The following is a 72089-nucleotide window of genomic DNA, read 5'->3' as shown; positions in this document are numbered from 1 at the left end:
GCATTGCTTCCCTTCTCAGATAATTTTAGATAGGTTTTCAAACTTTATAAGTTTGACCATGAACCTTGTACAAACTCGGATATATCAGTTTTTTATGAAAGAAAATTTACACCGCAAAGCTGCATCTATTGATTACGAGGTTTTACATATTTGTACGATTTTGTGCAGCTAGTGACCTGCAGTAAAGAGAAAAATGTCAAAATTGATTCTTGCTTGCTGCAAGGTATACATCTCAGAAAGCAGAAATAAGGCTGCGCTGGAGTCAATTGAACGAGCTACCAAGCTCTTCCCTGATGCACCTATTATCAACAAATTCACGGATGAGGTCTATAACAGAGTTGGATATACCCTTGTTTCAAAGCTCCCATCACAGCCATCTGGAAAGTCATGTTCCCTGATAAGTGCGGTCCTGAACATGGTTAAGGCTGCATTTTCAGCAATTGATTTCAATTCGCATTGTGGCAGCCACCCGCGACTTGGAGTTGTGGATCATATATGCTTTCATCCTTTGGCCTCTGCATCTTTGGAAGATGCCGCTCTTATCGCAAAATATCTGGCAGCTGATGTAGGATATAGACTTCAAGGTCTGTACTTTTCACACCAACATTTTGGTGCTTGTTTAGGTGTGATTTTGAAATAGTTATAATCATGTTCAAAATTACTCTGAAACATGTATTTAATACCTCAAAATTAATTTTATATTTAATTTTACACTTTTAAATGAAATTTTTATGTTGTCAAAATTGGTTTTGAATGATTACAAACATATTTAAGAGTAATTTTGAAAATGGTGAGCATGATTCTAACAATTCCAGAATTATTCCCAGATTCTAGGCTGCAAAAAATAAGAGGAATGATAATTTTGGAGGCATTTCCATCGATATTTTAGAACCGATAAACCAGTCACATGCACATGTGCTATGAAATTCATGGACTTTCTAAACTTTGCAAAATTACCTAAAGTCGAAGGCTTTAACTTGAGGGATTGATTGTATTTTATTCTGAAAAGGCATTGCATCAATGTATTGAATTAAGAGAGTGCCTCAATGGTGCTATCAAAGTTCAGAGTAACCAAATATCCTTGTGTTCTGACTAGTACTTGGAATTTAAGAAATATCCTTGTGTTCTGGCTATTTCTTGGAATTTAAGAAGTGCAAACACTCTAATTTGACTAGCATGTCTGTGTCTGACATATAAAACTAAAAAGACACATAAATGAAAATAAAAATAACTTTTAGGTGTGAAATATGTCAAGTTAATTTCTTTAAGCATATAAACATATCTTTGTCGTGTTGTATCATGTCTTATTTTTAAAATATGGTGTGTCACAATGTTCGGGTCGTGATATATCCGTCTCTGTGCTTCTTAGCCATGAACCTGAGAGTAGTGTTTCATGGTATCAACTGGTCTGTTTTATCAATATCTCTCATGTCATTTATATTATGGGGTGCTGATGATCTAAACCGTAGCCTACAGTCCCAACATTTCTATATGGAGCGGCTCATGAAGAGGGCAGGAAACTATCAGAGATCAGAAGAGAGCTCGGTTATTTCAAGCCAAATTCTGAGGGGTTAAAGTGGGCTGGAGGGTTGAAATCAGATTCATTGCCACTGAAGCCAGATGACGGTCCAGCTGAAGCAAGTAAAGCAAAAGGGGTTGTGGTGATTGGAGCAACAAAGTGGGTTGATAACTACAATGTCCCAGTTTTCTCTACCAATATCAGCGCTGTTCGTAAAATTGCGAAGCAAGTGAGCGAGCGAGGAGGTGGACTTTCTTCTGTTCAAGCAATGGCCCTTGCTCATGATGAAGGTGTAATTGAGGTGGCTTGTAACTTGCTTGAACCAAGTAAAGTGGGAGGAAAAGTGGTTCAGCAGGAAGTTGAACGGCTTGCGGAAAACGAAGGTTTAGGCGTGGGGGAAGGGTATTTCACAGACCTCTCGCAAGAGAATATTATTGAAAGGTACCTCAAATTGTTTTCTTTGTAATTTTTGACTTGCATTTGACTTCTATATTCTATGTAGCTTATGCTTTTGATGTTTATACCACCACTTGACGTTGAGCTGAAAGTTGAATGTTTTGATCTTCCGAGCATGTGCTTTTAAAGATTCCAAGTTTTCTCCCGTTCCTTCTAATAATAATAATGCTAGTCATTGTTGTTTATTAAACTTATTAACACATCCTAAAAGGTTGATTGTTCGAAAGAACTTGTCAGAAGGTTCTAACAATCAAATGAAATTTATAATTCCCAACTAACTATTAATAGTACAAGTGGCAGAAGCACGTCTATATAGGATCTGCTTGGGATGCATTAGGAAAAACATATTTTCTTAAAAAAAATACTTTTACATTTAAACATTTTTTCTAAAAACTCATCGAAAGAAAAACACATATATTTGACAATTTTTTTTCTCAAAAGTGTTCTTAGGTAAAAATGTATTTGATTTGTAATAGAGTAAATATATATATAAAATTTGTCCATGGAGATTTTGATAGAAGTTTGACGATGATCCGAGTATGTTAGTTTGAGGTAGTCAGGGATAGCTACTGTAAAATGATAATCAAAGGTTCGCGATAATGGTAATGGGAAGTCAAATGATGACAATCACAAAAAAATAGTTGTTGGCAGTTGGCTGATAACAATCTTAGAAATTGATCGACAAAAGTTGACCAATAATGGTTACCATAAAACAAATGACAAAAATAAGCCAATAATAGTGAAAAATGACCAACAAAAGTTGATAGGCAATGGTCACGAAAAACGTGAAAGAAAGTTGGCCGACGATAGTTGGAGAAAATAGAAAGTTGGCCAACGACAATTGATGAGGATAGTTGAAGGTGTTGGCCGGATTGTTTTATACAAATTAGGAAAATTAACCATTGTGAACACACAAAATTTTATTTTTCTCAAAGTTGGTTTTAGAAGTTTATTTTGAACCACATCATTTGATAAATTCATTTTTTCAAAATTTATTTTAGGTGAGTGTTAAACACATATCTTTTTTCCAAAACAACTTATTTTTTAATTTAATCACTTGAAAATATAATCCAAACACATCCAGGAAGGTTTGGTAGAGAATTAAGGTTATTGTCAGCTAAATGTTAGTTGATAGGTGACACTTGTTTTATGATTTACAAATATATAGTATTTTAAAAATTAGAATCCAAATTTTAAATATGCTATCAAACACATATTTGAAAACTGTATTTTTCATTGAAGCGATTATTTTCAAATTTATTTTTTCAAATTCTCTACCAAACAGGTTTTTAAAATCGAGAACAAAGGCCAGTAAACTCGGACGAAAGTGGGTGTTACAATCATAAATTTCCTATGCTGGAAAAGGAGGGGAAGAAGAGAGAAAACTGACTTGGATGTCAAATTAGAATGAGAGTATGCCCTAAAGGTCAGAGAATGGTATTTAAGCCCAGTCGCAACATTGAAGGTAGTGTTAAAAGAGAGAGAGTGAGGATGAGTAATTTTTGATTCAACTAAACATTTGTTTATATAGGCTTATAAAATGTAACAACGGAATTTCAATAGTTAATAAACCATAAATATTTAAACTCTCATAACTTCTAAAAACTCCCAAATAACTTGATGGACACAATTTAATATAAAAACCAAAAGTCACAAATCAATTTAAGTCCTATAACCTTTCAAATTTTCATTAATAATGTAAACCTTTTATATTCTCAACACCCCTTAAACTTGATTTGTTACATCTAGTAAACTTCTAATTTTGATAAAACTCTCCAACTTGAGGGGCTTTGTGAAAATGTTCGTCGCTTGGTCTTGTGACGTGATATACTTAAGTTCCACTTCTTTCTTCGTAACTCAATCACGAATGAAATGAAATTGTATATCAATGTGCTTGCTTCTCCATGAAAAATTGAATTTTTGGTTAAGGTAATGGCCGATTTTGTCACACCCCATCCCGCAAGCAAATACGAGATGCGATGTGGCTCAACATTCTGATGCGCTAAACACCAAACACTTAGCTTGAGGTACTTAAGCTTTGCTTAATCACATGCATAGTTACTTTACACTTAGACAGAAATTTATACTTTAGGCGATATAAGTACTTAACACCACATAATTAACAGAACTTTAACTTTATTAATTCAAGTCATGTGTTCTACTACCAGCTTTACAATAAATCTTTAAATACTAGAAAGTTAAACTTAAACTAAACGCCTTGGAAAGCCTCCATGCCTAGTAGCCTTCTTGTCCTTTTTCTCAAAATAGCTCTGATCACCTAGGGAGTGAAAATTTAAAACGCAAGTCAAAAGACTTAGTGAGGAAGTTTTAAGAAAACCTTTTTGGAATACCTTTCAATATAAATACAACATTCATATCACATAAACACACATTAGTCTCAAACGATCCTTTCACTAAGAACATGAATCATTTCCTATGTCAAGACTTATCATCTCGCGTTTAGACTACCATGATGTCCTTTTCATCAACAACATCCGGGAATAACATAATTCTATTCTGGTTGTTTAGGTCACCTAACACAATACACATCTTTTATGCGTTGGCCGGCTTCATTTCACCACATAATCCTTTTCTACATGGCTGCCTTTATTCCTTATGTGCACATAACAGTTAGCTCATTGATAGGAAGAAGATTAATGGTTTGAACACAATTTCACATTCTCTTGAATCAAATACAAAACATACTTTAAACATGACATAAGCTTTTTCATTTGAAATCTCTTTGAAAACACTTTTATATAAATCATCATTTCAAATCAGTATAACTTTAAAGAGAGCTTTTAATCTTTTAAAACACATTAAAAAAAAAAAAAAACTCACAACGACTTATTTTCCTTCTTCACAGAATGCCTAACCTAAGTTTCCTTCTTTAACGCCTAGGGTTAGCTTACACTTAACTTTTTCCTTTCAGATTTTCAGCAATAGACCCTTTATCAATCTGACCTCAACCCCTATTTATACTAGTCCTAAAAGGAATTAGTCATTTCTAAACTCTTAATAGTTTACTAGCTCCTACTCTTAGTGGTGCATGTAGAAACTTAATGTTGAACTTAACAATGCTTAGCTTAAACCTTTACACCTTGCCCATTAAGTACCCTTGGAAAAATTTCTAAAAGTTTCCTTATTCTTCATCGCCTAACTTCAAGTTGTAACAAAACTCTGTCCACATTCTTAGATTCCCTCACTTTCTCTTCATCTCGTAATGAGCTCCAAACGCCTAACTAATCTTAAATGCCAGAAGTCTTATTGCGTTGTCTTGCTTCCTCGCCCAACGTTAGCTTTTCATCGCAACCTTCTATTCAAAACTGTAACGCACTAAAATTAAGATAATTTTGGAGTTAATTATCTTAGTTTTGTTTAATTAGATTTAATTTATTGAGCGTTATTTTGAATTCATTTAATAAGAATTATTTGATTTTGTGAGAATTGAAATTAATTAAAAATATTTGTTGGATGAATATTTAATTAATTAGAGGTTTTGATATGTGTTGTTTGTTGAGATTTTAATTAAATGGTAGGATTAAATAAAGTTTTGGATTTTTAGTGTTGTTGGAATTGAATTAAATTAAATAATTATGGATGTTATTTAATTAAATTGTAGAGGAGAAATTTTGTTGGAGATTTGATAATTATATGTATATGTGGAAATATATATATAATTATTATGTGAAAGGAAAAGATACTTATATTTGTTGAAATGTAACTTTTTAAGGAAAAGATAATTTGATAATTTGATTTTAGAAAAAATATATTTATTAAGGGAGACAGGGAAAATATTTATATTTTGAAAAAATATAATTATTTGTAAAAGGATATTCATTTTCGAGAAAGTTAAAAATAATTAATTATTATAGAAAATAATTATTATTTTGGAGAAAGATAAATAATAATTAATTATTGTGGAAGATAATTACTTATTTTGGAGAAAGATAAATAGTAAATAATAAATAATTATTATGGAAGATAATTAATTATTTTGAAGAAAGATAATGAAAATAAAGATATACGTATATTTTGGTATTATATATATATCCTAAAAGGAAAGTGAAAAAGAAAAGGAAAAGGAAAAGGAAAAGGAAAAAGAAAAGAAAATAATAGTAATAAATATTATTGTTATTATTTGGGTTTATAAATAGTATTGGAATACTCAAGTTGAAAAGAAAAGGAAAAAGAGAAAGATTCTTCACCTTCTTCACTAAGATAATCTTCAGTCGCCACCACCTCACCAGTTTTAGTTATGATTGGTTCTTTTGGCAAAATTTGAAAATTTAAGTGATGAATTTTCTCATTAAAGTTTAGATAAGTTTTCAACCTCCATTTGATTAAGTTTGGTAAGTTAAGGTAGTTAGATTAGTAATTTGTTGGCAAAAAATTGTTAATTTAATTTTAGATCTAATTGGGGTTTTTTTAAAGGTTCAATTGGCTAATTTTTTTTAGATTTAATCTTGGATTTTTCCCAATCAAGGTTGAATTGGTTTCAACCTTAAATCTTGGATAAGTTAAATTGGGAAATTTTAGATACTAGCCATTGATAAATTTTATTAATTAAGTTATTAATTTTTCCTTACTGTTTAGGGTCTACTTTAATTAGGAAATTACTGTAAGCAAAGAAATATTTTTAGCTAATCTCCAGGTAAGAGATTATACTACTGGACCTTTTAACTGAATTTAAGACACTCATGTATTTACGATTATGCATTGATGGTAGCTAAGATGCATAATGCGATACTATAGATGATGATTGATATTATATTGATGATGATGATTGATATTATATTGATGATGATGATTGATATTATGATTGACGATGATGACTGGTATGTTTATGATGTTTATGATACATGATATATTAATCACATGAATTAGAATGTTATGATTAATATTCATGTCATGTTATGATGTTTATGATGATATTACATGCTTTAGATTGTGGTGTGTCTGTTAACTTTGTCTGCTTAGCTTTTTACTCCATCTGTATTGTGATCCTATCTATGGGGTCACTCGCACGACTAGGGGTATTCCTACAGAATCACTCACACGATTTAGGGGACAGTTATATTGTGTATATGTGGTCACTCGCACGACTAGGGGTGTTCCGACGGGACCACTCGCACGAATAGAGGTGTACCTACGTATTACATATATGTTTATGGAGTGTGTACCTGCGGTCACTCGCACGACTAGGGGTGTTTCTACGGGATCACTCGCATGATTTAGGGGTGTTCGTACGGTCTCACTCACTCAGGTGTGCTCCATTGGACACACGACGTTATGATTATGTTTCTAACGGAAAGTTAATAGATCACCTAACATGACTAGTAGTTGGGTCCCTTACTAAGTATATTTATATACTCACTCTTTCCTATGTTTAATATTTCAGGCTAAGGTAGAGAACTTGAGAAGTTGGCGAGCGACAAAAAGTGATCTGTGGCATGCCATATGGGGACATAGTTAGCTTTCGCGTCTATTTATCTGTTTTTCAGTATTTTTAAATGTTAAACATTTTACCTAAGATTTTGTCCTATTTATTTGATTTGATTTAAAATTAAGAGCCCGCGGTCACATTTTCAAATTTTTTTTGTTGGTTTTGATAACCTTATATTTTGTGAAAATCTTGGTTTTATAAAATTTTAGTCGTTTGTCTCTTCAAAAAAGTGTAATTTGTTATTCGTCTTTTTTGTAATGACCTTAACTTAGTTTCAAAGTTTGGGTCGTTACAAAACGCTTACTCTTAGACACTTAGTCAGATTTTAGCATTTCTTAGGTACGAGTCTCACAGATTTATTGTCAATAAAAATCTTTATTGGATCCTTCATTTGAAACTTCAACTTCTACATAAGTTTTTTAGCCAAACTACATGATATACGCATGAAGTTGCCGCGACATACTCTGCCTCACATGTTGATAATGTGACTATGGATCACTTTTTTAACATCCATGTGAACGTTGTTCCACCAATAAAAAGTACAAACCTTGTAGTGCTCTTTTGATCATCCAAGTCACTACTCCAATCACTATCACAATAACTAACAATATCAAAATTGTTAGAAGAGACATAGGAAAGACCATACTCAATTGGCCCTTTTGATGTAACAACGCATCATCTTTGCCATTTCACAACGTGTTGTCATTGACTACTTCATAAATTGACTAATAATTCCAATTTAATAAAGAATATCTAGTCTTGTGCATGTCAAGTACCTCAAACTTCCGACCAAACTTTTGAAATTTGTATAATCCACCTTCTCTCCTCCAATTTGTTCGATAATTTTGACTCCACATTCCATTGGTGTTCCAACTGATTAGCATCATCCATAATGAACCTTTTAAGAATTTCTCTAGCATAACCTCTTGAGATTTAAAAATCCTATATTCACTTTGTTTGATCTCGATCCAAAGATAAATAACTCATGAGACCAATGCCTTCCCTTTTAAACTCCTTTATCGTCTCCCTTTTAAATTCATCAAACATGCAAGGATCGTTTTATGTAAATATCAAATTGTCAACATACAAATAAATGAGTAGTATGTTTTCACCATGCATTTTGATATATAGGGCATGCTCATAAAGACACTTCATATACTTCTTCTCTTTAAAATACTTGTCAATCCTTGAATTTCATGCTCTTGGTGCTTGCTTTAAACCATAAAGAGCCTTCTTCAATCGGAGCACTTTATCTTCTTAACCCTTGGCTTCATATCCCAACGATTGTTCCACATAGACCACCTCTTCAAGAATTCTATTCAAGGATGTCGATTTGACATCCATTTGATGTATCTTCTAATGGGCTCTAAAGCAATAATCAAACGAATAGTTTCAAGGCAAACAACAAAGGCAAATACCTCATCATAATTGATATCGTGTTGTTGACTATACCCCTATACTACTAGTCTCGCTTTATACCTTTCAACATCACTATTGGCCTTTCTCTTTGTCTTGTACACCCATTTCACTCTGATTGATTTTTGTATAATCTAAAGCTTGGTCAACTCCTGTCACACCCCCTCATAGATCACCTTCTTTAGACCCAAGAGGTGGCGTGATGTCAATCGAAACCATCCAGAATTTCAGAATCAAAATCCAATGGACGTGCTTTATAGCCTTCTATTCGTGTACCTTACTCAGAATTTCTTCCAAAATGATCTTCTCGCCTTTTCTTGATCAAAACACCTATCCTCTTGCCTTCAATTTTCATAATGGTCCTCTTTTATAAACTAGACTTAATTACTGAACTTTTGAAAGTGGTTTGAGAGAAATGGCATGAGTGAATTGTGAGAAATCCTTATGTGAAGTTGCCTATTTATAGGGAGCCTTGCAAGAAAATAAAATGACACCTAAACCTTGCTTAATCCATCCTTAATTTTTCTTAAGACACCTCCTTCTTCCACTCCACCTCCACCTTGGCCGCAAAAATGCATGTGATTAGTTTAAGACACTTGGATTAACTTTAAACCGATTGCCATAAGCTTGCCACGTAGTTGTCCAAAATGCCTAGATAACCTCTATGGTCCTTCTCGCATAACCTTGGCCGCCCAACCAAAACGTCCAATGTCCTTTCATCTCACCTACTAACCTTTTAGTCCATTATCTGGCAATCAAAAGCCTTCCTTGCATAGCCTTGCCACCCAACTCATGCTTGCTAACCTTATAATGCCTTCTTGTCTAACACATGATAACCTCTATATCTTTTCTTGACATGGGCGTAAGCTTCTAAACGCATGCCCATGCTACACTAATGCCTAATCAATCTTTCTTGCCAAACCTAAATACCCAACTAACCTTTTGAGAAGCCCAAATACATTGCTAATCTGTTTAATTATTTCGTCAAGCATTCTCTTAATGTCTTTTCGCTTAGCATCCTTTGTCTACCCATTAACACACTTTATGATACTTTTTATCCTTAATGTTAGGACAACAAACCCGCGAATATTTTCACAATGGTATGATATTGTCTACTTTGGATATACACCCTCATGACTTTACTTTTAGTATCATCTCAAAAGGTCTCATACCAATAGAGATAGTTGTTCTCACTTGGTCAACTCCTGTCAGACCCCCTCGTACCAAGATCATCCTAGATCTAATCGATATGGGACTTTGGTCAGATTCACAATCCTCCCCTCGAACAAGTCTCATATTACAATTCTCCTCCCCTTGAACAAGTTACCACGATCCTCCCTATAAAATAGTCATCCCATTTGGCAAGCTCTATCTGTGCTAACTCCTCTTCTTAGAGCGCCCTGCCCATTCGATAGAATCTAACCACGGATCTCATCATGACCTACTTTTTGAAACTTTCACGTGGCACTATTACATCTTTGTTTGACACCTAAGGATCATACTAGCATGGTTAACTTAGAGGCATGGCTCTGATACCACTTGTTAAGACAACAACCCCTCGAATATCTCCACAATGGTATGATATTGTCCACTTTGAGTATACACCTTCATGACTTCGCTTTTGGTATCATCTTAAAAGGCCTCATACCAATGGAGATAGTTGTTTTTGTTAAAATTTATGTCCTAAAACTCGTAGTTTGAAGTTAAATTATATTCTATTAAAAAATGTGGTTATTGAGAACTTATTAGTGAAATTAGAATATCATAATCTTGAATCCAATAGGCTAAAGTCCAGAGGTTGTCTAGTGTAGATTTGAACTTTATGTAGAGATATAAACGAGGATCAATTTTGAGTTTATAGTCCAAACAGTCTATAGTATATGAATAAGGTTGGACGCCTTATTCTGGGAACGTTATAGATGCGACCCACTTTGTAGCTAGTACAAATGAGTTGATCCTGAATCATTTATGTAATGACATTAAAGTAAGGGCATCCTATTTAAAGGGTTTACATAAGACTGGAACCATGAAATAGTCACTTTTAAGTTAAACACCATTGACTATATAAAACTAACTAGTTCGATTATGATGACCTAGGTAACTTAGTCTTAATCCTGAGCTAACTATCAACTTCTGTTCACATGGAATTATCCTTAGATCTGCATAGGTGAGGGCATCTCAATGGTGTTGGCCTAACAAGCATCTCATTTCAGGGGTAACACCGGGTGATAGCTAGGAACATAGGGTGCAAGACAAAATACACTTCTACCCGCTTTATGGTTAATAGAAAGAATGTTCCCTTAATGACTGAATCCAAGTCTTGAACAAGGGACCCCCCCCCTCTTATTAGTCTGAAAGAGATTCAGTTTGTAGGTTGGACCTTAAACCAATTGTTTAATAGTGGATCAATGGAACTTAGGGAACAAGATGTAATCTTGGGGATAAAACAATTTTTTGATCCAACCGAGGTTACAAATAACCTGTGAAGGATTAATTTACTGATCATGGTTATCTCAAATGGACGTAAATATATCTATAGTGAGTGAAGTGCAACTACGGGACTTTAGTGGAATGAGCTAGTTAATCTCGGATTGTTGGAGCCCATGATCGATCTAAAAGGACTTAGCCAGTTAATCTCGAACGTTGGAGCCCATGATCTATAGGTCCATTAGGTTCCCCTGCTAGCTCATATGGAATTAACTTAGAACAACAATATGTTAGAATAATTTGAATTGTTCGAATTAGGTAAAGAGAGAGAAACAAACAAGTATATGTGATATAGTCGTCGGTTATAGTTTTGAGAAAGAACTTTATATTTAAATGTGATTAAGTATTAAAAATATGAATATAGATTCATATTCGGAAGCTCGGAATTGATGAAAATGGTCAAAGTTGAAAAAGTCAAAATGTTGACTTTTGACTTTGAAACGTCAAACTTTAATCGACTTTATATTTAAATGTGATTTAAATTTCAGAAAAAATGAATGTGGATTCATGCTCGAGAGGTCAAAATTAGTCAAGATAGACAAAATGGTAAAAAGTCAAAATGTTGACTTTTGACTTGAAAAGTCAAAGTTTGACCTTGACTAGAATGGTCGAATGATCATTTTGTCCCTTGATCAAAGTTAGTGGAAAAATCGAACATTTTGTTGGATAATCCCACTAACTCTTAGTGGGCTAAGTGGAAACTCATGGTGAAGACACCAAGCCCACTAAGAGAAAATGGAATGGTGAATAAATCCACTAATGGTTGGTGGATTGTGAGACGTTGGGTTTTGGTGATTCAATTACATGAAAATTTTGCATATAATTTGTTTATAAAAGGCTGGTTTTTTCAAAATTTGAAAAACTTTTGCCATTTTGATAATTTTAACTTACAAAATTATTCATAAATTTTTTTTCTCTTCAACATATCTCAACCCTAAATTTCACCTCCATTCTTTCATCACTCTCTCAATTTCCTTCACCTAATCGGATTCTACAACCCAGTTCTAAGTCTGGAATATAGTGGGTCAACTCTAGTGGTGGTCCTGGTTCGAGTTCGTAAGGAGATTTCGAGATTTCGGGGAGCTACAAACGTATGATTTCTATATACCCTAATTTTGTTTAGGGTAATTTTATGCATGTTAATTTCTAAAATAAGTTTAGATGCAATTAAAGTAAGTTTTGATCCGTTATTTTTGTTGTGTTTGTATGCTTTCCATCATGTGGTATCAGAGCATGCATGATTTTACTCGATTGCATATGGTGGGGTATTTCAATTTATTTGATAAATTGTGGATGAACTAAAATGGGTTAGTGGTTTTGGCTTAAATTAAGCTTTGTTTTCTTTTAATTATTTTAATTAGCCCAGTTTGTGGTTTTATTATTCTTGTTTAAGGGTCTGTAATTTGTTTAAGAGTTATTAGAAATGAGATTAGGTTGTAATTGCATCAACTAGGAGAGAGAATCAGTGAAAATTGGAGAAAAATGGAGGACATACCATGTTTATTGCTTTTAGACTCGAAAACTCGACCCGGAGATCCACACACGCCCCATTCCTTCTCGCATCAGCCCTCCGCTCGTTCTCGGCCTGCACGCGCCCTCCCGCCCAAACCATAGCTTTTACCTGGCCCAAGTATGCTTGGACCATCTGGTGAGCCTTCTATTTGACGACTCGCGCGCCCATCGCTCATGACCCAACGTGCTGCCCTCACATAGCCCATTCCTGAAGTCGGCCCATTTTGCGCACCTGGTGTTCTGTCGGTGGACTGGGCCGGTTCAAGCCCAATCAGTTGGGTCTTGGGTCGGTTCAATGAATTTTGGGCCGGTTCAAGTTGTTTTAGGTGTTCCCAAGCCAGATTAAGTGGTTCAAGAAGAATTATGTACTACATCATATTAATATTGTAATAATTTTCAGGTCTTAGCTTAATTTAGGAGCCAAAACCAATCCATTTTAGGGTGTTTTTTTTTAATTAATTATGCACGTGATGTATGTTTTAATTAAATTAAATTGTATGTATATAATGTATGCCATATAGATTTAAAATCCCACCATAGGTTAACATGTTAATGCATTGAAAGTGTGTTATAGTGGTTATAATAGTATGCATGTTAATTAATATGATTAATTAATTGTTTAATTAATTAAATTTATTTTGATTAAATATGATTTAATGAAATTAATTAATTAAGTAATTAATAGTTTACTTAATTTAATTAAATATGATTTAATTAAAAGTTAAATAAATTAAAATCCATATTAATTAATTTGTTTATATAATGGTTATATAATGTATGTTGAATAAATGTTATAATATTTCCTATTTATTTTATAAATGTTATAAAATAAATTAGACTTTTAAAATCTATAATAAAGATAACTTGCATGCTCACCCAGGTTAAAAATATATCAACCATACTTTTCATAGAATTAGGTCGATATCTTGTAAAACTAGTTATAAGAGACTCACCTGATTCGATCTTGTCAACAAGTCAGATAAGATGGTTAAAGTTGGAGGTTCTTAAGTTGACAATTTACAAAACACCTGCTACTGGAGATCACAATCAGTTCTTGAGCCTAGTTAACCTAGTTTTATAAGTATGTGTGAGAGATATGAGGTAATAAAACTAGTTTATCACCTAGACATCATAGGTGAAACATCCGATTTGGTTAAAATCCAATATTAGGATATGTTTAAGTTAGCTTAAATATGATCCTTTTTTCTTCTGAGTACCCTTTAAAATCGTCTTAGAACACTTCAAATAGAGAAAGGTAGCGTACTTTTAGCTCCAGCGTCCCTAAGAGTTCACATCGTGAGGTCCATGCAGGGCTTTAGGTCGTGCATAGGAGTAGACTCCCTTCGGAGAGTGTCTGCATGGATCAATATCAAGGTGAATAGGGGAAATAATTCATAGTAAGTGGGTGAGGGATATGTGACAACACATCCCATGGTCTCTTCCATTGGGTCGCATAGTGAGATTCATATAATGTGCCTGTTTGTCTGTCCTAGAGCAATGTTCCCTTCGAATTGCTCTATTATAGGATTCAGAACACTGCAAACTCCTTGTATGGATAGGGTCTCTTTGATCGGTTTTTATATTGACTTTCCACTCTCGGGAGCATAATGATTCTTATCTCTGAGATTCGAAAAATGAGGGTTACACTTACAAGAATTACTAAGTTATTAATATATTCTCGATCGAAGTAGCGGTAATTAAGTGCTAAGCGAATATGAGATATTGAGGAGTTAGCATAATCAAGATTGTCTTGGTTTAAAGGAGTAATCGACTACCCTTCAGTGGAAATTATTCTAAACCTTTAAAGTATAGTTGCAAAACATAATAATAGTGGGTATGTTATGAATATTTACTAAATTAATTGGTTCTTAAAGACTAATAGTTTTTCACTAAATAAAGTATGTTTTATTTTTCAGCATAAATAGCTCAATAGTATAACTCTCTTAGCTTTCGAGAAACTTAACGACGATAATTATGTGACTTGAAAGTCAAACCTAAATACAATAATCCCACTAACTTTTAGTAGGCTAAATGGAAGCTCATGGTGATGACACCAAGTCCACTAAGAGAAAATGGAATGGTGAATATATCCACTAATGGTTAGTGGATTGTGAAGTATTGAGTTTTGGTGATTCTATTGCATGCTAATTTTGCATGTAAGTTGTTTATAAAAGGATGTGTTGAATAAGAAATTTGAAACTAATCACAAATTGCCATGTCATTTACTAAAATAATTGCATTTGAGATTAACTAAAAATTGGCATGTGTCCCAAATTAAAATTAAAGACATAAATTGGTCAATTTTGATGATGCCACATGTCTTTATTATACAATTGGATCAAATTAATTATTTTGGTTAAATTAAATATTATTTTCTTAGGTTAAAATTCAATTGAGCCAAAAGAATAAGCTTAATTTAGTCCAAATGTTAAATATGACCCAAACCCATATGGTTGAGTCCATGGGTCTGGTCCATGGATCAACTAGGCCCAAGTCCATAAAAGCCCACTAGAGAACTCTATAAATAGAGGAGTTCTCTTCATTTGTAAGAGTTGAAAATTTTTGACTCTAGAAGGCATAGAGAATTCTGCCAAGAGCTCATATTGAAGTTTCTTTGAAGATACAGTCTTTCTTCCAAGACTCCAATTTCAAGAACATCATGTGCTATGCTTCCTCAAATCAAATGTAAGCATCCAGTTGAGAGAGAGAATCAGATGATCAAATTTTAGAGATTGAACCACAACGCATCAAATCAACATAAATACAACATCAACACAAGTTCAACTCCATGAATCAAATTTCTTCGGAAATCTTGTGTAAACAGGATGGTTTTTTCAAAATTTGAAAATTTATTGCCATTTTGATAATTCTGACTTAAAAATTATTCCTAAATTTTTTCTCTCTTCAAAATATCTCTAACCCTAAATTCCAGCTTTAGTTTTCCATCACTCTTTCAATTTCCTTCACTTAATTGGATCCCACAACCTGGTTTTAAGTCCAGATCACTATAGCAGATCAACTCTAGCAGTGGTCCCGATTCGAGTTCGTGAGGAGATTTCGAGATTTCGGGAAGCTAGAAAGTTATATAGAAATTAGGGTATGATTTTTATGTACCCTAATTTCATTTAATTAGGGTAAGTTTATGCATGTTCATTTCTAAAATAAGTTTAGATGCAATTAGAGTAAGTTTTGATCCATAATTTTCTTTGCATTTGTATGCTTTCCATCAGTCCTCAATAATATATCCAAGATCATCCCTTTATCTAACCGATGTGAGTCTTTGGTCGGATTCACACTTAGCTTCCTTTGACACTTAAGCTTTCAATCACTTCAAAGAATTCAAGTTTTCTAATGGTCTTAGAAAAAAATTTGGGGTTTTATAACTCCCATGCGTCATTTTTCTTTACAACTCGAATTTCTTAATCCATTGCATCCTTCCATTTTTTATTTGCAACTGCAACTTGGAAACTAATAAGCTCACAATCACCAAAAAGAAAATAGAAGTTTATGTCATTTGATTTTCCTTACCTCATTAAGTTCTTAAAGACTTTGGGTTTCTCTTGGGACAATTTCGTTCTTCGAATCGTGGAAAGTGCCTCCATTTCATTGAGCAAAAAAAAACCTTGAGCTAATGGCTAATTAGTTAACTAAGATGATACTGAAATGAGCAAATTCACCCATTTCATTTCTGGTTGGTTCATTTTCTTCTTAAAAATGTGGAATAAAGTTATACTCCTCCTCTTGTATACTCCAATCCCAAGAAGATTCTTCATTAGAAACATATCGACTAATAATTACCTTTACATTCAAAGGATCGTAGAGGTGATAACACTTCAAACTTGCATCATCGCCAATGAAGATGAGTTTCTCACTTTGATTGTCAAGCTTGGTCCTTTTTTCATTTGGCACAATATGCAATACTTCCAAATACTTTAAACTAGCCAATTTCAGGCTTTCTTCTTGAGGTGTCTTATCATGCACACTTTTAGTTGGTGTTTGGAAGTATTGCATATGCTTATGTATTACATATGGAGGTTTTTAAGTTGACGGTTTACGGAACACCTGTTATCTGGAGATCATAATCAGTTCTTGAGCCTAATACAGTAGTTAGAACGGCAAAAAATTGCTCGCATAATTTGACATCCATATACGACGTAAGATATTTTGAAGGTGATGTTCCAAATGAAGAACAAGATGATCCAGCTAGACGTGAAGATGTTCCATTTCAAAATGATGTTCAATATCAATATGCAGCATCACCAGTTGATCATTTCACCCATACTCCAATGATTCCAAGATCGACATTCGACTTCTTTTCGACTAACCTTGGCATGCCGAGCATGGTGGAAGGCCAAACCTCACAATTTCATACAAACATGGGATAATCATCAAATGTAAGAGGTTGTAGTGATCATGGACACTACGTGAACCAAGAGGGTTGGACTCCGTGCAATAGGGGGTCTTCTTCTACAAGAATAGGAACATATGTTGATATGATTTGTTCATTCTTTTAATATTTTGTTTAAATTTCAATTTAATGTATTTGAATCAATCTTTTTAAAAACGACATTTATTTGAAGATTTTGGTTTTTTTCTATGTATAAAATAATTATAGTAATCATTACATAAATTATTGACAAAACAATGCAAAATGATATGCAAAGTGATTTGTTATTGTTGTTATATTGTTATTATAGGTAAAGGAAGAGAAACTTAAGGAAGTGAGAAGTATGAGTAAGGGGTTAATTAAGGGGCCCACCGGGCGGTGAAAGGAAAAGGTTCGCCTTTCCGAGCAATATTTCGAACTTATTGCAAAGAAAGAAAGCTAATTATGCAACCAAAAGGACTGTTTTTTCTTTAACTAAAGTAAGGGCCTCCTCCCACTCATTCAAAAAGCTTATTCAATCTGGTCAATTGGGAAGACAACCTCTGAAACTGCACATATTAACAACCTTTAGCCTAGCTTGTATTTGGGAGTTTTTCTTATACAAGATTGAAATGGAGCAGTACCAAAGGGTAGGCTTGATCTTTCTGATTTGATAGTTTGTAGGCTTTTTTTTAGTAGGTGTGTAGCCTGTATGCGCACATGAAAGAATAAAATCAAAGCTTTTCTCAACCAAAAGCGAGGGCAATCGCAGGGTGAGTGGCTTGGCAACTCTTTCCTACCACTCCGTGGGATACAAATTGGATTAGTTTGAGCTCTCCTAGACTTGAATGTTATTCCTTCCTTATACTTTCTTCTTTCTTTTTACTATTATATTGTTGTCGTCGACGTATTGTTATTATCCTTTTTTTCTTTTACCATTACCACTACGATTGTCGTTGTTATGATAATTTTTACTTATAGATTTTTGTAATATTGTTTGAGTATAATGGACAAACTATAATGGACATTCTAGGATTTCAAATATGCTACATGAATGGAAATGTTATTAATGGCCCATTTGAAATACATTTTAGTAATAATTTATAAGTTAATTGGATGACTTAATTATTGTTTAGTTTTGTAGTCTAATTATAAATAAAAATTTTGCAACCTTGAGAATATCTAATACACCTAGCACGCATTGTCTAGAACAACAACCATTGTGTTGCATAATTTGACATCTATATATAGTGAAAGATGTATTGAAGGTGGTGTTTGGTATTCATTTGACCCATGAAAGCATTGCAAAAAAGTTTGAATAGTAGTAAGAACTAAGTACATCCAAAATAATGAAAGGAAGAAAATATATAGATTAATTACATAAATTAAAAAAGATCATTAAAAAACCCATTAAAATCATTAGATAAATTATTAAACCATTATAAATATTGTTAGTGAATAGATTGAAGAGAAAAATATACTAATATAAGAAAAATACTTAAAATGATTACGAAAAATACAAAAACAAAAATTACACGAATTAATTGGAGATAGTAAAAAAATTTAAGAATGAAAAGAAAAAAAGTGAGAATGATCATTGTAAAAAGTTGAAAAGAAAATTATGGGTGAATGCATCTGTTGGAGAGACGCAATGCATCCAAATGTGCATTAATTTTTTTTATTTTTTTTTTCTTTTTCAAGAATGAGTCTCGTCAATATATGGCATTCATGTGAGATAAATTTTGAATGCATCTCTCCAAAGATGCATTGCATTTTTAGAAAGTTAAAATTTCCACCCTAGTTTGGAAACCACCTTTTTTTTTTTCCCTATTTTTTTCGGAACCACTCTTATTTTCAAAATAACCGGTTTTTTTTTTTTTTTTTTTTTTTTAAGATAGGGTATGGTTGGCCTTTAAGAAGCTACAAATGTTGTGATAAAAAATTTACTAAAACATCATGAATACCGCACGTAGATTAGAAAGAAATTAATATGAGAAAAATAGAAAGAGTATCAGTAAAAAGGGAGAGAATGGAATTCGTAAATGAAGCATCATTGTGTCAGCTAACCAAATTCAAAATGGCGATGCCCATGATCCATTTGGGAATATTATTCAAAATTAGTGAGTAATTAATAAGGAAGAATCAAAAGAGGCATGGAAAGGAGCCCACCCAAGGCAAGTGGCATCTGCATTAGAAAAATCAACTGCCAAGCTTCATAATTAGTCAGTCCTATATTTACCGTGGCCACGTGTACAGTCAAGATTTCAAAGATTTTTTCCGCGCGTCTGACAATCGTTGTAAGACTCCAGCTGTAATTCAACATTGACCTTTTAATTCTTCAACCTAGCTTCTTTGACATTTTCATTAAATAATATTAATAATAATAATAAAAGATGAGGACCATGAGGTATTTAAATCGGACGGTGGAGCTTTAAAAGTTTTAACCTACACACTGCCCGCGTTCTACGTCCCTATAAATATGTTCACTACTCCTCACTGAGCCCATAGTTTTCATTCCCAACCAACAAAGCTCCGAGGACGACACCATGGTTTTCTTTTGCTTTATGGTGGATCAGAAGCGGAAGGTGCGGCGGAGTAGGCCGGCGCCTGGAATTTGCTCCAGATGCGGCGGAGGAGCCAGCGTTGCCGATATGAAAACCGCTACGAGATTCTGTCATGTTCCCTTTTATTGTAAATCTTGGAGAGCCCTCATCTGTACCTTTTGTGGATCTGTTCTTCGATCTTATCGCTAATTTATTTATTTCCTTCTAATTTTTCAATGTTTTATTATTATTATTATTATTATTATTATTATTATTATTATTATTATTATTATTATTATTTTCATCTTAGACACTAATTTTAATTTAACATGCCTTATTGCATGTAGTCGGAATTTGTTCATTTTATAGCTCAATGGCTTGTTCCTTCTTTTTGATCTACTTGAAAGAAAGGATAAAGAAAAAGAATACCCAGAAGAATCTTAATTTGATACTGGTAATTTATTATTGAAGTTGGATCTTATCATTTAGTCGGATCGTTTATCAATTTTAATTTCATGGGCTATGTTATATTTGACTTGATCGTCAAATATTTTGCAGGGTTCAAGGTTAATTGGGAAATCATATATATTTGTGAATATGGTTCCTTTATTAATTATTTCACATGAGCGACACGCTAGAAAGGAGAGCTTTTAATGCTGCATTCATTTTTCTCCTTTTATTGATTACTTGACGTATGACACTGTATTTACCTTCCTATTCCTTGGGAAGCTTTACTTTTAGAAATAGGGCTAATTTGTCATTCTAGCCTAAAAGATACCAAAATTTTTGAAAAGTAACCGATACTTCAAAAAAAAACTTTTAAACATTGAAATGTTTCAAAAATACCTTTTCATCAATAAAAGAATTAAAGTTTAAAAAATAAAATCTTTTAATAACCATTTGTTTTAAGATTTTTTACCTCTTAATTGTTTTATGTGTTTTAATTTTATGAACAGAAGTTATATTTGTATTTAATTTATGAACTTAAATCACGACACTCTTATATATAATGGTAATAGATTAATTAATTAAATAAGAATATCATTTAATATATTGGAACAGATTAATTAATTGAATATGAATGATAATTTAATTACAAGCATTTTAAAATGGGGTTTTTTAGAAAATATAACAAAATCAAAAAAATATTTACAATATATAAAACAATTTTGAAACTATAAAAAACTCATGATCTACAATGTAAAATACCAAAATTACCCTAGTCAACATGCAATAAATCGCCACACGCGCACAATACACGATCGTGTACACTTTGATACATGATGTCAAGCATACCTGCCTCGAGATGAGTCGGATGCACCAAGATGACCCGAAATAAAAGATTGGAAGTGTAGATCTACACAATGATAGAGATTAAACAAGCAGGGCAGAAGAAAGACCAAAATTTTACCCTAATTGCAATTAATTAACAATAAACCCTAAACCGAAATAAGGATATAAGGTTTTTTTAAGAAAAACTTATGTTCGAAGTTTCAATTGATGCTTGAACTACCACTATCCTCTGAACTCAGAACCCGATTGTGGGACCCGTTGGATGAAGGAAACTAGGAGAGAAAAAAAATAGAAAATATATGGATAAGGGTTTGGATTTTAATATTTGATTTTTGGAAAACCAAATAGAAAATATGACAGCTCAATGTTGTTTTAGAAAAAAAAATGTCAAACCCTTTCTTGAAGCCCTAGGAGCCCAGTTTATAGAGAATTTTATATGCAAGGTTGCATGTGAAACACATGACCCAACAACACATAATCCACTAACCATCAGTGGGCTTAATGTATTCATAGTTTGCTAGCACCTAACCCACTATAGTTAGTGGGTTTATCCAACAAAATGTTGGATTTTTCCACTAACTTTGGTCAAAGGGTAAAATTGTCATTTGGTAAAAATCAAACTTTAACTTTTCAAACCAAAAAGTCAACATTTTGACTTTTTACAATTTTGTCCGTCTTGACTAATTTTGACCTTCCGAGCATGAATCCACATTTATTTTCTCAAGATTCAAATCACATTTGAATATATTGTCGGTCAAAGTTTGACCTTTCAAAAGTAAAAAATCAACATTTTGACTTTTTACAACTTTGACTATTTCCATCTTTTTCGAGCTTCTGAGTATAATCCACATTCATATCTTTAATATTTAAATCTCATTTAAGCATAAAGCTCTATTAGTAATTTAAAATCGACGGCTATATCACATATACTTGTCGGTTTCTCTCTCCTCTCCTATTTCAAACAATTTGACTCATTCAGGTCATCATACTGTTCTAAGTTTATTCCATATGAGCTAGCAGGGGAACCTAATGGACCTATAGATCATGGGCTCCAATGATCCGAGATTAACAAACTAAACTCTTTTATACCGAGTTAATCAACATCCGTTAACTAACAGGTCATTCCACTAAAGTCCCGTAGTTGCACCCCTCCACTATAGATATATTTGTGTCCATTTGATATAACCATGATCAGTAAGTTAATCCTTCACAGGTTGTTCGTAAGCTTGGCTGGATCGAAAAGTATCGTTTTACCCCTAAGACTACATTTTTCTCTTTAAGTCCCACTGATCCACTATTGAGCAATTGGTTTTAAGGTACAACCTATAAATCGAATCCCCCTCGGGCCAATGAGAGGGAGGGGCCCCTTTGTACAAGACTTGAATTCTGTCCTTAAAGGAACAACCTATCTACTAACCCTAAAGCGGGTAGGAGTGAATTCCGTCTTGCACCTTATGTTCCCAACTATCCATCCGATCTTACCACTGAAATGAGAGGCTTATTGAGCCAACGCTAATGAGTTGCCCTCACCTATGCAGATCTAAGGATAATTTCGTGTGAACAGGAGTTCACAGTTAGCTCAGAATTAAGATTAAGTTATCTAGGTCATCAATAATCGAGATGGTCAGTTTTAAACAGTAAACGGCGTTATAACGTAAAAGTGATTATTTCATGGTTCTGTCTTATGTAAACCTTTTACATAGGATGCCCCCACTTTCATGTCTCTACATGAACGATTTAGGATTACATCGTTTGTAGTAACTACAAAGCGGGCCGCATCCATAGTATCTCTGAATAAGGTGCCCAACCTTTATTCATATACTATAGACTATTTAGACTATTTACTCGAACTGAATCCATGTTTATGTCTCTACATAAAGTTCAAGTTTACTCAAAAATAGCCTTGGGATCTTAGTTTATTGGATTTAAGATTATAGTATTCAATTTCTCAATAACGACTTTATTGAATAAATATGATTACAAACTACGAGTTTTAGGACATAAATTCCAACACACAATCCTTTACTTCATTTTAAAAGACGACTTTCAAATTTAAACGATCATGTAGATCATGATCCATGATCTTGGGCCTTGATTGTACCAAGATGTCCAGGATGAAAGAATTTTGCCTTTAATTCATTCGATATCGAGTATACAATACCCTGAGATACCCCGAGATGAAAGAATTCTTCCTTTAGTTATTGGATCTCGGACTTTAGTGGCACTCAAATGACCTTGGATGAAAGAATTATGCCTTTATTTTATACGATCTTGGGCATACATTGCCCGAAGATGCCTTAGGATGAAAGACTTCTACCGTTAGTTATTCGATCTCAGGCCTTAATTTCACTGAGACTGTCTGGGATTAATAAATCGCAAAAACAATATTGAAGGAAATGGAGACATAAGCAGCGAAAGAAGGAGTTCTATTCTACTCTAATTGCATTTAAACAATTTATAAATTAATATGCTTTAAAACTACCTTAATTATATAAAATTGAGGTTAAAAGAAAACCTGTAACGTCCAAAAAATTAAAATAATTTTGGAGTTAATTATCTTAATTTTGTTTAATTAGTTTTAATTTATTGCGCATTATTTTGAATTCATTTAATGAGAATTATTTGAGTTATGTGAGAATTGAAATTAATTAAATATTTGTTGGATGAATATTTAATTAATTAAAGGTTTTAGCATGTTGTGTTTGTTGAGTTTTTAATTAAATGGTAAGTTAAGAGAATTAAGTTAAGTTGTGAATTTTTAGTGTTGTTGAAGTTGAATTTAATTAAATAATTATGAATGTTATGTAATTAAATTGTGGGGTGGAAAGTTTGTTGGAGATTTAATAATTATATGTATATGTGGAAATATATATATAATTATTATGTTAAAGGAAAAGATAATTATATTTGTTGAAATATAATAATTTAAGAAAAAGATAATTGTATTTCGGAGAAAAGATATTTTTTAAGGGAGAAAAAGTAAAATAATTATTTTTTGGGAAAATATAATTATTTGTAAAAGGATAATTATTTTGGAGAAAGATAAATAATAATTAATTATTGTGGAAGATAATTAATTATTTTTGGAGAAAGATAAATAATAATTAATTATTGTGGAAGATAATTAATTATTTTTGGAGAAAGATAAATAATAATTAGTTATTGTGGAAGATAATTAATTATTCTGCAGAAAGATAAATATTGTTTCTGGAGTGGAGTTGTTATGGTTGAGTTAAGATAATTCATGTTGGAAGTTATAAGTGATTTATTGGAAAAGATTTGATTGATTAAATTAATTGAGAATTTAAATTAATTTGAGATTTTGGAGGGAAAAGTTGGTTTTGTGGAATTGGATTTAATTGAGTATATATATATGAATATATATATTTAATTAATATGGAAAAATGAAGTTAATTATATTATGGAATATAATTATATTTGTTTGGAAAAGAAAATAATCCATGAGGAGAGAGATGATTGATTTTGATTGGATAAGAAAAGATATATATTTATAATGGTTTAAATAAATATATATGTTTATTGTAGATTTTGGTGAGAATAATAATAAAGAAGTATTATTATTATAATTAATGGTTATAAATGCCTAAGATTTTGTGCATTTAACGCATTTATTTAGGAAAGATAATGGGAATAAAGATATATGTATATATTTGGTATTATATATATATATATATATATATATATATATATATATATATATATATATATATATATATATATATATCCTAAAAGAAAAAAGAAAAGGAAATAATAATAATAAATATTATTGTTATTATTTGGGTCTATAAATGACATTGGAATGCTTAAATTGGAAGTAAAGGAAAAAGAAAAAGGTTCTTTATCTTCTTCTCTCTGAGATAACCCTCTGCTGTTGTCGCCTCATCAGTTGAAGTTAAGAGGATTTAAAGTGATTAATTTTTCCATCAAGGATAAGAGAATTTTTTTAACCTCCATCTGAGTAACATTGGTAAGCCAATGAAATTAAATTAATATTTTATTAATTTAATTTTGGATCTATTTGAGGTTTCTTTAAAGTTTCAATTGGCTAATTTTTTTTTAAGATTTAAATCTTGGATTTTTTTCCAATCAAGGTTGAATTGGTTTCAACCCCAATTTTTAGAAATTTAATTAATTTGGGAGAATTTATGAATGTTAGCCAATTGCTAATTTCATTAATTAAGATACTGAGTTTTCCTTTTATGATTAGGATCAAGTTAATTGGAGAATTTTTACTGTCAACTAGGGAGTACCTTGTTTGGCTAAAATCTCCACCTACTAAACCTTCGAACTGAATTCAAGAGACCGCATGTAATTATGATTATGCATTGATGGTAGCTAAAATGCATAATTTGATGCTATTGATAATGACTGTCATTATATTGTATTATGTTAATGACTGATGTCATGTTATGACTGGTAGTATGCTGATGATGATGACTGATGTTATGTTGGTGACTGATACTATGTTGATGGCTGTTGATGTTGATGTTGATGCATGATATATCAATGACATGATTAAGGACGTTAAGATTAATATTCATGTCATGTTATGATGTTATGTTATGCTACATGCTATGGATAGGGTGTTCTGTTAATTTTGTCTATTAGAGTCGTACTTGCATGGGTGTCCTTCGGGATCACCACCTTTTTAGGACTGCGTAGTCCGGCGGAACTGCCAGTCTGGCATTGACATAGACATGATTCGAGTGATTCGACGGGATCACTCGCAGCCCGATTGTCTTAGTGTTTCCTTCGGGTACACTAAAGACCAGATTGTCCTAGGTGTTCCTTTGGGTTCACCGAAGACCAGACATGTTCCTACGGAATCACAGATTGCATGTGTTCGGGAACGTGCCAGTTCTTGGGTACCACTTTTCAGAACTCTAATGGGAAGTTAACAGTCACCTAGCGGGACTAGTAGTAGGTCCCTTAGTGAGTATTTGTTTATACTCACTCTTTCTATGTTTAATATTTCAGACGAAGGTAAAGGTAGAGGAAAGCTGGCGAGCGACAGAGAAGGATCCGTGACATGCCATATGGGGACTCAGTTTTGCTTCCGCGTCAATGTTTCAGTGTTTTAATATTCCATTTTTAATGAAAATTTAGTCTTTCCTCGTTTAAAAAAATGTCTCTTGTCATTGTTTCTTTTTAGTAATGGCCTCAACTTAGTATAAAAAGTTGGATGAACTTCAACAACACTAAAAGTTCACAACTTAACTTAATTCTCTTAACTTACCATTTAATTAAAAACTCAACAAACACCACATGCCAAAACCTTTAAATAATTAAATATTCATCCAACAAATATTTAATTAATTTCAATTCTCACATAACTCAAATAATTCTCATTAAATGAATTCAAAATAACGCCCAATAAATTAAAACTAATTAAACAAAATTAAGATAATTAACTCCAAAATTATCTTAATTTTTGGGGCGTTACAATCTTTCCTCCTTTTTGAAACTTTCGTCCTCGAAAGTTCTAATCTTTGAACAACTTGGGATACTTGACTCTCATGTCTTAATTAATAACAATTTCTACCAAACTCCATAATTTTTAATTAAATATTCACACCCATGTATATATATTTAATTAATCCAACACAAAACACCAAATACATTCCTTAACTTCGAAGTCCAGTTAATGTAATACCCATAATAAGTTCCTTAAATTTATGGGGTGTTACAAAACCCATCTTTGAAGCTTCCCGATCCTCGTAATCTTCTCACAAACTTGAAGTCAGGATCACCACTAGTGTTGATCAGCTATTCTCCGGACCTAAAACCGGGTTGTGGGACCCATAAGATGAAGGAAATTGAAGGTGGAGATAATAGAGAGAAATTTGTAATTCCAAATTACAAAAAATGGCCAAAGTTTTTTACAATTTGAAATAACTATTTATAAACAAATTACATGCATAAATACATGTAAATTGTTCATATAATCTCAACACCTGATAATCCACTAACCATTTGTGGTACTTATGATAGCTTGTAGAAATACAATTTATTATAGCCTTTCAGATAGAATAATGAAGCCAAAACTCGTAGTAAAAGTGTTAAAATGCGTAACTTCTATTGTAAATTCATAAGTATTTGGAAATACATTGAACATAAGTCTTCATACTTGTTTTACCGTGTTTTTAATGTCTCAACGCAGGAATAGAAATAAAAGAAGAAACTAGTGAATCATAGAGGACCTCGCGCAAAAGCTACACGAGAAGAATTCGTCTGGCAAGTACAACTTCTAGGCGAGGATCTACGTCATCACACGAGGAAGGTTCACTAGAAGACAAGAATGGTAGTTGAAGTTGATGTGACTTGACAAAGCTGCAATCGACGCTGACATGATCGAAAGAATAGAAGTTTCCTGCTGAAAGCTACCTATAAAAAGACTCCTTCCCTACTAAGTAAAATGGCCGACTTCGAGAGAAGTCAGATCTCTGAATGGACCGGTCAAAACAGGCTTGAACAGGTCAACCCTAGAGAGTGGCAGAAAGGAGTAGCTTTCCTGATCGTCTGTAAAAGTATTTCTTCCTCATCTCCGATCAGTCTGTAAGTGAGAGCTTAGATTCCGAGTAGAGAAGATGTCATTTTTCATTTTCCCTACCTTGATATATTGCATGTTCATGCCTTTTCAATCCATCACATCACATCTTCACTACTCGTTCGTCAAAGTGCTATTCGTGGTTTAGGTCTGTGATAAGTTACTAATAAGAAGCTTAGCTTATAACTCTTATCGAGTTAGCTGAGCTATAGTCATCATTTGGCTAGTGTTTATCGCCAACTACCTAAGAAGGCAAGTACCAAGGATATGGATAATGCATCCAATAAGGAGTTTGGAGACAAACTCCACCTTGACGAGATAACTTTCATCATTTATATCCCAAAAGAAAAGCAAATGTGGCATTTTAGACACTAAGGGGTGCTCGCCTTAATCATAAGCTAGTTATCTGAGATATATCGCATCAAGGCTCTCGCATGGTTTAAATGCCTAGTAACTCATAGGTCTTCCTTCACTATTTTGTTAATACAAGTTAGTTTCACATGTCCATCTTACCGCCATTCTCATCCCCTTTCACATATTCTCTAGTGTAGATAAGTAGATATAGTTTAAACTTATACTTCTTCATTATGTATAGATGATTCTTTTATACCATTTAAATGAAGAGTGAACCTTATAACTAAGTTTTGATATTGATTCCCTGTGTTCGACCTTGGATTACTCAGGAAACCTATTGTTTCGCTTATACTTGGACAAGGAATAGAAAAGCTTGTATCCAACGAGGACTTAGTAACTACGAACGCGAGACATAGAGAGCATCTAGCATGCAATGATCATGCCTCATTGCATAGAATAAGATACAAACATACACCACACAACACACTAAGTTCGAATCCACCGACTTAGTGAGCTGGGTGTTTACACTTCATGTAGCCACCTATCACAATAAGTGTTAATGGGCTTATACAACAAAATATTAGATTTTCTCACTAACTTTAGTCCAAGGACAATATGGTCATTTGACCATTCAAGTCAAAGTCAAACTTTACTTTTTCAAGTCGAAAGTCAACATTTTGACTTTTTATCATTTTGTCCATCTTGACTAACTCTGACCTCCCGAGCATGTATCCACGCTCATTTTCTAAAATTTAAATCAAATTTGAATATAGAACCGATCAAAGTTTGACTTTTAATAGTCAAAAGTAAACATTTTTACCTTTTAAAATTTTGACCATTTCCATCAATCTAAGCTTTCAAATATGAATTCGGGTTGATATTTTTAATATTTAAACCACATTTAAACATAAAACTCTATCTGAAATCGATAATCGATGGCCATATCACATATATTCGTCGGTTTCTCTCTCCTTACCTAATTCGAACAATTCAAATTATTCCAACATATTGTTCTAAGTTAATTCCATATGAGCTAGCAGAAGAACCTAATGGACCTATAGATCTTGCGCTCCAACAATTCGAGATTAACTAGCTAAACCCTTTTAGATCAAGCTAATAAACATTCGTTAATTAACGAGTCATTCAACTAAAGTTCCGTAATTGCACTCCCCTCACTATAGATATTTGTGTCCATTTGATATAACCATGACCAGTAAGTTAATCCTTCACAGTTTGTTCGTAACCTCGGATAGATCAAAATATCGTTTTACCCCCAATACTACATCCTGCTCCTTAGATCCCATTGATCTACTATTGAACAATTGGTTTAAGGTTCAACCTATAAACCGAATCCCTCTCTCGGGCCAATGAGAGGGTGGGACCCCTTGTTGAAAAATTGGATTCAATCCTTGAGGGAACAACCTATTTACCAACCCTAAAGCGGGTAGAAGTAAATTACGTCTTGCACCCTATGTCCCTAGCCATCCACCCGATCTTACCCTTGAAATAGGAGGCATATTATACTAACGTTGTTGAGCTACCCTCACCTATGCAGATTCAAAGATAATTATATTTGAACAAAAGTTCATAGTTAGCTCAAGATTAAAATTAAGTTACCTAGGTCACCAGTAATCAAAATAGTCAGTTTTATACCGTCAACGATGTTATAACCTAAAAGTAACTATTTCATGGTTCCAGTCTTATGTTAAACTCTTCACATAGGATGCCCCAACTTTCATGGCACTACATGAACGATTAAAGATCACATTATTTGTACTAACTACAAAGCGGCCGCATCCATAATGTCCTTAGAATAAGGCATAAGACCTTATACATACAAGGTACATCGTTTGGGCTATATACTCGAACTTGATCCACATTTATGTCTCTACATAAAATTCAAGTTACACTAGATAGCATCGGGATCTTAGTTTATTTGACTCAAGATTATACTAGTTTATTTTCACTAATAAATCCTCAATAACCACTATATTAAATAGAATATAATTTAAACTACAAATTACCAGTATTAGGACAACTCCAACAAATATAAATTGCAAGGGCATATATAAAAAATTTATGAAAAAATGATCACGTGTCATGGGATTTTCTTATTTTGTTATACGGATCGTAAATATTTTTTAGTTTTGTTACATTTATATAAATTAACATTCCAAAATTGGTTATTTTATAATTAAGACTAGGTTAATTTCTTCATATTATTACTTCTCCTCATATTCCCACTTCTATTTGTTTGCAATTTCTTCATTTCTACTTCCAGAATTTGTTCCTTTTTCTTCTTCTCTCATCTTCTTTTTTTCTTATTAGTACACGATCTAAACAATATCGATATAGGATCTAAACGATCGTGTACCAATATTTAAATGATCAGTTTTCTATCCCATATAGACAGAGATAGACCATTATCATTGATAAATCATTTAGATTTGGTACAAGATCATTTAGACTGGACACAAAATCGTTTAGATTGAGTACACGGGTACAATATTTTTAGAATAGGTTCAAGGGTACAAGATCGTTTAAATTAGATACAAGGGTACAAGATCATTTAGACTGGGTACAAGGTACAAGATCGTGTACTAAGATCGTTTAGACTAGGTACGAGAGTACAAGATCGTTTAAATTGGGTATAAGGGTACAAGATCGTTTAGACTGCGTACAAAATCGTTTTTAATCTTTTTTCACGCGTGTGTGACCTATTAATCACAAGATACTTTTTTTTTTTATTTCACGTTGTGGATATGTGAGCTTTTTTCTTTTTCGAAATTGTTCTATAATCTATGCCGTGTAAATATCTAAGCGCTTTGTTCTTTTTTAAAAAAATCCCTTAAAATTAATTACCGATAAATATATTTAATCAAAGTTATACTAATTATAATTTAACACTTTATCATTTTTTATAATCAACTAAGTCCAATATTTGTAATTTTAGTTTTAATTAAATGATATAAAAAAATGTTAAAAAGTGTTTTGAAATTTAGTCAATTGTCGGATTCTTTTGTGTTTTTTATTATACATATAAATAAATTAGACATTTTGTTGCACATAAAAGGTTTTCGTTAAAAAAAAATATAACAAAGTGCGAGAATATTTAAACCATAAAGAACAATTCAGAAAAAAGGAAAAAGCCCATAAACTCACAATATGAAAATACCCCTCAATCACACACGCATGAAAAGATGATTAAAAATGATTTTGTACCCAATCTAAACGATTTTATATCCAATCTAAACGATCTTGTACCCAGTTTAAACGATCTTGTACCTAGTCTAAACGATCTTGGACCTAGTCTAAGCGACCATGTAACCAATCTAAACGATCTTGTACTCAGCCTAAACGATCTTTAACCTATCTAAACGATATTGTACCATTCTATCCAGTCTAAACGGTCTTTTACCTAGTCTAAACGATCTTGTACCCATCCTCTCATTGGCTCAAGAGAGATTTGATTTATAGGTTGAACCTTAGACTAATTGTTCATTGAAGGATCAGTAGGACTTAAAAGAACAAGATGTAATCTCAACGATACAATAATTTTGACCCAATTGAGAATACAAACAACCTGTGAAAGATGAACTTACTAATCATGCTATCAAATGGACACAAATATATCTATAATGAGATGAATGCAATTACAGACCTTTAATGGAATAACGCATTAGTTAACGAATGTTGATTAGCTTGGTCTAAAAGAGTTTAGCTAGTTAATCTCAGATCGTTAGGGTCCATGATTTATAGATCCATTAGGTTCCCCTACTAGCTTATATGAAATAAACTTAGAACAGTATAATGGAATGATTCAAATTGTTCAAAATAGACAGAAAGAGAAACCAACGTGTATATCTGATATAGTAATCGGTTTTCTGTTTAGAGATAGAGCTTCATGTCTAAATGTGATTTAAATATCAAGAATATGAATACAAAATCATATTTAAAAGATCGAAAATGATGGAAATGGTCAAAGTTGTAAAATGTAAAAATTTTGATTTTTAACTTTGAAAAAACAAGCTTTAACCGACAATATATTTAAATGTGATTTCAATTTCGAGAAAATGAATGAAGATTTATGCTCGTGAGATCGAAATTAATCAACACAGACAAAATGGTAAAAAATCAAAATGTTAACTTTTGATATGAAAATTCTAAGTTTGGACTAATTATAGAAAAGACCATTTTGCGCTTAGTGTAAAAGGTAAGTGTGCTAGGTCTTACCACATGATGAAGACAAAGAGTTCATTAATGGTTAGTGAATCTCTGCATGTTGGGCTTTCATGAAAGAAAAACATGCATGTTGCACGTTCTTATGTTTTCAAAACAATTTTGGGGTTAGGTCTTTGGTTACTTTCTCGGGTAGGTTGGACTTGTCCACTCACTTTTAGTTTGTAAAAATCAAATTTCTTCACCAAAATATATGTCAACCCTAAGCCTAATGCCTCCATTTCCATCTCTCTCTCTCGAAGCCTAATGCCTCCATTTCCATCTTTCTCTCTCTCGATTCCTTCATCTGTGAATTCTGGTGGTTTGATTCGTATTCAACTAAAAATTGGAGTGGTTTTCGAATTACGATTTCACAAAAACCTAATTTCAATTTAAATTAACGATTTTGAATGTTCATTTAGTGCAATTAAAGTAAAATTGATCCAATTTACGTTGCAAATATCTATCATTTCCATCAGACATAACTCTCTATCCTAATTCACATTCCAAAATATTGCTTATCTTCTTCATCCTCATCCCTTCCATTTATATAGCCAACTTCCCAAACAAACTACTTGTTAACTAATTACTAGTATACCCTTAATATCCATCATTCTTTTTCCTATCAATTTTTTAAGCATTTTTTATTTAACAGTAATTTTAACTCGGTTTTCATCCCAATAAAAAATCTAGGCGGATTATACTCCCAAATTGATGAAATCCTTGACCTGAATCATATGGATTGATTGTGCAACCCAGGATGATACTTCTTGTACAAATTGATGTTCTTAAACTTCTCCAATCCTCCCTAACTAATATTTAGGAAGTCTCAACAAATTAACAATTTCAATCCTACTCCCCTCTCACATAAATTCAAATAGATTGCAATATCGTGTATATAACCATACGCATGAGGAATTTGAGTACTAAACAATAGTGGAAACATAAATTACTGACGTTTAAAAAGAATGTTTCATATCATGAGTAATTGACCCATGCTCAGTTAACTGTACGTTAATTATTATTTTCATAGTTGAAACACTAGGAATTTGAACATGTGATTTCGTATAACATACTACAGATAGAACGAACTTAAGAAAAGTAGGGCTCTGGTCATAGTTAATAACATGAACCAAACTTAACGGGCAACATAAATATGCGTCTAAATGCTTTCAGAACAATTTAACATGTCCCAGTTATTTGAAACGACTCAAGAAAGATTAATTGGCTCACCACAAAGCTGCATCAATTCAGTTTCTAAAAGACTCAACAGGTTTGCTTTGTTCCGCCTATAAATCCAAGCCCGAGAGTTCTGATCCCAATCAAACCTCGATGGACCACTGCAAGATAGTACATAACTTAGGGTTCTCACAAAGGGTTTTTTTTTCTTTCTAAAAAAGGATATGAACTTTCATCAAATTAAAAAATAAATAATGAAAGAATATAAGAGCATATAAAAGGGATATTTTTTAACAGTTGACCCTTTGTGGAGGGTATTTATGATTGATGATCCACCTCCACAAAATTATTATTATTTTGGACTTTTTGTTTACCATCACACTAAGGATCGTCATGTGAATCGTCCTATACGATGGGGCCTCTCTATTACGAATTTTATTCTATCGCTATTTTCGTTTTTCCTATTATGTTTTCCTTCTCTAATAGTTAGTTTTGTTGTTGTCTTTTTTCTTTTTGAAAAAATGAATATTGTGATAGGGATGGTTATCATTGGTCATCCCTAACACAATACGTAAAAAGTTTGTTACCGTCAAAATTAGTAAACTTATGCGTTGAAAGCCCAAGGTAGTTTGTAATTGGAGTTGCCCTAGTTATTCTTTCCTTTTTTAATTAGGCTCTTTATTGCCTCTATTAGTTTCCCCCTCTTGTGCTATTTTGTTAAATAAGAAAATAACAAGAAATTTGCTACTATGGTCTTCCTCCCCGTACTAGGGTTTCCATGTAAATCCTTGTGGTTCTTTATCGTTATTTTCAATATGGTATCAGAGAGGGATAACTACAAAACCCTAGACAACACCACTCTTGATGGAACCTAAATAGAAGAGACTGGTGGAATAGCTGTCGACATCCACGTTGTCGTCGCTGCCACCATGGAGAACCTATTCCACCACCAGACGACGTCAATTGGTGCAGCCCCTCTGCCACACTCGCCGCCAATCACGTTTGAGCCATCCACGCTCTGATTGCGTCTACACTATCCACGTCCATTCAAAATCCAATCTATAAGCACTCTATGTCGTCGATCTAATTTTTCCAATCGGCAATCTATAACTGCAAGCCCAATTGCCGGTCTAGGTTCAACCGCACACCTTAGATTTGTCCTTCCCAACCATGTTGCCGCAAACCATAACATTGTCTAATCGTCTCCTACCACTTTGCCGCAAACCCTAATTCCATCCAACCTACCACAAACTAAATTCTATACCACTACAGGACTATCACCCCAGTGTTGGTAATCCTTATGCCCAATCAACATTTAAGGTTGGTGAATCCTCGGCTCAATCCAAATCTCAGTTTAAACCTAATGTCAAAGTAGTCCCTATCTGTGAGCATCGCAAGAAACAGTGGCACACCAAGGAACAAAGTTGAAAATTACATGGTCGACCCCCAGAAAGTCAGAAATGCCCTCCGAACGACAAACAAAATTTTGGGCGAACTTATGCGAGTGAGTCTGCTGAAACTTCTCAACCATCTGGTCACACTGGAAACCAGAACGATCCTAGTCTTCTCAATCATCTGGTCAAACTAGAAACCTTCATCCTTGACGATGATGTTCCCTCTAGTAGCACATCTAGAATAGTTTTTTATTTTCGTACTTTACTAATTCTGAAAAGGACCGTATTTTATCGCATTTCCGTTTGGGCCACCCAAATTTCAACATATAAAACATTTATTTTTCCATCTTTTCTACCTTATCTTGTGATGTGTATATTCAAGAATAGCATCGAATCTCCTTTCTCTCCAACCATACAAACCAACCCAACCTTTCACTCTTATCCATAGTGACGTTTAAGGGTCGACGAGGTTACAACCACTTTTAGGAAATGGTGGTTTGTGACTTCATTGATGACTATACCTGTCTTACTAAGTCTTTCTCATCTTTGACAAATCCGAGGTCACTTCCATATTCTGAGACTTCTATCACACAATAGAAATGTAGTTCATTGCAAAAATTGCAATTCTACAAAGGGACAATATGGTCGGGAATTTCAAAATCATTCCCTTGGCAAGTTTCTGTCCTCCAAAGGGATTGTCACTGGAGTTCCTATGCTTACACCCCCAACAAAATGGGGTTGCCAAGAGAAAAATTCACCTCATGGAAGAGGGAATAATACCAGTCGAGACTTAAAGAAATGTTGCTAAAAGATAGGATTTCACCTAATTGGACCCAGGGTTTTTAGTGAGTATAAAGAGATAATGTTTAGGGATTTAGGAATGAGGCTTTTTGTAGTAAAGGCTAATGTGGCTTTTAGTGGGAGAAGTTTCCAACCTTCTCTAAGGAGAAGGTCTTACATTTTGCCTTCCTTATTTGTTGTTTGATGTTTTTGTCTTCCCTGTGAACTGATATTTTGGATTAGAAATATAAATGTTACAAAGGTAGAAAGAAGGATTTTGAGAGGAATGTTCAACATATCCCATCCTAGTATGCAACAATTACACAAAAAAAGAACCAATGAAGAGGCTCTCCAGTAGCAAATTCGAGCCAGACTTGAAAAGGGGCTTTACTTTAGATGCAACCAAAAAAACTCCTACAAACATAGATGCAAGGTACGAGAAAACTATGAGCTCATGTTGTTTATAATGAACGAAGAAGAGAAAATGGGAGAATTTGCAGAAACCAAAAATCTAGAGATCGAAACGATGGATTTGAAAGCCATTGAAATCGATGAAGAGACAGAGATTGCATTGCAGACGATTATGGAATTTCCGGAGAAGGGGTCTATCAAATTGAGGGGAGAAGTTCAAGAAAGCGTCAGCGCTCTTTAACTATGAAGTGTTGCAAGAAATTAGCTCCCAAGTTCTATGGTCCTTATAAAGTCGTGGAAAAGATTGGTGAAGTGGCATACCGGCTGGAATTACCACCAGAGGCAAATATACACAATGTTTTTCATATTTCATAGCTAAAGCTGAAATTCGGGCAAACTTAGAAAGTTCAACATATTGCCCCTTCACTTATAGAAGAGTTTGGAGCTGGAATAGTGACCTGGGAGCAAATGAGCGGTTGGTACAGTGGAAGGGGTTGCCGGAAAGTGAAGCAACTTGGGAATCAATATATCTCATGAACCAGTAATTTCCTTCTTTCGACCCAAGGACAAGGTGAGTTTTGAACCAAGCAGAATTGTTAGACCTCCTATATTACACTTAAAATGAGGGGCAAGGATGGAATAATACCAGTTGGGAGATATATAAATGTTGTTGAAAGAGAGGATTTCACCTGATTACGGTTTTGAGTGAGTATAAAGAGAGAATGTTTAGGGATTTGGTAAAGAGGTTTCTTTATAGTAAAGGCTACCATGGCTTTTGTTGGGAGAAGTTTCCGAATTGGTTTTACATTATGCCTTCCTTATTTTGTTCTTTGATGTTTTTGTCTTCCTTGTAAACTGATATTTGGGATTAGAAATATAAATATTACAGAATACTGTTTCTGTTTCTCTCTTGTTGGGAAGCTCGTTCTTTTATGTTGTCTACTTCCCCTCTCTCCTATCTGTAGGGCAATGATGTTCTTACTGATGCTTGTCTTATCAACCGGATGCCCTCTCGTGTCCTCCACCTCCAGACCCCTTAAAATGTCTCAAGAAGTCTTATCCCTCTACGCCTTGTTCCCCTTCATTCGAGTGCACGACCTACGTTCATAGTCATGGCCCTAACCAGACTAAGTTCACCTCTCAGGCTCAAACGTGTGGGTTTATTGGGTATCCTCTTCATCAACAAGACTATAAATGTTTCCATCCTATTTACCGTAAGTACTTTGTCTCCATGGATGTCATCTTCCTTGAGGATCATCCTTTCTTTGCTGTTAGCATGCTTCAGAGGGAGAGTGTGAGTGAAGAGTTGAACTGTGTGGTTCCCTTAGAGTCTACCAGTCCTACTTTTGTAACCTTACCCTTACCTAACCGTGATCCTTATAACACGGCCTTACCTACCAACCAAATAACTTGGATAACCTACAATAGGAGGAATCTTAAAAAGGAAGTTGGGTCCCTTACCACTCAGCCAGTTCCGGTCCAAGATTCTAAACCATTATGAGATCAAGATAAGACCAATTCTATTAATTCATATGTTGATAGACAAATGGGTGAGAATGACAGATCCGATATAGCTGTTCTTAAAGACATAAGTGAAAAGGGCAATGTTCATGAGATTGAGGTCATGGCAGAAGCGACAGGTGATGAGGCTGAACAGGAACATTCAAGTAACCTTGATGAGTATAATCTGTCAATTGACATACCTATTGAAGGTAGGCCATGCACAAAGCACTCCTACAACTTTCTCGTAAGAGACCTTGTCACTCTAGTTTAGAGCTTTTACAACTGATCTTAACTCCACCACGATACCCAAGAGCATCCACATTGCATTAGAGTGCCTTTTGTGTAAATGGGTGCTTACTCTTAAATACAAAGCAAATGGAACTCTAGACAAACACAAGGTCGAGTTAGTTGCAAAAGGGTTCACTCGGTCTTATGGAGTTGACTACTTGTGGGACCTTTTCTCATGTTGCAAAGTTAAATACTGTTGGGGTCCTACTGTGAATAAAGACTGATCCACATATCAACTAGATGTTAAGAACGAGTTCTTGAATAGAGACTTAGGTGAGGAAGTGTATATGAACCCTCTTCCAAGCTTTGAAACATAGTTTGACCATAAGGTTTGCAAGCCTCGAAAATCCTTGTATGGGTTGAAACAGTCTGAGAGTTTGATTTGGCAGTTTAGCACCTTTGTCAAGTCCCAAGGATATTCGGGGGTACACAGATTACACTTTGTTCATTGATGTCTCCAAGGCTGGGAAAATTGTTGTGTCGATTGTCTATGTTAATGACATTGTGTTATCTGGGAGCAGTGTTTTTAAAGGCTCAAGGCGCACTAAGGCGCAATGGTCCTCTGGGGCCTAGGCGCAAGGCGCACAAAAAGGCGCGGGGTTTTTTTCATGAGGCGCACTATATAAAAGAAAATATATATATATATATATACATACAAAATTGAAAGGAACAACAATGTATAAAATATAAGTAAATAACCAATATAGAAATGAGATTTAACTCTAATGTATAAAATATTATAATATTAGTTTTCTACCCAAAAAACAAAACACAATAGAAGTTCATTCCTAAAGATCAAACTCATCATCACTAAATTGATCCTCATCTTCATTCACTCCTTCGTTGGACTTATAGCCATCGGTATCTTCTTCTTCCTGATCAGAGTCATCCAAATTTATTTGTTTGGGTGTGGGTTGTGTGGTAGACGAGGATGAACATGAAACATTAGTCGCTCCTGAGGCCCTAGCTCTAGAATAGAAGGTTGGTTCTTTTACTCCGGCAGCTCTTGAAACATCACCCCACGTTAAAATATCATCGTCAAATACCAGCTCATCCTCCTCCTCAGAATCATCATCCAATCTTCCAATCAACCATTCGTTACTATCATCAATATCTCTTAAAGAGATGGGATCGACGATATCTCGAAGGTTGTATCGACGTTTTAATGCTCTATTGTATTTGATGAACACTAAATCATTCAAACGACTTTGAGCAAGCCTATTTCGTTTCTTGCTATGAAGCTACAAAATTAGAAAAGTCATTGTCACTGCCAGTGAATCAACAAAATTACATTCGCATGTAAAGGAGAGGAAAGCTAACCTGCTCAAACACACTCCAATTACGTTCGCATCCAGAAGCACTACAAGTAAGACCTAAAATGCGAATAGCAAACTTTTGCAAGTTTGTTGTTGATTGTCCAAAATTATCCCACCATTCCACTATAGGCAAAAGATATATATTAATAAAATAATTATTGTTGAGTAATCGACTAATCGGTTAGTTGAAATTTACCTGGAGATATTTTGTCCCTTTGTCTGATTGCTAAAGGTTGTCCAAACAATGCTTCAGCTCTCTTATACTTGCTTAGTTCTGCAAGTATTTTGTCTTGGATGTCTAATGAAGCAACCATTTTTGTTATGCATGAGTAGAGCCCGTTAACTATTTCATCATCCTCTTGGATGCTAGGATTCGAATAATAGAATGACGGGTTTAAATAATACCCCGCTGCATGCAGAGGACGATGCAACTGAAGCTCCCATCTTCTATCAATTATAGTGAAAATGTCCTTGTATTTTTCTTTATTATTATTGAACGACTTAGCAATAGCTTCTTTAGCTCTATCCATGGCCTCATAAATATATCCCATAGGTGGCTTCTTTTCGCCATCAACCAATCTAAGAACTCGAACTAGTGGGCCAGACACTTTAAGAGCAAACACAATTGTAGTCCAAAAACTAGCCAACAAAATAGTTTGAACTACTCGCCTTCCTTATTGCTCCTTGCTCCATTTGTTATCCTTCCATTCATCTGAAGTAAACATCTTCCTTAAGTTGTTCTTTTGATGATGTATACTCGATAATGTAATGCAAGCAGTAGCAAAGCGAGTCTTAGCTCATCTAACTAACTCCTTTTGGTTAGTAAATCGTCGCATCATGTTTAATAATCCAGGACGAACATAGATGAAGTTGCTAATCTCCATGCCTCTTTTCAATGCTTTGCGAATATTGGAGATCTTGTATATATCCTCCAACATTAAATCTAAGCAATGAGCAGCACATGGAGACCATATCAATTGTGGTCGCTTTGCTTCTAACAATCTCCCTATTAACAAAGAAAATAAGTATACATTTAGCATAGAACTCACTAAATCTAACAATCTCCCTATTAGCATAATAGTTTACATTCTTACCTGCCATCACATTTGCTGAGGCACTATCAGTAACTACTTGTACAACATTTGCTTCTCCAATGCGCTCTACAAAATTGTCAAGTAGCTCGAACATCTTCTTTCCATCCTTCACATAAGATGAAGCATCGATGGACTCAATAAACATGGTGCCCTTAGGACTATTAACTAAAAAGTTAATCAATGTCCTATTTCTTCTATCGGTCCACCCATCAGCCATAACAGTGCATCCAACCTTAGCCCACTCTGCTTTATGGCTGCTCATCAACTCATTTGTTGCTTCTAATTCCTTCTTCAAACATGGGACTCTCAACTCATGATATGTTGGTGGTTTCAATCCAGGACCAAATTGCCCAATTGACTCAATCATAGGGGCAAAACTATCATATGTGCAAGCATTCAAAGGCACTCCTGCATCATAAAACCATCGAGCAATTCTTTGGATGGTGTGCTCCCTCATTTCCTTCTTGTACGCCGCATTCAACGAAGTTTGTTTTCCTTTGTCGTTCTTTCTATTTTGAACCACACTTTCTGGATTGGGAGTAAAAAATGCATCCATTGGACCCTTTTGTCTTGGCTTCTTCAAGCTCGAGCCACTTGATGTTGCTCTGTTATTTACACTAATACTCCCTTCATCTTCATCCTCCATACCGTAATCTTGTACATCAATGTCCACAATCAAATTTCTTTGTTCTTTGATCTCCTTTTTCTTGGACATGTAATCTCTAATTTCTTCCTTTACATGATCCGGACATTTTTTACAAGCTATGGCATTTCTATAACCACCAACGAGGTGTTGTTTCAATCGATACACCCCTCCTTTTGTTACTTTCGAACAAAATCCACAGACAAACGTATTTATATCTTGGTCATTTTGCAATCGACCATATTTCCATGCCGGATCTTTTTTAGAACTTTCATCAGCCATGTTTTTTAATAGTAATCTAATGGCAGCAAAAGAAGCACCAAAAAAGAAGATTGGATGGCAAAAAATAGAGTAATGGGAGGCTGGCAGCACAACAGTAATGGCAGCAGTCAGCACCAAAGGAAAAGAACCAAAGGAAAAAGAAAAAGAAGAAGAAGAAGAATGGATTTTTTTTAATGGCAGCAGTCAGCACTAAAGGAAAAGAACCAAAGGAAAAAGAAAAAGAAGAAAAAGAAGAATGGATTTTTTTTAATGGCAGCAGTCAGCACCAAAGGAAAAGAACCAAAGGAAAAGAACCAAAGGAAAAAGAAAAAGAAGAAGAAGAAGAATGGATTTTTTTTAATGGCAGCAGTCAGCACCAAAGGAAAAAGAAAAAGAAGAAGAAGAAGAATGGATTTTTTTTAATGATAGCAGTCAGCACCAAAGGAAAAAGAAAAAGAAGAAAAAGAAAAAGAAGAAGAAGAAAACAGAGCAGCACACCTTAGGATTTTTTTTATTAAGATTTTTAATGGCAGTCGATCTTTAAGAAGAAGAAGAAAACAAAGCAGCAGTCGATCGTTTCGTTGTCTTCATCTTCAAGTCGAGCCGAGCCGTCGTTTCGTTTCTTTTCAGCCACGTTACACGTACTAGGTAAATATATTAGGTAAATATATTAAGTAAAAGTTAAATAGGTTTAAAATAGGTAAATATTTGTTTTTTTTAATTAAGCCCAGCCCACGTTATAAAGCCCGCGCCTGTGGGCTTTTCGCGCCTACGGCGCCTTGAGGAAGGCGCACGCCTCAGCCGCGCCTTTCCATCGGCGCCTCGCCTACCCACAGAGAAGCGCTGGGGGTGCGCCTTGCGCCTAGGCGCGCCTTTCAAAACACTGTCTGGGAGGACATCGTCCAACTGGAAAAAAAAATGAGGGATGAGTTGGAGATTAAAGACTTGGGGAATCTAAAATACTTCCTTGGGGCAAAGGTAACCAAATCTAAAGAAGGTATCCCAGTATCTCATTGAAATTACACCATTGATTTGTTGACTAAAATAGGTATGATGGGATGTCGATTTTCTAATACACCTATTGAGTTCAATGCTAAATTGAGAAATTCGCTTGATAAAGTCCCAATTGAGAAAGAAAAATATCAACACTTAGTGGAGAAGTTGATTTACTTATCTCACACTAGACCTGATATCTCCTATGCTATCAGTACCGTTAGTCAATTAACAGAATTTTGGGGTATTTGAAAACTACTCATAAAGGGTTGATGTTCAGGAAAATTGACAAAAAGTGTAGTCATGCATATACTGATTCTGACTGGACAGATTCGTTGTTGATAGAAAATCCACCTCTAGGTACTGTACTTTTTGTGTGGGGCAATCTCGTTACTTGGAGGAGTAAGAAGCAAGGGGTTGTGGCCAGAAGCAGTGCTAAATCTAAGTACAGGGTTATGAGTTTGTGAATATGTGGAGGAAATCTGGCTCCATAAGGTTTTTTCTGATCTTCACCATGACTAAGATGCCAATGAAACTATTCTACGATAATAAGACTGCCAATAGAACCAAACATATAGAGATTGATAGATACTTCAAAGAAAAAAAGGGCAATGGTAGCATCTGTATTCCTTACATTCCTTCAAGCCAACAGACTCATGATATTTTGACTAAGGGGCTTCTCAAACAAAGTTTCGATTCTTGCATCAGCAAATTGGATCTTATTGACATTTACGCCCAAACTTGAGGAGGAGTATTAGAATTAGTGGGCTTGTTGTGTGTTGAAAGCCCAAGGGTAGTTTGTAATTGGAGTTGCCCTAATTTTTCTTTCCTTTTTTAATTAGGCTCTTATTGCCTATTAGTTTCCCTCTTGTACTGTTTTGTTAAATAAGAAAATAATAAGAAACTCCCTACCGTGGTTTTTCTCCTTGTACTAAGATTTCCACATAAATCTTCTGTTAGTTCTTTGTCGTTATTTTCATTAGTTCTGTCTCCTTATTTTTCTCTTACTTGACTACATTTTTCATGAAAAGGTTGAAGATCATGATAGGTATGGTTGCTCGCATTAGGATTCACAACAGGGGTGGGTCTATTGCATTACGATGATACAAATGGTCATTCCTAATGGAATATGTTAACAAAAAAAGATAGTGGTAATGGGATTGTAGGTTATGGCGTAAGCAATAGATTATAAATCATACTATTATAAGGGGTGAGCCATCAATCATAAACTCCCTTTTGAAATGGTCATCCATAGAAAAACCCCATATAAAGCCACAAAAATGAGATCACTATATTATTCTAGGATGGCATAATGTTGTGTAGGGGTGTAACTCAACCCAACCCATATTTTTGGGTTGGTTGGGTTGGCAACCCGAATTAATTTCCTAATCCAACCCAATCAAACCAACCTGTAAAACATGGGTTGGGTTGTTAGGTTGTCGAGTAGTATTTTTTTTTTCATTTAATGAAGATGTTGTTCTACTACCAGAGTTTTTCACCATAAAATGCTCTCCATCGTTTACCCTACAACCTCCTACACGATCGTTTAACTTTCTATACAACCGTTCAACCTCTTACACGATCGTTTAGCTTTCAACCTCTTACACAATCATAGCTTTCTAAACGAACATTCGACCTTTTACACGATCGTTTAGCTTCCTATACGTTGTTTACCCTCTTACGCGATCATTTAGCTTTCGACCTTCAAACGATCGTTTACTTCTCACATGAACGATCGACTAACTTTCCATACAATCGTTTAACTTCCTACACGATCGTTGAACAAAATACTCCTTCAAAACTTAATGAAAACAAAATAATAATTAATAATTAATAATATATATATATACTTAACTTGGATTCGATTGGGTTGAATTGATTTTTTCAACCCCCAATCTGAGACCCAACCAAACCCGAAAAAAAAAACAAAAATTTTCAACCCAACCGAACCACATTTTAAACTAACCCAACCAAACTCATATAATATGAGTTGGGTAGTCTAGGTTGTCAGGTTGCACTTACACCCCTAATGATGTGTGCAATACCTAAGGTATATAAATAACCGACCTCTATGTTTGAGGTTTACATTGTCTCAAGACCAAACTAAAATAGTGTCGCCCATTCTTTTCTTTTTTATCTTAAGTTTTTGCTTTCAGATTTTTTACTTTGAAACAAAAAATAATATTACTACGAAAAGTTGGACTTCAAATTAGAAAAAAAAAAAATACGCATGGGCATACAGAAGAAAAAACCCACAAAAAGAAGGGGATTCGGTCTAGTAGAATGACACCTAGAGAGTGATTACAACAAATACTAGAAACTACAGCTTAGAGAGAACCATAAAATTTAACAAGAGATCAAACATCGTGTAACCATGGTATTGATATTCAAGAATAAAACCCAGAAACCTAGAGAGTAATCACCCTTTCTTCCATTGACCTCACAACACCACTTGATTCTTCTGCGAGTGCTGGGCCTATGAAGTGATCTGTGACTATTGGTGTCAGAACTATTTAAGTCTCATCAAAAGTTAAGTGTTGCTTTTCTGTTTGCACATTAAGCTCCCCGCACTCACCGCTAACATTGCAAGCGTCTCTTCAACTGTGGAGAATAGTTTCATTTTTTTCTTAACTTCTCCGGGATCTCGATTTTCAACATCTAGTAATTCTTCAATTTTCTTCAGCGCTATTTTTTCCAAGGCAAAATCTTTCAAAGTTAAGTGCTCTGATACCAATGTGTAAGGTATTCCATTATTGTTGATATTCAAAAAGAACATGCCCAGAGGCGATTACACAACTTCACTTTTCTCTCTGTCGAGAATTGCTTCAAAACAACCTAGCCACTCAACACTACAAACGACTATTTATATACACCTCCCTAACAAAAGCAATCCTTTACTCTCTAATTAGCGTTCCTCACATCATCTGCAACAGTTTCCTCTGTAGCAACATTCTTATTACCCCTTCTCTAATATCCAAATAGGACTGGTGGCCTAAAACATCAATGGTGGAACTTTTCCACCTCCTGAAGATTTTATTTTGTCCCCTCCCCCCAACAAATCCAGATCCTAGAACACACCACACCTAGCTCTAAAAATAACCCTTCCTCACAAAAAGACAAATGGAGGAGAAACTCCTCAATCGTATCTCTACACACTAAGAATTTGTGAAGCTAAAGTGAAAACACAACGAATAAACGACACCAAACCGAGAAAAATAAGTAACTCCTGAGAATAAGATCAAGTAATCTTCTAACACTCATATAAGTACGACATCTAGAGAATACATAGCATGACGTTATCAATGGGTAAATGTTATACAGGCAGAACAATTCAATTTTTGACTAAAGACATTAAAATTTGATTTTTGACAAAAGATATTAAAAAGATGAGTGCTGGACTTCGTCATGAAATGGACAGGAGATCTGAAATGATCTTTGAAACAAATGGAATGGACAAACATTGTAGATTCTAATCATTCGTGAAGCATAATTCATACCTCAAAGGGGAAGAAAGCCAAATTTGTCTATTTGGCGTTTGTTTGTTCAAGACATAAGTGCCAAGATTGCCGAGCCTTAAGGTCAGTACCTCATTCTGCTTAACGAAAATCAGAAAAATTTAAAAATCCATTAAGATGAAATGAATTAAACAACTTTGGAACTACTTAGGCATTCTCACCCCATAGTCCACGTCAAAGCCATCAATTTGGAGATTATCACCATATTCCTGGAAAGCAATGAAATAAAGTTCACAGAATCTTAACAGCAATTCCAAATTATGTATTTGGCTTATAATATTAAACCAACTTCCATGATACAAATTTACCTCTAATTTCTCTTGCAGTCCCTGTATTGTGAAATCAGCTAGTCTGTGAAACTCTCCCTCCTGCATCAGAGAACTGCAGTAAACATTAGCCAAGATCACTTGACCTCCTCACTATCAAACTCATTCTATTATTACATTGGAGCACAAGGAAAACCCCATCAATTATATTTTTAATTTTCACAGTCAAAGAAAATTGAACTGATGGCAAGACATCCACAAGACTTTATTGAAGGAACACGAAGCAATTTTTGTTTCGTTTAAAATCAGATAAGAGAAAACAAATAAAGACAGGGAAACAAGAATTCGTGAATCAGGCAGCCAAAAAACAATCAGAAAATTGCAAGAGCTTCAAAATTGCTAAAACAAAATTTGGGGGAAAGGGCTGGAACTCACAACTTTCACTTCTACAAGATTTCGCATCAAATACACAGGTTCTCTTAAAATAAGATTAAAATGCCGGAGAAATGAAGAAAATAAAAGAACCAATTACCTGTAATCAATGGTGGCCGGGCCTCGAGAATCATCGCCGACTATATCCAGAGGGCGGGAGCTGAAGCTTTGAGAAAAAGACGGAGGATGAAATTGATGAACATTATTGGAGATATGGATGAGAGGTATTGAAGCTTCAAGAAGATAAGGACACTTTCTGAAAGAGCAAGAAGAAGAAGACGGCAGTTTCAGTATCCTTGAAAGCTTACGCAGTGGAAGCAGTTTCGTAGCCATCGGCTTCAAGTTCAAACTCCAGAGCACCTCGGTCACAGTTTGTGAAAACATTTGTAAATGGGCCTCTAATAAGCCACGAGCCCACGTTCCAATTGGGCTATGGTTGGGATGCAAGTAAAAAAGTGTTTAACTATTATAGCCCAAATAGGGTTTATCGCATGTTTAACGTAATGTTGCAAATTTTTTATAAATGTCCTCATCGGTTTCAATTTTACATGAACGTGAAGGTCAAAAAATCAAATTATCCATCTTTATTATTAATAATATATTTAAAAAATAGAAAAATGAAATAAAAAAAAATGGATCATCGCATGTGATTAAGATTTACATTTAACATAGAGAACAGAAACTGAGGGAGAGAATTTTTATCTGAGGTAAGTTTCTTTATTTCTTTGTATTGATATTTACATAGCCCAAGCTTGGTATATATAAGAGTCTGGTAATAATTATCTTCTAACAAACTAACCAATAAACTATGTAACCAATAAACTGTATAATAAACAAACCTGTAATAACAAATAAATTATGTAACAAAAAAGTAACTATCTAACAACTCTTATTGTTAATACTCCGACTCAAGTTGGACGATGAATGTATATGATTCTCAACTTGGATATTAGTCTAGTCAAGGTAGATGATGGTAATGCTTTGTTAAACATATCAACTAGTATTAGGTTAAACTTGATAGGTAGAACTTTTAAGAACCCTTCAACTATCTTGTCTGAGACAAAATGGCAATCAATCTCTGTGTTTTGTCATTTCATGAAAGTCGGATTAGATGCAATGGCAATTGCTGCCTGATTGTCACAAAACACAGTGGTTGACATTAAAGTCTTCACATTAAGGTCAAGTAGGAGCTGTGAGATTCCATACTAGCTCACTAGTGACTGATGTCAAGGCTCTATATTCAGCTTCTGTAGAGAACCTTAAGACAGTTACCTGTTTTTTAGATTTTCAAGAGATTATAAAACCTCCTAGGAAGATGCAATACCCTGTGACTGATCATCTAGTGTCAAGGCAGGACCCCCAATCAGCATCAACAAAAGCCTTTAAGTAAAATGAATCGATGGGTTTTATTAGAATGCCTTGTCCTGGAGGCTGGAGAGCCTTTTAGATACTTCAATAGATGATGAACAGCATCTAGGTGATCTTTCGTAGGTTTTTGTAAGAACTGGCTAAAATGTTGTACAACAAAACAAATATTTGGTCTAGATATTTGTAGATATATCAATATGCCAATTAATCTTCTATAGCAAGTGGTGTCTTCCTCAGTTAGTTGTCTTCCTTCTAATTTAGATAGTTTCAAATTGGGGTCTATAGGTGCTACAACTGGTTTAGAATCAAGAAAAGCAGTATCTTCTAGGATTTGAAGACAATATTTTCTTTAAGATAGCATGAGTTCTTGTTGAGACCTTGATAACTCTAGACCCATAAGTACTTTGCTTGCCCCAAGTCCTTTAGTTTGAAATGTGCCTTTAGGATGTTTTTCACTGAGTTGGCAACTTAGAGAGATGGTCCGATTAGTAATATGTCATCTACATATACTAATAAGGCTACAAAGTTGCTTCCATTCCTCCGAATGAATAATGAGTAATCAGATTTGGATTGAATGAAACCATGTGAGGTTATTGCTGCTGCAAATTCTAGGAACCACTGCCTTGATGCTTGCTTAAGCCAATATATGGACTTATTAAGTTTGCAAGCCAATCTTTCTCCTCTTCTTGGTACTTGAGAAGTTTGATAATTCAAAAGTAAGGACATGCACACTTCTTCAAACAAGTCTTCATTTAAGAAGCCATTATTTACGTCCATTTGGGTAAGAGATCAATATAGGACATAGGAAGGGCTAAGAATATCTCGACAGTAACTATTTTAGCCATCGGTGAGAAGGTATCTAAAAAATCTATCCCTGCTTGCTAATTATAGCCCTTTGCTACAAGTCTTGCCTTGGATCTATCAATAGTGTCATCCGACTTACACTTTACCTTGTATACCCATTTACTACCAACGGTGTGATGATCTTTTGGAAGGGAAACAATGGTCCATGTATTCGTTTTTTCCACAACTTCTATTTCTTTAGCCATAGCTTTTCTCCAAGTCTTATATTTTACAGCTTGATGGTAGAAGGATGGTTCAATATGGAGGCAACATTGAACAAGTAGTTCTTATAGTGTTAGGAATAGGCAATATAAGATAGGTATTTAGTAAGAGGAAAGGGTGTTGAACTTTGGGAGGTGAGGTTACAATGAAAGTCTTTTCACTACTACAAAATTTACTTTACTTGACACTAGGTACTTTTATATACTTGACGTTTTTAGTAAAAAAAAAACATCAAGTATTGACTATTTTAAAGAAAAGACGTCAAGTATAGTCTAAAAAAAGCAGAGTTCTTACGGAAATTTTTGAACTTTTTTACGTTGGCTTTTACTTGACGTTTTTTTCGCGTCAAGTATAAAGGAGAGTTTACTTGGCGTTGTATCCGTGTCAAGTATAGTGTGAAGAAAAATAAAATTGTTGAATTATTTTACGTTAGTTTTACTTGACGTTTTATTTCGCGTCAAGTATAGTAGAGATTGTACTTGATGGTTTATTAATGTCAAATATAGTGCAGAGTTTGCTTGACATTGTGGTCACGTCAAGTATAGGTAATATTTACTTTATGTGAAAAATGCGTCAAGTATAGTTTACATTTTTATTTGAAAATGTTTTAGAAATGTTAACTTAAGAAAAAATAAAAACTAAAAAAATAAAAAAGTATAAAAATACTATTTATTCCATCCTTTCATTAAATAAATTTATTAAAATAAATTTAATAAAATAAGCTTATTAAAATAAACTTATTAAAAATTATTTTAATAAAACAATTTATTAAAATAAATTAATTTATTAAAACTTTCCCTCCTAACCCTTTTCATTTTCCCCCTTTCTCTTCCAAATCCATCTCAAGCCTCCATCTCACATATCTTAAGCCTCCATCTCCAATCTCACCGTGCTCTCATTGTAAGACGTTGCCGCTCGTGACGCCATCGCTCGTTGCTGTACACCACACCGATGGACGCCGCCTTCTACGATCGCACCCGATCCACTGTAATCCAGCCGCACACACCAACCGTTGCCACCTTCGTCGGTAAGTCTCTTCACCCATGAACTTCGAGTTTGTTACATCGATGAACTGGTTTAGACTTTGTATTAAATACCTAATACCTTGACTTAGGTCTTGGGTAATTTACTATTTGTTTGGCTTCTATAGTAGAGATGGTATTGATCTACATTTGAATGTGATGTTTGAATAAAATGTTGATTGATTTTTGTAGCTTAATATTATACATATTAAAGGGATTAGGCCAAAGAATGCAAAATTTTTAGGTTGAAGACAAGGAGAAAAGAACATTCTTCAAAAAAGGGAAAATAATTATTTGTGGGTTTGAAGACGAAATTCTTTTAAATATGAAAAATGTTAATTCAATAAATTCTAATTGTTGTTGTGTATTCCCTCTCCTTCAAGCAAGTGTCAAATGGGTGGTGTAATCCATTTTCTGTAGTAGAATTTAGGTAAGGTGGATGGTGTTGTCGAGAGGATTTTCTAGGTGCTATAGTAGTAGGTATTTGGATAGGGCTATTATTCTTTTCCAAGTTTTCAGTACAATGATCTTGATCATCATCACCATGGTTATCTACAAGGGTATTTTCTGATATATATCATTTAGCTGTAGTTAGTAAGGGTGTAAGAATAACCCGAACAACCCGACAACACGGACTACCCAACCCATATTGTATGGGTTAGGTTAGGTTAGTTTAAAATGTGGGTTGGGTTGGGTTGAAAATTTTAGTTTTTTCGGGTTGGGTTGGGTCTCGGGTTGGAGGTTGAAAATTTTGGGTCAACCTAACCCAACCCAAATTAATAATATATATATATATATATATATATATATATATATTATTTATATTTATATTATAGATATTTTATTATTTATTTAATATTTATGGATAATGTTTGGAATGTTGAACTTTTATGGATGTTTGAAACTTTGAATTTGTAGATGTTTGAATTTTTGGATGTGAGTGTTTATCGACGTCGTACAACAATTTTAAACCATACAAACATTAAGAATGAAAAAAAAATAATACAACCCGACAATCCAACCCAACCTAACCCATATTTTAAAGGTTGGTTTGGGTTGGGTTGGGAATATAATTTTGGTTATACGGGTTGTCAACCCAACCAACCTGAAAATATGGGTTGGGTTGAAAATATCCTTAAACCTAACCCAACCAAACCCGTTTACACCCTTAGTAGTTTGATCAATGATGGTCTCTTTTTCTAGGCAATCAAATAAAGGACATGGTATGACGAATTGCTCAAGGAAGTCATGTGAGATAAAAGTACCTTTTTCTTTGATAGAATGAAATGGTAATAGTTCTTCAAAGAATAAGATATCCCTAGAAACAAAGAACTTTTTCTTGGCTATGTCATATAACTTGTATCCCTTCATGCTTGATGGAAATCCCATAAAAACACAAGGTTGTACTCTAGGACCGAATTTGGTTCTATTTGCTGGAAGTGTAGGGGCATAGGCAAGACAATCGAAGGTTTTAATAATATTGTAATCAGCTTCTTTCTCAAACAAAGTGGCAAATGGAGTTTTATTTGAAAGTAGGACCATGGGTGTCTTGTTAATTAGATAGGCAGCACTTAGAAAACATTCTCCCCAAAAAGTAAGAGGAGCTTTTGATTGGAACATCAATGCTCTTGCCACATTGAGAAGGTGTTGATGCTTTCTTTCCACCACTGAATTCTGTTGAGTATAGGCACATGAAAATTGGTGAGCTATTCCAGTTTTAGCAAAGAAGTCCTTGAAATTCCACTCTGGAGGATTGTCAAAATGAAAAACTTTAATTACTTTTGAGAATTGAGTTTTAATTAGTTTAAAGAATCGAGGAATGACTTGTAGATATCATTCTTATTTCTCAAAAGATATACCTTGTGTATCTAGACTTATCATCAACAATGGTGGAAAGAAATGAATGTCCAACATGTGTTAAAGTTTTAAAGGGGCCCTATATATCACAATGCACAAGATTAAATGTATTCTCAACAATATTATTCAATGTAGGAAATAAAAGACGCCTTTGTTTAGCTAGGAGACAAATATGACAAATTCTTGACAATTTGAGGAGTCAGAAATGTCTATTATCTTTGCTAACTCCTTTATTCTACTACTAGAAGGATGTCCTATCCGTTTGTGCCATGTAGAGGTGGAAGCTTTACACATTAGGGTAGTATGTTGAATGTAGTCAATCTTCTCATTCTTCATTCTGAATAGGTAGAGCCCATTAGCTAACTCAACCCTCCAATCATTTCCAAAAACAACTTGTCCTAAATAAGACAATTAGAGTTAGAAAATGATACAACAAATCTTTCATCCTTGAGAAGAGCACTTATTGACAGTAGGTTGTATTTGAAGTCAGGAATATAAAGCACATCTCTTAGGATCACTTCATTTGCTATGGAAATATATCCTAGATACTTAACCTTTAGGCGAGATTTGTTAGACAAGATTACCGACATGTTCTGAGTGCTATAAAGATTTTTAAACATAGACTTGTCATAGCAAATATGTGAAGAAGCATCAGAATCAATGATCCAAATTGATGAATCAGTGAGTGAAGTAGAGAAAAAAGTACCTGTTATGTGAGTGGTCTCTGTTTTAGATTTTCACCATTTTGGGATACGTGTTGTGCAACATATTTAGAAATTGTGAATATTGGTCAGTGTTGAGGCTAGCAAAAAATGCAGATTGGTTGCTTTTAGAAGCCTCTGTCATTTTCTCATTTCCAGCTTGAACTGTGCTACTTTGCCTTCGTTGATGAACTGAGTTATTGTTTGCAAGTCTATGACTGGAAGGATAACCATGCAATTTATAGCACTTGTCAGCAACATGTCCTCTATAGCCACAATTAGAGCACATAGAAAAATCTTCTTAGACTTTTCAGAGGAAATTCTTCTTTCAAAATTAGCCATTATTATGATGTTCTCAATGGAAGGTGAAGATCTAATGGATCTTTGTCTTTCTTCTTGGATGATGAGGGAAAAAACTTTATTTATAGGCGGTAAAGGATCAATCAACAATATTTGAGCTCCAATTTGAGAGTAAGATTCATTCAATCCCATTAAAAAGGTCATTACAAACTCTGCATTAAAAAAATCATTCATTTTCTTTGACCCTTCACAAATGCATTCATCCATAGGATGATATTCAACAGGTTCTTGCCATATAGTGGTAATTTTTTCATAGTACGTTTCAATTGAGAGGCTTCCTTGTGTAGTGGTTACCAGGTCCTTTCGCAACTGGTATATGTGAGATCCACTAGACTATATATATCTTTCTTTTAATTCATCCCATGCTTCTTTTATACTTCCATTCTAAACAAGGCTTGCCACTATTTCTTTTGAAATGGAGTTGATAGTCCAAGAGGCTATCACATCATTGTTGCATTTCCAAGCTGAGAGGAGATTACCTTATGAAGGTTTCTTGATTTCCCCGGTGATGAATCCAACTTTATTCTTTCTAGATAATGTAAACATCATTGCTCTACTCCATGATAAGTAATTATTTGGCCCTGCTAGTGGTGTGGAAACAAGGTTGGTAGTCGGAATAATGGAATGGTGTAGCAAGAAAGGGTTTAATTGGGCATTAAGATTAGAGGAGGTAATCAAGACTGAGGTGTTGGAACTGTCGGACGTCAAGTTATCAGGTGTCGTCATTGCTGTAGACTGCACGAGGGTGAAGAAATGTTTGGGTTTGTATTCTTAAGACTCTTTTTGCGAAAATTGCTCTGATACCATAACAGAAAGAATAGAAACTGAGGGAAAGAGAATTTTTGTACAAGGTAAGTTTCTTTATTTATTTGTATTAATATTTACATAGCCAAACTTGGTATATATAGGAGCTTGGTAATAATTGTCTTCTAACAAACTAATCAATAAACTGTATAACCAATAAACTGTTTAACAAACAAACTGTGTAATAATAAATAAACTATGTAACAGAAAAGTAACTATCTAACAACTCTTATTGTTAATAGAATTTATTAGATATCATATGTAAATATGGTATGTGATTAATTCTATTATGATAACATTATAATCAAAATTATCTCCTAATTATTTTCTTTGATGATTTTGTTCAAAAAAATTTCATCCATCTGATCTCTCTCTTCGTCCATTCTTTCTTATTTCATTCATCTCCTCTAAAAAAATTTATGATGAGTGCATATTCATTTCATATTATTAATTATGTGTATGAAATTGTGAAATATAGTGTGCTGGTGAAATTTTTCAGTAAATTTATCCGATAGAATGGAGTAAATATGCCACGTAATTTATAATATATACCCATATTTACAGTCAGCCAAGTATATATACAACATCATTTTTTTCGTTTTGCATTGTTTTACATATATTGCACTTAATTTAATAGTTTCTAATATATACTTATAATATTTCATCTAATTTGCATTGATTTTCATATATTAGAAGTTGATTTGTAAAATTTTACCGTAACTGAAACTGTTTTTGATTTAAATAGATCAGTATATACCCTTGTATATTTAACATAATATTAGATAACAATGCATGTGTGTATATTTTGCATTGTATTTTAATATTGTAACAAAATTTAGATTATACGAAAGTACAAATTTATATCTAGGAAAAGAAAGAGACTAGATGAGGATAAAACAAGAAAAGAAGAAAATAAGTCAAAAAAAAAGAGAAGAAAACTGAAAGGAAAAGAGAATAAGTGGAGAGAAATGAGGAAATAGAGAGAGAACTTCAAATAGATCACCAAGAGACTGAATGATATACATCATATATTGTATAATATATCATATATTATGTCTATCATACTTGTAGATATACTTTGTAATATTTAAAATATATGTTGGTATTATTTAAAAAGCTAAAATGAAGAAGAAAGGTGGGAAAAACATATCTGCAAGGGAGGATGGGTATGATGTATTGCTAATGATATTTTATATATACTGTATAATATATGATATTATGTGTTTGTTGCTTATGATATATTATGTATGTGACGCTTAATGCTTAATGCTTAATAATGTTTAATATATACTGCAATATATATGAAATATTATATGTCTGCTGCTTAATTATATATTATATGTATGATGCTTAATGCTTATGATATATGATATATACTATAAACTATATAATATTTTTTATATTGTACATTTGCAAGATGCATCATTGATCCTAGAAATGAATAAATGGTCCAAAGTCTAGAAACTTAAAAAAGAAGTGCATTAACCGTACAATAGTATTAAATAAGAAAGGGAAAAGAAGTTCATTATATACTATATACTATATTACACAATTTAAGAGAGAAAATTAATAACATGAAACAATTAGTTGAAGGAGATGATCGAAAAGTTCACAGTATTTTAATCGAAAACTTCAATGGGAACTTAAATTGAAATATGCACTCATCGGATAAGTTGAAGGAGATAATCAAAATAAGAAAAATTGATTGGTGAGAGATAAATCGGACAATCAAATTATTGGGTGAAAAACGCGGGAAAGTGGATGAAATTCTTATTGAAGGAGATGACCAAAGTTACAAAACCTTTGCTAAATGTGCAATTAAGATAAAAGCATTGCTTTTGTGGAAAATATCCAATATATTATTACCATATTTGACTCACATATATACCATAATTAAATTGGAATACTAATAAATGATATACTATAAGTAAATGAAAATTAAATTATTTTTTATTTAATACATTAAATAGGTAAGTTTTTAGTTACATAATAAATGAGATATAATATAATTATGGTATTATATTATTATATATTTTCAAAAATAAATATTATTTATAATTAATGTGAGATTTAAAATGGTCAATAAAAATCTTGAAATTTTATTTAAGAAAATTAATAAGATTTTGAGACATTTGTGTAAAATCATGTGTACATTAGGTGTTTTGTCTAAATTTTTCTTTAAAAAATTGGGTTACACTATTGAAAATAGGGGCAACTAGATAAATGACAAAATTTTAGGTTTACTTGATAAAAATAGCAAAAATCAATTTTAATTATAAAAATGGGCAAAACTAAAAATTGAAATAGTAAATGTTTACAAATGGGACTTAAATGCCCATACCCTAGTACAAATGACACCTTCTAAAATATAATGATTGTGAAAAAAAGGCGTACATAATTAAAACGCAGTCCTAAAACATCAAATCAAATCCAAAAACTTCAAAACCATAAAATCTCTCCCAAAATCTTTTCATCTTCTTCAGCTATGGGCCCTTCTTTTCTTAGAGAAGGTTTTCGACCTGTCATTCTTCAACTTTTTGATCTCAACACCTAATAATCCACTAACCATTAATGGAACTTAGTGAGCTAGGTGTTTACATCTTATGTAACCACCTATCCACTAAGTTTCAGTGGGATTATCCAACAGTTTTGAATTTTTCCACTAACTTTAGTCCAAGGATAATATGGTTATTTGACCATTCAAGTCAAAGTCAAACTTTGGCTTTTTACCATTTTGTCTGTCTTGACTAATTTCGACCTCTGAGCATGAATCTGCATTTTTTTAAAATTCAAATCACATTTGAATATAAAGCCGATCAAAGTTTGCCTTTTCAAAGTCAAAAGTTAAAATTTGACTTTTTACAACTTTGACCATTTCCATTAATTACGAGCTTTCGAATATGAATCCGTATTCATATTTTTAATACTTAAATCACGTTTAAACATAAAGCTCTATCTCAAACTAATAATCGACCGTTGTATCAAATATATTTATCGGTTTCTCTCTCTTTACCTAATTTGAAAATTCGAATAATTCCAACATATTGTTCTAAGTTAACTCTATATGAGCTAGTAGGGGAACCTAATGAACATATAGATCATGGCCTCCAACGATCCGAAATTAACTGGATAAACCCTTTTAGACCGAGCTAATCAATATTCGTTGTAAATATAGTGCACTCCCCTCACTGTAGATATATTTCTGACCATCTAATATAACCATGATCAATAAGTTAATCCTTCACAGATTGTTCGTAATCTTAGTTGGGTCAAAATACCGTTTTACCCCCGAGATTACATCTTGCTCTTTAAGTTCAACTGATCCATATTTAAGAATTGGTTTTAGGTCCAATCTATAATTGAATCCCTCTCGAGGCAATGAGAGGGTGGGGCCCCTTATTCAAGACTTGGATTTAGTCCTGAAGGAAACAATCTATCTACTAACCCTAAAGCATAATGAGTGAATTTTGTCTTGCACCCTATGTCCCCTGTCATCTACTTGGTCTTACCCATGAAATGGGAGGCTTGTTAAGCCAACACCGTTGAACTGCTCTCACTTATGCAGAAGTTTATAGTTAGCTCAGGATTAAGATTAAGTTACCTAGGTAAAAAAAAAAGAAACAAAATAGACAATTTTCTATAGTCAACGGTGTTAAAACTTAAAAGTGACTTTTTCATGGTTCCAGTATTGTGTAAATGTTTTGACGACCTTAAGGGAACAACCTATCTACTAACCCTTGTTCAAAACTTGGATTCAATCCTTAAAGGAACAATCTATCTACTAACGCTAAAGCGGGTAGGAACAAATTCCTTTTTGCACCCTATGTCTTTAGTAATCCATCTAATTTTACCCCTGAAATGGGAGGCTTGTTGAGCCAACATTGATGAGCTGCCCTCACCTATGAAAATCTAAGGATAATACCATTTGAACTGAAGTTCATAGTTAGCTCAGAATTAAGATTAAGTTATCTATGTCATCAATAATCGAAATAGTCAATTTTATATAGTAAATGATGTTATAACTTAAAAGTGACTATTTCATGGTTCCAGTATTATATAAACTCTTTACTGTAAGAATTTATATCCTAAAACTCATAGCTTGTAGTTTAAATTACATTCTATTCAATAAAGTGGTTATTGAAGACTTATTAGTGAAAATAGAATACTATAATCTTGAATCCAATAAATTAATGTCCCGAGGCTATATAGTGTAGATTTGAACATTATTTAGAGACATAAACGTGGATCAAGTTCGAGTATATAATCCAAACGGTCTATAGTGAATAACCACTTTATTCACATAAGACTGGAACCATGTGATAGTCACTTTTAAGTTATAACACTGTTAACTACATAAAACTGACTATTTCAATTTTTTGATGACCTAGGTAACTTAATCTTAATCCTAAGCTAATTATGAACTTCTGTTCAAATGATATTATCTTTAGATCTTTATAAGTGAGGGCAGCTCAATAACGCTGGCCCAACAAGCCTCTAATTTTAGGGGTAAGACTAGGTGGATGGCCAGGAATATAAGGGCAAGATAAAATTCACTCTTTCCCGCTTTAGGGTTAGTAGATAGGTTGTTCCCTTATAGATTGAATCCAAGTCTTGAACAAGTGGTTCCGCCCTCTATTTTCCCGAGAATGATTCGGTTATAGGTTGGACATAAAACCAATTATTCATTAGTGGATTAGTGGGACTTAACGAGCAAAATGTAATCTCGAGGGTAAAACGGTATTTTGACCCAGCCGAGATTACGAACAATCTGTGAAAGATTAACTTACTAATCATGGTTATATCAAATGGACAATATATCTATACTGAAGGGAGTGCAACTACAAGGCTTTAGTGGAATGACTTGTTAGTTAACGAATGTTGATTAGCTCGGTCTAAAAGGGTTTAGCCAATTAATCTAAGATCGTTGGAGCCCATGATCTATAGGTCCATTAGGTTCCCCTCCTAGCTCATATGGAATTAACTTAGAGCAACATATTGAAATAATTCGAATTGTTCGAATTAGGTAAAGAGAGAGAAATCGAAAAGTATATGTGATATAGTCATCGGTTATAGCTTTGAGAAAGATTTTTATGTTTAAATGTGATTTAAATATTTAAAATATGAATACGAATTCATATTCGGAAACTCAGAATTGATGGAAATGGTCAAAGTCGTAAAACGTCAAATGTTGACTTTTAACTTTGAAAAGTCAAACTTTGACTAGCTTTATAGTCAAATGTGATTTGAATTTCTAAAAATTGAATGCGAATTCATGCTCAGGAGGTGGGAATTAGTCAAGACGAACAAAATGGTAAAATGTAAAAAATGTTGACTTTTGACTTGAAAAGTGAAAGTTTGACTTTGACTAGAATGGTCAAATGACCGTTTTACCCCTTGACTGAACTTAGTGGGAAATCCGACATTTTGCTGGATAATCCCACTAACTCTTAGTGGGCTTGGTGTCATTGAGCTTCCACTAAGAAAAATTGAAATTGTGATTAATTCCACTTATTGTTAGTAGAAATAGTAGGTGTTGAGTTTTTATAAACTAATTACGTACATTTTTGCATGTCATTGGGTTATAAATAGGTTCTTTTTCAATTTTTGAAAGACTTTTGAAATTTTGTTAAATTTTAGAATTTACAAAATTTTAACAATTTCTTAATATTATCTCTTTCTCAACCCTAATTCCCTCCTTGAATTTCCATCCCTCTCTTGATATTCCTTCATTTATCGGGTCCCACCATCCAATTTCTTCATTTTTTCATGTTCGTGAGGAGATTTTAAGAATTGAGAAGCTATAATGGTATGTATTTCTCTTACCCCTAATTTGTATTAATTAGGACTTTTAAGCATGTTAGCTTTTAAATTAGTTTAGATGCATTTAAAGTAGAATTTTGATCCATTTCCGCTGTGCATGTCTCGATTTCTACCATTACATAGGATGCCCCCACTCTCATGTCTTTACATGAATGATTCAAGATCACATTTGATAATATTGAATATGATCTCTTCTTGTGTCACGCCCCACCATAAATGCCATTTCCCGCAGCCAGATGAGAGACGTGCCTCCTAGACACTAATCGTGTATCTCATCGCAAGAAGACTAAATGAATGCCTAGTAAACAAAACAACTTACTCCAACTTGCTTTAATCGTAAGGCCTTCGCCTCGAACCTTAGAGACTTAACTCAATGCAACAAAAAAAAGTAACTTTTAAACTTACTCCATTGTTTAGTACTCTTGTCACAACAAAGAAATTCATTACTAAGTGGTAATTACAAATAGTAAGTATTGGAATAAACATAACTTCTCTTTTTATTAACTTCACACTTTACACTTTACACAAGGGTTTAAGCTTAACAGTTACGTTTCTTTTCTTGCTAGACACAAAATCATCACCGGGACCTGAGATTCTCCAATTCACATCTAATCGCCTAGACTTGGGATTCTCTTTCACCAGCCTCTCATCGCATAGACTTAGGATTCACTTTCACCAGTATCATGCGATAGGTTTGTGATTCACTTTCACTAGCATCACACGATCGAACCCGGGATTTCTACCAGGGTCGTGTGACAATCTCAATATCATCTCAGACCTGGGATTCACTTTCACCCTCATCTTCACATATCAATTCTCGCTCCAATCTAGGACATACATTTACCAACATCTGGCATTTCAAGAACACAACTCATACTCACTCAGACCTGGAGTTTACTTTCACCAGCGTTTACGCACCTAGACCTGAAATTCACAATCACTAGCATCTTTCGTTGAACCTAGGATTCCCATCAGCGTCTTGCGATAGATCGGTTACTATTTCTCATTACAACACTAACATCACATGAGAGGCGTTAGCTCAATATATCACATTAAACATATAACACATATATGATACAACAAGCATCAATGAAAGGATTACAAAAGGATACTATCATACAAAATTCATAAAATTTTTACCTGTTTGTCAAGATTATAAATTACAATGCTTGCGTGATAAACAATATGAATTCATTTAGAAGGATATGAAATCATTCATAACAAACATTTATTTTATAAGGATCACTCAGTACAACACTTAGCCCCAACTTTTTCTTCTGGCATCCTCTTCTTGCTTTGGGGTCTCATTCAACCAACTTTTCAAAACTTCAAAATCTATTCTCAACAAATAAGTAGAACGCTTAGCAAAAAGTCTTTCCCATTTTCAACCAGTATTCGGTCCTATTTATAGTGACATTTTTCTTCCAAGGGTCATTTCTCTACTTTACATGTGTCACCTTTTCATTTTCCCACGTTCTGCAGCAAACCCAAACTTGACAAGTAAGCCGACTGTCAGTTACGAATAGACACCTTCCTTGAGATGTCAATCTTATCTCTTTAGAAAGCTAAACTTCTTTAAGTCGCCTGACTCTCTGTTCGGGAAACATCAAACTTTTAGGTGTAGGTACTTTTTCCAATATTGCTACTCCAATCGCCTAGCCCTTGGCGTTAAATGCAACTTCTTTGCCAGCAATCTTAACATGTTACCTAATTCTACGAGTTGACTCTTAGACAAATACTTCTTTTCGCATCACCCTTTCTCCAATCCTATCCTCCTTCATGGAGTAGTCTTCAAATTTACAAAGGAAGAAAATAATAAGTCTTCATAATAAAACATGTCATAAAAATAATTAACCCAATATAAGTCATTTCTATACAAACACCAACACCTTCCAATAACTATCACAACACGTAATCTTAATAATCAGTCAACAAACAAACACCAGCAAATCAATCAACAAGCTCATCTTTCACCAAGTTCAATTAGTAAGCTCATCTTTCACCAAGTTTTCTCTCCCTTTACGAAAAAGAAAACACATCTTTCATCAGCACCATTAGTAGAATTAGATGTTGAAGGTAGAAGAGCTTTTTAAATGACGTACTAAGGCTGTTAATGAATTAAAGGAGCTAAGAACTCATGAAGAATCCCTTATTCTCATTGCAGTTGTAAACACAGATTTTTGCAAACTTTGACTCCAAAGACTTTTTGTCTGCATTGGACCCATGAGATCTATATGAAAAAGTTCAAGAACTCTTTTGGTATAACACTCACTAATTTTTTTATGAGTAGTTCTAATTTGTTTTCTAATGTGACAGTCACCACAAAAGGAATCAGAGTTGATTTGCAGATGAGGTATTCCCAGGACGTCTTCTTTTAAAATATATTGATTGATCTTAGACTAACATGTCCCAATCTTCTATGTTATATCTAAGTTTTTTCTTCTTTAGATAAATTGTAGACAGTTTTATTTTCATTTGACACCCAGTGGTAGCAATTATCTATCTGTCACACCCCTTTCAGGCAAATTGTATTGCTTTTATCAAGCACAATGCATTCTTCTTTGTAAAAATTTACTGTATAGCCTTGATCACAAAGTTGACTAGTGCTTATTAAATTTGCAGTTAGACCTTCAACTAGTCTAACTTTTTATAATTTTGGGAGATTTGCTTTAAGAATATTCCCTTCAGCAAGAATTTTTCCTCTAGCTCTATCACCGAAGGTTACATGACTTGAAAAACATTCTTTTATAACAGTCAAATAAGCTTAATTACCTGTCATATATCTTGAGCATCCATTATCAAAGTACCAATCATCGATTAATGTGTTGATGGTTGTAAAGGCAACATTGCATTTATTGGAAGTGGATTTTAATCTCAATTTCACTTTTGGTTGCTTGGGTCTATATATAAAAGGGTTGGATTTTTTAGGATATTTCTGAGTTTGAGTGGAAGAATAGTCACATTCTTTTTAAGAAGTTTATAGAAAAAAAGTCTTATATGAACATACTTCCCACAATAATGAAAAACCCAATTTTTGGATTTCTTCTTTGTGAAACTATTTCTGTCACAACCGGCTTTTGGTTTTTCAGTTGTGTTTTTGACTTGAACAAAAACAATTTTCTAAATCTTCTTAATGTCTTCCTTTTGATTTTATCCAATTCCTTCTTCATTTGAGCTACTTTTCTGGTCTCAAGAATTTGATTTAGATTTTATGTAGTAGAATTGAAAATTTTGACAGACTTAGGTGATGTTGCCATATCCAGCTTTTGTATTTTCATAAATGTAACAAAACACCAAACTATTTACAGCTCGTGTAACAAAGCCCATAAAGTTAGCCATTTTTTAAATATTCCAGGTATATCCTTCTGTCCTTTTTCCCCATTTGTTTGTTCCATCGTCTTTCTTCTTTTTTTTCTTCTCGTTTTTGTCTATTCCATCATCTTTCATTCCTTTCATCTTTCATTCTTTTCCTTTCAAGATCGTGTATCAAATATAAAAGATATATTTTTTTCAAACTTTTATTTGGTTGTTCAAGTCGTGTACTGAATATAAAAGACCATAAACAAACGTCGTTTAGATTTGGATAGTCAAATCTAAATAATCGTGTACAAAAAATAGCCAAATTTAAACGATCGTATACAAAAAATCCTAAAAAAGATCGTTTAGATTGGGGTAGCCAAATCTAAACAATCGTGTACAAAAAAATATAAACGATTGTGTAGACAAATCTAAACGATCGTGTACCAAAAGAATCTTACAAAAAATCGTTTAGACAATCTAAACAATCATGTACATCGTGCATAAAATTTAAAAAATAAATCGTTTAGATTTGATTGTTTATATTTGAGTAACCAAATCTAAACGATAGTGTACCAAATAATAGTCAAATATGAGCGATCGTGTACCAAATGCATTCTGCACGTTGTTGACAGGGCATTTTTGGTATTTTCTATTGTGAACCTGTTGGTTTTTTCTATTTTTAAAATTGTTTTATACCTAAATCTTTTTGAATCCCAAATCCCTATCTAAATTCACAAAATTAACACAAACTTTTTGAAATTCGAGAACTGTTATTCAAATCATTGAAGATGTAACTAAGCTTTAATAAGGGCAAATAACAGAATTCACAGGCTTTTTGAATAAGATAAAGTAACCATTATCCTTAAATTTCAACTCCAGTCTTCTCGAGATAAATTATTCTTTACTTAGAATGTGATTTTGTTTTTTTTTTTTTTCTTATTATTTTTAATTTTGGAAAGGAGATAAGCCATTGATACATTGCAATTCTATCAAGCAAACCCACGTGGATTTAACACACAAAAAGCCCCTTTAAATTAGCACCAAAAGAAAATAAATCAGACATTTTTTTAAAACGAAAAAAATAAAACAATAAATAAACAAATATAAATCACAAAAAAACCACGTCGTCAAGTGTGTAAAACAAACTCAAAATTACAACGTCATGACTCCTAGGTTGATTCTCTTTCAACGAGCGCCCAAAGCGCGTGTCTTGTAAACTCCTCATTATTTCAGCTCGCGTCCTGTTGTCTTCTAACTGGCCCTATTAAAACACGCGCCATAACTTTGCGTCAGCCTTGTTCCGAAGCTCCTAAATAACAATAATGATAATAAATGAAATGCAATTTGTGAAGGCATGTGAGCTGCACGTGAAACATTGAAAGACAAACCCGACCCAAGCACGATGCTGTGGCTGTTGCCGGCAAAATAAAGATATTACAAATTCCATGGAGTGGGGGTGTTTTCATGTTGCCACTCACACGATACTTTATGAATTATGTAATTTTCTGGCCAATCAGGAAGAGTCTTCCACCTTTTACTTAACCTTAGGGTATTTAAGTTTGACCTTTAAGAAGTTTTATATAATCAAATAATACATTATTAAGAATTTTCAAACCTTCATGGATTCTTCGGAGTACATTCATTGTCTTGATTCAGTTCTCAAACATTTCACCAAATAATAATAAATGTACAAAGATTCTCTAGACAAATCAATAATTAAAAATTAATTGCCATACAAAAAACCAAAAAACCGATCTAATGGTTTGGTTTGATTTTTTAATATCAAATTATACTTCTCGATTTGTAGGGGAGAAAACCAAAGAGTTTGATTTGGATATGATTTTTGTTGGAAAAACCAATGAAAATCGTATTTAACCAACGGTATAAATATTGTCTTTAAAATAAATTCTTCATTAGGTATTTTTTTAGTATAGCACATGTATATTTTTTGTTTACATACAAAAAAATCAATTATTATTGTTTGCACGAGGTTTCTAGAGAAACATGTTTCGTGAAGTTGAACTTGTGCTGTTTTGATATGATGTGATTCGATCTATAAGTATTTTATCCTCTAATTCTCTCTCGGTTGAATGCGTATACATGATGTATGGAAGTGGAGCGCTTGATGTTCTTGAAGTTGGAGTCCGAGAAGAATATGCTGGAATAAATGGTGTCCCTCATGAATGGTTGCTTCATTTTAAAAAACGGTGTGAGATAATCAAAAGTTCTTTAGTTAATTCTGAAGTAAATAACAATCAGAATAGCTAAGTAAACAACGGAAGAAAATAACACAGAAAACTTTGATAACCTAGTTTGGCGAATACCACCTACGTTCGGGGAGTTGCACATACAGCTCAGATAAGAAATATTATTAAGATTTACAATAGTCAATATAAATCAATACAATAAAGAACGTTTTTCTTATGTATATGGCTATCTTTAAGTACAATATAACTTAAAGGATTCAGGCTCCCCCTGAATTTAAGGATGAATCTTTTTGAAGATAAACTCAAGCTCTCCTTGAATTCATTGACCGCAGTTTAGCTATTTCAGTCTTCTTTCATATTTCTTATCAACTCGTACACAGTAAGATTACTAGTAGATCTTTAGTAATTTATCATCACAAAGAAGGTAATTGATGTACCTTCGAAACCTTTCTCCAGAAAGAATGCTTGCAAATTGAATGTTCAGTGACGCTCACCACGAACCAAGCATAAAGCTTTAATATATAGTCACTCTATCAAACATTCGAGATCTTCTTTAAAAGATATAGATAAGAGGTTCCTATTTATGAGGAAGATCTTTTATCTTTTAAAACAAATATCTTTTTAACCTCTTTATTAAATAATCCTTAAATAATAAAAAGAATCTCATATTTCTATTTATGAGGAAGATATTTTATCTTTCAAAACAAATAACTTTTTAGCCTCTTTTTTCAAATAATCCTTAAATAATAAAAAGAATCTCATTAATTCTTTTTGACAAAAATCTCAACACACTTCATAAGAATAACCAAATTAGAGAAAGGACATGTCCAAATGGCCATAAATAAGTCTTTAAATTAAGCGCTCTCTTCAATTTGTGAGAACAATTTTTTTCCACATTCTTTTGCCTTCTTCAAAAAGTATTTCTCTCCATTTTTCAAACTTGTTGAAGTTCGGTACATCCACGAAGCTTCGTTTATTGATCTTCTAGACGTGGTACTACTTCTAAAAGAAAGGTGATCTATTCTATCATTGGAGACAATTACTCTTGAAACTTTGGCACTAAGGTGAGTAAAATTGTCTTAAGGAGGCAACATGAATTCTTTAGGCTCAAATCTGTAATATACATGTTATATATATATATATATATATATATATATATATATATATATATATATATATATATATATATATATATATATATATATATATTCTGCTTTGATATGGTTGAGCTTTTGATAACAATCTTAAGACAATTTTAGACTCTAGTCTGTATGGCCAATTTTCTTTGTTATCTTCATGCATCCGATTTCTACGTGACCATGATATTTTACGTTTGTAGACCACATAGTCATCTTTAGATTGCTCAAAATGAGCTATGGTTAAAGTTAAGATTGAGGTTTCTAAGTATTGAAAGAAATAAACGCGAAACCAAAGCTTACGTGGAAACCCGATAACCAGGAGAAAAACCACGATGTTTTTAGTTTTTATTTATTTTTTTGATTATTAATACAATAGTTACAAAAGGAACTTAAATAAAACACAAAGGGAAAAGGAAAAAAGAAAAAGAAAAGAAAGATTTATGGTAAGTTTTCGATAAATACTTTTTTTTCCATAAATACAAATTCTAACACCCCCCTCAAGTTGGGACATAAATATCAATGAGGCCCAACTTGCTAACAGAAAAATCAAAGTTTGATATGAGAAGCCCCTTGATGGAAACATCAGCAACCCGTTGGCTCAAAGGGATGTACGGAATGCATATATGCTCCCACTGTCAAGTCTTTCTTTGATGAAATATCGATCAATCTCAACATGTTTAGTTATATCATGTTCAACTGGGTTGTTAGCAATGCTAATAATGACTTTATTATCACAAAAGAGTCTCACATTCCCAATGAAGATCAGACAGGGCTTTTTGGAGCCAAATTTTCTCACATATTCCCAAACTCATAACTTTGTATCCGACTTCAGTACTGCTCCTGACCACAACACTTTACTTCTTACTCCTCCAAGTTATAAGATTGTTCCAAACAAAGATACAATAATCGAATGTAGCCTTTCTGTTAACAACAGATCTTATATAGTTCGAGTCAATATATGCTTCAATGGTCTTTCTGTCTGTCTTTCTAAACATCAACCCTTTACCAGGCGTCATTTTTAAGTATCTCAGAATTCTGTCGACAACCTCCATGTGTTCCTCATAGGGAGTCTGCAAACAAGCTGACAACACTCACAACAAAAGAAATATCAGGATGAGTATGGAACAAGTAAATCAATTTATCCATGAGGCGCTGATATTATTCTTTATCAACTCGAACTTGATCATTAGAGTTTCCTAGTTTATAATTGAATTCAATAGGAGTGTCAGTAGGACGACATCCTTACATACCTGTCTCGGTTAGCAAATCAAGGGTGTATTTTCTCTGAGACACAAATATGCCTTCTTTGGATTTGGCCACCCTATTTCGAGGAAATATTTCAATTTTCCAAATCTTTGATTTCATATTCATCACCCATTCTCTGCTTGAGTTGACTGATTTCTACCTGATCATCTCCAAACAGAACAATGTCATCTACATAAACAATTAGAACTGCAATCTTCCCTCTCTTGGAAACCTTTGTAAATAAAGTATGATCAGAAAGCCTCTAACTGTACCCTTGGGACTTGACAAAAGTAGTAAACTTGTCAAACCATGCATGCTTTGGGTCACTGTTTCTGACCATATTGAGATTTCTAGAGCTTACATACCTATTGACCAAATTGGGCTTCAAATCAAGGCGAGGGCTCATGTAGACTTCCTTCACTAGATCTCCATTCAGAATAGTATTCTTAACATCCAACTAGCATAGAGGTTAATCTTTGTTCAAAGTAGTAGATAGCAGGACTCTAACAGTATTGATCTTAGCAATTGGAGAAAAATTTTCTGAATAATCAACACCATAGGTTTGAATAAATCCCTTTGTAACTAACTTTATCTTGTGCTTGTCAAGTGTTTCATCCATTTTGTATTTAAGAGAGAACACCCATTTGCATCCCGCAGTTTTATGTCTCTTAGGTAGAGCTTAAATCTTCCATGTTTTATTCTTTTCAAGAGCCTTCATCTCTTCTTTGACAACATTCTTCCATTCAAGATACTCTAAAGCAGTATAGATACGTTTCGGTATTATGATAGAGTTAAGGCTTGTTGTAAATGCTTTGAACTGTAGAAAGAGATTATCATAGGAAACTAGTTACAAATGGGATGTTTAGTACAAGACCTAATACCTTTTCTCAGAGCAATGGGAATGTCAAGAAAGGGATCATACTCATCAAATTTTCCTGTATGACCTTGTTCAGATTCATTATTACTAGTTCCTACTCTAACTTCAGTCTCATCACCACTGTTCTTTTCTTCCACATTTTCAAGAACAATGACATTAGATCTGTCATTCTTACTCAGCTTATTATCAATACAACATTCAGTAGGGTTTTTCATACCTTGATCTCGAGAAGGTTCAGAGTCTTAGACTGAAGCCGATGGTTGACTAGTAGGAGACCTAACTTCATTTTTAGATCCCTCCGGTAATACATTTTCCATGGAACTTGGTTTATGGGTAGGACAATGAGATGAGGATCGAACTCAGACAAAGTACTAGGAGTAGGTTCAATAAAATCTAAGGTACAATTAGACTCTTCACTTACACTCTCCTCCTAAAGATGGCCAACGGGAAAGTAGGGTTGGTCTTTATAGAAAGTATCATCCATAGTGATGAAGTATTTTTTGGATGGTGGATGAAAATATTTATAACCACATTGATGTAGGAGATACCCGATAAACACACTTGCTTGAGCCCGAGGGGTAAATTTGGTCTGATTAGGATCGAAACTATGGACATAAGCGGTACACCCAAACACACGAAGGGGAACCTCAAAAATTAGACAAGTAGAAGGGTACAACTCTTCAGTACACTTTAAATGAGTCTGAAGATGGAGGATACGAGAAGACATTCTATTGATTAAGTAAGCTACTGTAAGAATAGTATCTCCCCATGGGTATAAAGGAAGAGAAGTAGATAGCATAAGGGAATGAGCTACTTCTAGAAGATGACGGTTTTTTTTGCTTGACCACCCATTTTGTCGAGGAGTATAGACACACGAGTTTTGGTAAACAATCCCCTTAGAGGTTAGGAATTCACTAAGGTTATTGTTTTGGAATTCTCGACCATTACCATTTTGAAGGATTATAATTTTTGTATCAAATTATTTTTTGATGGAGTGATAGAAGTTTTAGAAAATAGAGGAAACCTCATATTTATCGGCAATAAGGTAGACTCAGGTAAGACGGGTATGATCATTAATGAAAATTACAAACCATCGTTTTCCAGATAAGGTGGTGACCTTGGAAGGACCCCAAATGTCCATATGGATAAGGGCAAATGGTCCTGTGGGTTTATATGGTTGTGAGGAAAAAGAAACCTGATGTTGTTTTCCCCGAATATACATATCACAAAATAACAATGAGACATTGATTTTACAAAAATAGATGAGGAAACAAATATTTCATATAAGCAAAGTTTGGGTGATCCAACCAAAAATGTCACAGCATAAAGTCATGTTCAGAAGTGCTAAAATAGGAAGACATTAAAGTAGTCCTAGAGATACTACTACCGGAGGTATCATCATCAAGGATGTAAAGTCCCCTACTATGTCGGGCAGTGACAATCGTCCTCCCCGAACTCAAGTCCTGAAAACAAATAGCTTCAAGTAAGAAACTAGCTTTATAGTGTAACTCATGGGTGATCTTACTGATAGATAATAAATTGTAAGAAAGCTTAAGCACATGCAAAACATTCTAGACTGTCAAAGAGAACTATTTATCCTTTGTCAATAATCGGGGCTAAAGTGCGACTATCGAGATTTTCTCATTACCGGAACGAGGAGTATAAGTGACAAAGTGCTCCAAAAAATCTGTCAAGTGATCCATGGCCCTCGAGTCCAAAACCTAGGGATTCTTTCCATCAACACTAATAAGGCCAAGAGACTGAGGCATACCTAAATGAGAAATGACGCCTAAAGTAAGAGGGCTGGTCTAGCTAGCAGTAGGGCCAACTCACTAAGAGGTATTTGCAGTCTCTCTAACATCGATACACCCTGAGTTATGTTTCTCGTTGGAGGAACGTTCATTGCCTTTTAGGGACCAACCTTGGAGTTTCCAACATCGATTCTTGGTGTGCCATTGTTTCTTATAGTACAAACATACGAGGATCGGTTTCCCACTATTCTTCTCATTATCGTAGGTCGAGAATCGAGCACTAAAGGCAACAAAGTTACTTATATAATTTGAAGGTACATTAGGGAGCGAAGTTACTGGGTTCTTTAAATACATCAGTAGATCAATCGATTTAAACTATGTCGAGGATGCACAAAGTTCAAAAATAGTTCTACTCTAGGTTTGGTTGATCCTAGGACCACAAACATATGGCTACTGTAAAGGGTCAAATGACATCAGCACGTGGAGAGAAGGATTTGATGGTTGTCCATAATCGGAGGGTACGAACGATACGTGGGGCTACAGATGATCAAAAGGGTGAGATGGTTGGATAAAAGATAGTACGTAGAAGCGATTGAGATGAGCGATGAGATGAACGGACAACGACGCATGGACCCACACTCTTGACACAGGTGGCACCTTAGGTGCTTTCTGACAATTTGGCTGCACAGACGATGTCAAGGGTTGGCCCACTGTTTAGATCAACGACTTCTGAATTCGATGGAATAGTTTTTCCATGGTGGTGTCCATGGCTAGCAGTAGTTTTTGTTTTGGTATGAGTTTTCCCTAAACTGTTTTCTAGAGTTTCGTTGTTGCTTTGCGCTTATACCATATTGAAAGCAATAAACATGAAACCAAAGCTTAAGTAAAAACCTGAGAATTGGGAGAAAAACCTCTATGTTTTTTTTTTATTATTTTTCTGATGGTTAATACAATAGGTACAAAGTGAACTTAAATAGAATATAAAGGGCAAAGGAAAAAAATGAAAGATTTATAGTAAGTTTGCCATAAATACTTTTTTTCCATAAATACAAATTCTAACACAAAGGAGTAGTTGAGGGAAAATTTATTTCAGTATTGAAACACATGAGAATCCGTAGTATGTGGCCAATGGAAAAATGAAAGAAGAAAAGGAAGTTCAAAATTTGGTTAAGTGTCGGCTAAGCATTTTGCATAGTGCTAGACAACTAAGAGGTAACGATATCCTCTAAAAGGACATGTACTACGTGGTAAAAGAGAATCTTGAGAACCTCCAAGGAACAAGTACTAGGTGGCCAAATAAGTTAAAAGAATCTTTAAATAACAAGGTGAAGGCATGACATGCATAAAGGTGGACAGCAAGACAAGTCAAGCACTCATGGCTACACGGTACGGTACGTGTGTGAAGGGCTAGGCAACATGGTTTACTTGAAGGGCATGCAAATTGTTGTTAGATGTCATCAAGCCAATAAAACTTTGGGCATTTTGTTAGTGCTCGGTGGAGTAGATTCCAGATGTCTTGGCATACAAACAGTTAAAAAAAGGCAAGTAAGAGGTGCTTAAGGTAGCCATGCAAGAAGAAGTATACAAGGTAACTTAGAAGAGGAAGTTCTTCCATTTCAAGTGTGTATTTTAAGTAATTCTAATTGCAAAAGCTCTCTAAATGAGTCTAGATCAAAGGGTTAGACTGCTGGGCAAAGAGGACATGTGGAAGACTTTCAACTATTGAAGGGAAGCTTTGGAGGTCATTTCTCGGGTGAACTGGAGAATTGTTGATTCTTAAAAGGCTACAGGGCTCATTATTTCAAATTTGAAGCTTGAATTTCAAGGTAATGTAGTTAGAAGGATAAGAAAAATGTTTATAGAAGAAAATTTCTTGATTTGAGTCTAAAGTTTAAGTTACAGAATTTCTAAAGTCAAATTTGGTTGTTCGAAGGAAATCTGAAGCTTTAGGCCATTAGAGTCAAAGTTGGGCGTTTGACAAAGGCGATTATGTATGCATAAAGAATTATGCAATGTACGTAAGGTCGTTATTAAACACAAGTACATTCAGAAATTAAAATTGTTGAAAAATGGTACTTACCTGGATTCGCTATTAGAAAAAATATTTGTAGTTTACCCTTACTCTTACTGTAGATAGGTGTAAGCACGGGTGTCGAACCCAAGAGAGTGAGGCTAAGTAAAATTTCTTGAATAAAACTCTAAAGAGATGAGATTAGTAACAAAAAGAAAAGAAAAGCATTGAAAACAATTTGGGGAAAATCTATAAGGACCAAAAATTAAGGAAATCTTTGAATTGCAAGTCAATTCATAAGAAAAAGAA

General features: G+C 33.8%; 4 protein-coding genes across 8 annotated transcripts in view; 2 read left to right on the top strand and 2 right to left on the bottom strand.

The window, feature by feature from the left end:
- LOC103490466 (uncharacterized) overlaps positions 1-2103 on the top strand; it is a 3113-nt gene extending 1010 nt beyond the window's left edge. For both annotated transcript variants that reach the window (XM_008449980.3, XM_051079185.1), the window contains exons 2-3: positions 169-584; positions 1477-2103. In XM_008449980.3, coding sequence (XP_008448202.1) covers positions 194-584; positions 1477-1985 — 900 coding nt within the window. In that variant the 5' untranslated portion in view covers positions 169-193 and the 3' untranslated portion in view covers positions 1986-2103. The remainder of the gene's footprint in view (positions 1-168; positions 585-1476) is intronic.
- Positions 2104-19612: 17509 nt separating this feature from the next.
- LOC103490465 (uncharacterized) lies at positions 19613-20119 on the top strand. Its single transcript, XM_008449979.3, has one exon. It carries the CDS (start codon positions 19749-19751, stop codon positions 19953-19955), a length of 207 nt encoding a protein of 68 aa, XP_008448201.2. The 5' UTR covers positions 19613-19748; the 3' UTR covers positions 19956-20119.
- Positions 20120-33149: 13030 nt separating this feature from the next.
- On the bottom strand, positions 33150-46637 carry LOC103490464 (frataxin, mitochondrial). The gene is made up of 5 exons (XM_008449978.3): positions 46354-46637; positions 45864-45936; positions 45717-45764; positions 45538-45632; positions 33150-33518 (listed from the first exon to the last, which is right to left on the bottom strand). Exons 1-5 carry the CDS (start codon positions 46635-46637, stop codon positions 33389-33391), a joined length of 630 nt encoding a protein of 209 aa, XP_008448200.3. The 3' UTR covers positions 33150-33388.
- LOC103499254 (uncharacterized) lies at positions 38438-45530 on the bottom strand. Of its 4 annotated transcripts, XM_051079184.1 has the most exons (4): positions 40144-45528; positions 39246-40055; positions 39054-39172; positions 38438-38974 (listed from the first exon to the last, which is right to left on the bottom strand). In XM_051079184.1, exons 2-4 carry the CDS (start codon positions 39598-39600, stop codon positions 38522-38524), a joined length of 927 nt encoding a protein of 308 aa, XP_050935141.1. In that variant the 5' UTR covers positions 39601-40055; positions 40144-45528; the 3' UTR covers positions 38438-38521. The 4 variants fall into 4 exon arrangements, with proteins under 4 accessions (XP_050935141.1, XP_050935139.1, XP_050935140.1 ...); XM_051079182.1 differs by having other exon boundaries at positions 39246-45530; XM_051079183.1 differs by having other exon boundaries at positions 38438-39172; positions 40144-45529.
- Positions 46638-72089: the final 25452 nt, after the last annotated feature.

This window comes from Cucumis melo, chromosome 11 (genome assembly GCF_025177605.1).
Source record: "Cucumis melo cultivar AY chromosome 11, USDA_Cmelo_AY_1.0, whole genome shotgun sequence".
Taxonomy (NCBI): domain Eukaryota; kingdom Viridiplantae; phylum Streptophyta; class Magnoliopsida; order Cucurbitales; family Cucurbitaceae; genus Cucumis; species Cucumis melo.
This window is presented reverse-complemented; position numbering and strand designations above follow the sequence as displayed.

What these genes read in the sequence shown, in the direction of transcription:
- LOC103499254 (XM_051079180.1), bottom strand. Translation starts at nt 41,068, where the DNA reads ATGGCTGATGAAAGTTCTAAAAAAGATCCGGCATGGAAATATGGTCGA.
- LOC103490465 (XM_008449979.3), top strand. Translation starts at nt 19,749, where the DNA reads ATGGTTTTCTTTTGCTTTATGGTGGATCAGAAGCGGAAGGTGCGGCGG.
- LOC103490464 (XM_008449978.3), bottom strand. Translation starts at nt 46,637, where the DNA reads ATGTTTTCACAAACTGTGACCGAGGTGCTCTGGAGTTTGAACTTGAAG. An exon ending in GACTGCAAGAGAAATTAGAG is followed by an intron (nt 45,765 to 45,863) that starts GTAAATTTGTAT and finishes ATTGCTTTCCAG; the next exon opens with GAATATGGTGATAATCTCCA. An exon ending in TGGCTTTCTTCCCCTTTGAG is followed by an intron (nt 33,519 to 45,537) that starts GTATGAATTATG and finishes ACTATCTTGCAG; the next exon opens with TGGTCCATCGAGGTTTGATT.